The sequence below is a fragment of the Meriones unguiculatus genome, chromosome 5, assembly GCF_030254825.1.
Source record: "Meriones unguiculatus strain TT.TT164.6M chromosome 5, Bangor_MerUng_6.1, whole genome shotgun sequence".
Lineage (NCBI taxonomy): Eukaryota > Metazoa > Chordata > Mammalia > Rodentia > Muridae > Meriones > Meriones unguiculatus.
Genome location: NC_083353.1, coordinates 122481152 through 122551329, shown reverse-complemented (window position 1 = coordinate 122551329; position 70178 = coordinate 122481152). Strand labels below are relative to the sequence as shown.

Sequence of the window (70178 nt, the reverse complement as noted above, 5' to 3'; positions counted from 1 at the left end):
TAGGAGGTGTGAGCTATCACTAACAGAAAGCTGATACCGAAGAAAACATTATACAGACGGAAAGGAGTCTTCTGTTACATGAAAACTGGAAAATATATTTCCATCAAACCAGAACAGCATCCAGGAGTAATTAGAACCTCTCCATGATAATTTTTTTCCTGGGAAAGAGAGCAACCAGGAAGACTCCTGGAGACATCGCTTCTGTAATATCCTGAGCTAGTACGAGGATAGACTGTAACGCCATGGTTCTCAACCCGTTGGTTGCGACCCCTTTAGGGTCAAATGACACTTCCTAGGGATGGCACAAGACAACCAGAAAACACATTATGTTATTATGATTCATGACAATAGCAAAATTACAGTTATGAGGTAGAAATGAAACACTTTTACATGAGGAGCTGTATTAAAGGGTCACAGCACTGGGAAGGCTGAGAGCCACTGCTGTAAGAGAATGGAGTCCTGCTGGCCTCATGCCGTTAGCATCTCAATGTCTATGTCAGTTATGACTGTCACAATTACAGGTTAACACACTTTAGCATCTTAAGTCACGTTTGTCACGTTTGTGGAGTCTTATTACTAAAGTAATGTAATGACCTAGAGATGTGGTGAGAAATGCAAAGATGAAAACCTGCACGGGGGGGGGGGGGGGGGAGAAGTGCAATAGTGAGTTAAAAGTGGCTTGAGGTTGTGAAGATGCATAACAATGACCGGAGTAAATGAATGTGAAAAGTGAGCGCATGCTTCTCACACAGGATTCACCTTAAAATACATCACAGAGTGATTAGGAAATCATTTTGTATATGTATATGCATATCCTACCTCAAGCTATATGTTATATGACTCAATTATAATTTACTTTGGGCAACTGCTTTTCAATAAACATGGGAACGTCAAAGAAAGAAAGAAAATGGAGCCTCCTGCCCCTGTAAGTGCACTGGCATATATAAGCGGGATCTATGTCTTATGAGATGTATCTGTTAATTCCTTTAGAGCAATGAACTGGGTGACCCAAGGAGGTTTTTCCATCCCTTGCTTTTCTGAATCCAGGCATTGAAAGCGAACCAGGAAACATGAAAGCCGGCAACCCGAGTCATCTGGGGTTGTTAAAGCATGAGGTTAAGCTTTGAAAAACACTGTTCAAGAAATGTACTCCTTGCTCACTTAGTTAAAACAGGACGCTTTTTATGATGTTTGCCTAGAAGCCCTCTGATCCCTTTCCTTTGGGTCCAGCAACACCCAAGGCTTGTCTCCCCCACCTTTCATCTAAGGATGATGGCCACGCCTTCTGGCAACAAATAAAGCAACACAGCAATCTGCACACACATGGATGCTTTCAAACAGCCCGCGCGAGAACTCCGACTCCTTAGGAGAAATCTTGGAAAGGTTCAGAAAGAGAAATGGTTGCTGCTTTATAAAGTGATTCGAAGAGAATTCTAAGTGCTATGATTTACCCCTGGCAGTGAGCTGGACCCCAAACACTACAGTGTCCCTAAAAATACAGAGCTCAGAGGGCATTCTTTTTCATTGTGCAGGTAAATACATATTTGTAGAGAGATAGCAGAGAAATATGCAGGATGATGACATTAAAACTGTAAAGTCCAGTAGAAGCCTAAGGGCAGCTTGCACTTGTCCCTTCCAAACACCCAGGGGGATGAGGAACTGAAAGAAAGTGCAGGGGAAATAAGATTGTTATTTCCCAGGGACACAGTTCTGCCTGGTGTTCTGCTGGAAGCTGCTGTATGCCCAGAGAGTTATAGACTTTGCTGTTATTGTCTGTCTTTTCGTGTATGGTGTGTGTGTGTGTGTGTGTGTGTGTGTGTGTGTGTGTGTGTGTGTGTGATTCTGTCTTTACTCCACCAGTAAAGGCATATATTTGAGTCTGATTATAATCTTAGTAGAATGTTCTTCTCAAAGGTATCTCAACCTCTTGCATAGTGCTTCTTAGAGCCACTAATGGATCCCAATTCACTACTCTTCCTTTCTCTAGTTTTCCAAACATTTATTAACAAATATTTATCAGCACTTGCCATGATTGACACTCATTGACAGCTTCGCTAGATTTAGAGTCATCTAGGAGATGTCCCACTGTGAGAGGACACCTAAAAATCTCTGATCCCGTTACTTTGGGTCCTACCAGTCTTGTGTTGTAGATGTAAACATGTTTTGGTTCTGGTCCCAGGAGTAGAATATGGGACTGATTCAGATGGTCCACAGCAGCTAACTATTTGCCTCATGAGGGTTCTGAGAGGGAATGAAGACCAGAGAGCATGGGGTGGGGGTTGGGAGGAAGGTTCCAAGGAAGAAGAAGAAAGAAGAAGGAGGAGGAGGAGGAGAAGGAGAAGAATAAAAGGAAGAAGAAGAAAAACAAGAAGAAGGAGGCAGAGGAGACAAAGAGGAGGAGAAAGAGGGTGCTGTTGCTCTCCCTTGCTGCTCCTGGTTGCTGTGGATGCAGCTGAATGAGAAATTGGAGACATCCTGAAATGAAAACTGGACTTGCCCTAAGGAACCCTGCCACCCTAACCAGCAGGAAGTAGCTAAAGGGAACTCCACCCTCCTCTCCTCACTAACCTCCTTACTCCCCTACCCGGTACTGGGTGTTGGAAGGGACTGAGGTGGAGCAGGGAGAAAGGGGGTACTAAGAAACATAAATAAAATAGAGTTAAAAACTAGCGCCAACAGCCCTGGATGTATGGCACTGCATTTCTGTGTGACTGTGTGTATGTGTATGTAGTGTCTGTCTGTGTGTGTGTGTGTGTGTGTGTGTGTGTGTGTGTGTGTGCATGAGCACATAAACTCATGTGCACCTAGGAAAGTGCTTAGGAAGTTAACAAGCTCATGCATGCCTATCTGCTGGTCATCCTGGAGCCCTGAAGGCTGTGTTCTGGGAATACACTGTTTCTAACAGGATCATCTGGGAATAGGCAAAACAGGTGTTACTGCACATAACCAGTGTGAAAGCTGATTTTGTCATTGGAGATGAGGCATACTGTAGCCCAAGTTATGTATGTAGGCCTCAGCCTTGCTATGTAGGTGAGGATGACCTTAAACTGTTGATCATCATGCCTTTACCTCCCATGAGCTGAGCCTATGTGTGTAATGCTCAGTTCTGTGTGGTGCTAGAGATCAAACCCAAGGTTTTGTGTGCGCTGGGCAAGCACACTGCCAACTGTCAGTGTGAAGCAGGAGAGTCACAGACAGGAACAAAGCCAGCCTGCTCTGGGATTCAACCTTCCATGCCTGAATACCTCAGCTGATACCGGTGAGAAGTTTTTAAGGATTTTTGTGAAGGGAAATTTAGTAATGACCACAGAAATGCAATTGATAAAAAAAAACAACAGTCCCTGATCTAGTATTATACAGAGAGTGAAAGCCAGATCTGCCCAAGTTCCAGTTTCTGATAAGACTGGAAATCACAGCCATAGGGTGAAGTCAGTTTAAAAGCCATCCTGTAGTCACAGCAGCTGTGAGTTCCTGAATAAGACTTGTACAAGATTGGGTCCATCAACACCTTATCACAGAAGAAGGAGGGGCTCCTGGGGTCCCACCCCTTCCTGAGGATTGTGACTAGGGGAGGGGAGACTTTTCCATCAGTGATGTCACTATTAGAAAGGTGCCCATATTTCTGTAAACAGCTGGGTCTCTCTCTCTCTCTCTCTCTCTCTCTCTCTCACACACACACACACACACACACACACACACCATGTAAAGCAGAAGGAAAGTGAGCAAAGAGACTGGGGCATCATGAGAGGGAAATGGGACAAATATGACTGAAACACATTGTGTATAAAAGTCTCATAATGAATGTCATCATTAAGTATAATTAAAATACAGTAGTAATTTGTTTTATACATAAGAAAAGGTATATGAAAAGAAAGAAATCATTGTCTACAGTCCCTTTTCTAGAACGCACTAGATCTTTTGGACAAAATCAAATAATTTTGCAAGAGGGAAAAATAAAACTGTGCTTCAGAATATAAAAATATTTACTGATTTTTTTTTTTTTACCACTTTGCACTCTGTGACCTGAAAGATGAAAAGAAGGTTCTGAGCCAAACCAAAATCTGTACTTGGTTTTCTCCAAGCTGGACTGAGTTTCTCACTGTTGCCATTAGGAAGCTTCAAAGCTGGGCTTCAGGTCCGTGCTTGCCTGGCGTGCATGCACTTAACAATTTAAACAATGCTGTGATTCATCTCCTCACACTCAATGCAAACACATATTACCTGTAGAGGCTGAATAAGAACCTGGTGCCGGCTGAATTAAGGTTGTAGACATTGACGCTTTTGAACTGGCCCTATGGATTCTACAAAGTCGTCACAGTGTCCGTATTGATGACATTCTGGTTTTCCTTTAGCTTTCCTACCAGGCTGCCCCACAGAACAGCTTCTTATCTACCTAAGAGGCTGTCTTGCTGTGCTCCTTCAGGCCCCCAAAGGTGAATTCTCAAAGAAAATTTGCAAAATGCCTTCTTTTGGCCTCAACTGCAAAACAAACCACAAAACACATTAGGAGATAGGGATTGCACCAAAGAGAGGGTCTCTGGGTGGTCCCCATTTGGTGGCCTCACTCCTTGCTCCGCTGCTACAATTCATCCTTGTCTGGCATTTTAGAACCTGCAGTTCTTTGGGAAGGCTGGGCCGGAAGGCTTGCTTCTTCCTGGAGGGCTCACGGTGCTCTACATCCCTTCCTCTCAAAGCTTACCCAGGGCTTGTGCAGGGCCTGAGCCATGTGTTCTTATGTCTCAGCTCTAAGGGGAGGAAAGTCTAAAATTGCAAGAGCCCCACACAGGCCATTCTCACACCTTTTTGAAAGTCCGAGGCAACACCTCTCTTAAATCAGAATGTGTGTCTATGTCCCGCTCATTTCATGAGTCTGCACCGTGAGATCTAGAGATCAGGGCACTGCATCCAGAGAAGACACACAAAAAAAGCAAAGGGATTTAAAACTAAGCCTGATGATCAGTAGGTCTACGGAGATAGCTGAGCTGTAAGGATGCTTAGCTAGCATCCTAAATGGCCCTGGGTTCAGTTCCCAGCACTGTATAAAACCAGGTATGATGGCATATGTCTGTGTTCCCAGGACTCAGGAGCTGGAGGCATAAGAATCAGACGTTCAAGGTCATGCTTATCTATATAGTGTCATTAGGAAGTTTCAAAGCTTCAGAACTCAACAGTTGAGACCTGGGTTCAATCCCCAACACCACAGAGAATAAATTAAATAAGCAGAACAGCAACTGTTTGTTAATAGATCCCAAACCACCTTTGTTGTGCTTTAAATTTCTAGCACAAATCTTAAACATAATGGTTGCCTCTGTGTAATTCATAGAAACATTAAAAAAATACTATGTATGTCTGCATTTTCTAAAAAAATAAATAATTTTTAAAAGATGTATGATTTATTTTATTTTAGGTGTATGAATATTTGCTTGCATTATGTATGTGTGCTGTATGCTTGCAGTGCCCCTGGAAGCCAGAAGAGGGTGCCAGACCCCCGGCCACTGAAATTACAGATGGTTATGAGCTGCCATGTAAGTGCTGGAGACCAAACCAGGGTCCTCTGAAGGAGTTTTTGCAAATACTCTCTTAACCATCTCTACAGCCCCCTCAAATGCTTTTAAGCAAAATCTGATTAATCATTTTTAAAAATCAGTGTAAAATACTAAAATAGATCTGTTTATTCAGTATCTCCTGTCTCCCTTCTCTAACCCTGTTTTAAAAAAATCTCCCCATAGGTGAGCCAGCTGCAGCCAGTCTGATGTACCCCCTGAAGTTTTCCATGACGAAGGTTCATCTACCCCTGTGACCTGAAAGCCTAGCTAAACGTCAGAGGACTCTGAGGGTTTTCAGCTGCGCATGAGCGAGTAGAGACCAGGAATGCAGCTTCCCTATCCTTTTCCCCTTCCAGCTCTGGAAAGTCATGGTTCAAATCACAGACAGAACTGGAGCCAGCCATTCAACCCAGTCAGTATGTGAACAATGCTGAAGTTGGGCTCTGGGTGTGAGGAGCTGTTTTTCCTGCTCCTTAGTCACAAAATGTCAATGTTTATGTGACTGCAGTCAGACTCCAGAGGCACCAGATTGCCCCAAACTTTCCTTCCTCAACACTACAGTACAGTTCTGTACACAACTTACATGAAAGCGTAGCTGTGCGGTCGCAGCACATTGGCTGGAAAATGATGTTTTCCTTGACAGCAATTAGGGTTTTGCCCAGAGACCTGCCAGCCTGAAACAACATTTAAAGACATATTTTTTTTTAATTAAGGAAAGAAAATTGCTATTAATGAAGCGATGAAACCACATGCTAAGACCAGAAAAAACGTGTTATGTTTCAGCTAAAATATGTCTTGCTGTTTTCTACCTTAGTATAACATAATAGACGTTCAATTAACACATTTACAAACAAATATGTATTAAACTTGATAAGCCTCTCTTTGCAAGATATGCACTGCATACTCTCCTTCTATAGGAACAACAACAAACACAGTCATCCTTAAAGCATCCATGACAGAGCAGGACAGCACTGATCTAACAAGACCAAGTCAAGAAACCTTTGAAATAATACCCATTTCCCCCACTGTATGTACACACACCTAAAGAGCAGTTGACTTAACCGTGGGCACAATTACAGCCAACAGTCCGGTGACTCTAAGGATCCGTTTAGCTCACCTAGGAAGCTCAAGCTCATCAAAACAAAAGCTCTTGTCTCTACTCAGCTTTATGGGGCCTAAGCTTTGGCAATACAAAAATGTGAAATTCTAGAACAAATCAGCTGTTTTAAAAAAGCCCAGCCCTGGTGGACAGGATGACATAAGCCTGTACTCCTAGCATCTAAGAGGCAGAGGCAAGAGGCTCAGGGGTACCACTCAGCTACTTAGGTAGCTTGAGGCCACCTGGGCCACGTGAGACCCTGTCAATAAACTTTCAAACAAAAAAGGATGAAAATATTGTGTTGCTGCAAAACGTGGTAGTATCTCTAAGGGCCATGGGAACTGGAAGAAGTTTGTTTTAGAGCCTAGAGAAACTACAAGAAAACCTAAGAGAAAACTGAGTGAACATATGCATACGACTCCAGAAAAGTGGAAAAGAGGGAACTGTGAGGTGTGAATCCCATGTAACAGCTCCAGTGTCTGGCTCAGCTCTGATTATTTTTCTGTGGGGTTGCATTATCTCTTAACAATGGTCTGAATTTCTCGTCTGTAGCTAGGAGAGCCTCAACTTAGTCCACAGTTGGCAGCTAATTCTGTTTTGAGTTAACGTCTTACCTGGGTGGATGTGTGCATCATAAATGTCTCTTGAGTTTAGGATGCTGTGTGCACAGAAAGAGACTGGGGTCAGTGGTGCCTGAAATAGACACACACTGTCTTCCTTTGAGCATCCAGCCAAGTTTCTGAACTGGGTTTGGGTTTGGGTATTTTGGAATCACGTAAGGAAATCACAACTCCATGTTCACAGAAGCTGTGGGCTTCTGGGTCCTGTGCTTAGTGTGGGTTTTGGGGTGCCGAGGGATCTCTACTCCAGGCCTTCAGCAGGCTTTATCATGAAAGCACTACAGAATGAGAGCAGGGAGGCATCTCCTCCGCCCACTCCTGTTTAGGTAGCAATCTGGTGTCCCTTGCTTCTTCCTTACTTCTGAGCTTGTTGCAGGTGGAGGAAAGGATTTTTTTCTCCTCACACAGGCTCCAAATTAGCTCACTGGAAAGAACTGAGAATGAACATAGGCTTTTCTTGGGTCTGGGTTTCTAGAAGAATCTAAAATAATTCACCTACAAACACATAAAAAATTTTGAAAAACTTTCACTGGGTTGACACTGCAGATACCCAAGTAATGACATTGCTAGTCCTTTGCTCTATCAACCCTTTCTTCTACCTTTTTCCTCAAAGATGAGTGCACTCACTCCACCTCTGAAGTTCTAGTCCTCTCTGTATCTAGGGTTGGGAGTAATCACCTGCTGTTTTCAGTTGCTGAGTACGAGGGACTGAGAAATTTATAAAGAAGAGGTTTTGGAGGCAGAGTCTTATGTAGGCTGAGAAATGTGTCACCATGATTTACACCACACCTAGGGGTTGAACTCAGGGATACATATATGGTAGGTGAGCAGTCTTCCAACTCAGCCACATCTCCAGCCTCAATAATAAAGACTCAGGAGGTGAAAAGGACTCCAGGGCAGGGGGGTTGGGCACTTGCCCCCAACATTGATGGCCTGGGCCCTCCCAGTGAGGGAGACAACCTTCTCCTTCACCCTGTCCCCTGGCACCCAGGATGCCAACTGTGCATCTCCCCCAAATGTTTTTAACAAATAAAAAATTAAGATTTATTTAGCACACAGCTCTGCAGAGCTGGATTCCTAACACCTGTGAGGGCTTTCCTCCTGCATCTCAACATAACAGAGGGCATTTTCCAGCAAGTCAGTGAGCATGTTAACTCCATGAGAGACATCCTCAGGACCTCATTTCATTGATTACCAGCTGGAGGCCCCACCTTCAGTGGCTGCTAACACAAACTTAGAAACTAAGTGTCTAAAACAACAGTTTTTGGAGGACACATTCAAATCAGGGTACTATTTATTCAGTTTCTAGTAATGTATCTGGGAGGCATGAATCCTATGTGAAGTCCCAGAAATGTAGCCTTAAACAAATGTACATGACCCCAATTCACACCGGCATTTGTTACTTTGTGGGTTCTTATTTCTTCTATCCTTCTCCATCCTTTCAACCCCCTAACACTAGATAAGAGAGCAAAAAGGATAGAGAGGAAAGGGATCTCTGAATAAAGTCAGGGGTCATAAAGGGGAAAATGTTATTGTTAGACAACTTCCTGCTGATTAGGGGCATCAAAGTTTGATCTTTGCTGTCAAGATAGCTGATTATTTCCTCCCCCCCCTCCTCCTCCTCTTCTTCTTCTCCTCAAACCACAACCAACAACCAACCAACAATCCACCTCGCCTCTCAGGTACCCTAGCATTTATTATGCACTCTGAAAAGTCCCTAGATGTATAAATGTCACACAATTGCAGAAACTATCTGCAGCTGGCAAAATCACACCCCAACCAGAGCACAAAGCAAATCTTAGCTGCTGCAAAGCAGCCCCATATCTGCACACCAACTCCCAAGAAACGGAGACCTACATTGTTTTGAGAATCATTCCATAGAAAGCAGTGGCAGGATAGTTGCGGGGGGGGGGGAGGGGGGAGACTTAGGCAAACCAACAATTTCCTAAAGGAGATAGGAAACCAAACCAACCAAACAAATGAAAATTAAAAACTACTAGTCATCTTAAGTAGCTAGGGAAGTGAGAATTATAACTGACACATAGACCGCCCCCCGCCGTTTGTCAATTTTTAGCAGAAGATGAAAGATCTAAAAATTACAAGCCATTAAACTGAAGGGGCTAGACGTTTTGTTCTAGGGAAGCATGTAATCCCAGCCGGGTCTAAGATCAAGATAAAGGATGGCAAGAGAAACTACAAGGACGCTACATCCAACACTGGGGCCCAGGTCCCTGCTAGGACCCCATGTGAGGCTTCATAACAGGTTGTCTAGCCGCAGTAAGCACAGAAATCCACAGCTGATCAAGGTGGAAAGAAAGACAGTGTCTGTGGCGTACCACAGACGGGACTCTTCCATCACACAGGGTCAGGCGCCTTCACAGAACGCGGGGGAATGACTCCAGGAGCCAGAGTCAGGGAGTACCAGGGTGTAGCCGTGCCTTCTGGGCGTGACAGGACCACTGCACCCTTGAGCCCACAGCAGCTGTTGCTGCCTGCACAAGCTGAAGCAGGTCAACACTGCAGCGTTGAGCAGGGAGAGATATACAAGCCCCACCCCTAAACCGGAAGCTGTTGATGTGTGGGGGCTGTGGGGAAGGAAGGTTAACCTCAGTCCTGTGGATGGCCCCAAACCCATGGGAGAGTATGAGCAGCACAGACTTGGTAGGATCATTTTTAAAAGGACACAACATTGGGAGGGGTGGGGGAAAGGTGGGATAAAGATCTAAGGGAGCTAGGTGATCAAAGTAAAGTGTATAAAATGTTCAAAGAATTAATTTAAAAATATTACATTTTTAAAGGAGGTCTGTCCAGAATAAATGAACTTATTGAGATGATGAGTAGCATTGGAGACTGAAATTTGGAGTATTCATTCCCACATTCACCCACTCATCCATCCAAACACTCTCACAGCTCTTGTAGAAAACAGACACCACATAAGATGCTTTCTGTACACGGGTGAGAGTGGATCCACAGTTCCACCAGATGTCTTCACTCACATCTCTGAGGATGTTGATAGTAAGTGAGAACTGAGAAGTGAAAATACAGATAGCTTAAAAATAGTTTGATGATCAAATTTCAGGGCCTCTACCATACTGCTTTCTTGGCAATAGCCTGGACTTCTAGCAATAAAACACCACGATGAAATTGACACAAGCGTGGGAGGTCGATCACAACAGGCGCTGCTGAGAACCCTGTAAGGCAATATAGTTCTCCCCCACCCCTGAACTCCAAGCAAGGCCCTCTAGTGACTAAACTACTTAATGTAAGGTCTGACAGTCACACTGAAAAACACTCCCCTTTCCTTTACCTCCCACAGCACACAACACAAAGGAGGCACATTAAAATCTTAGCAAAGTTTCTGCTCCCCTCTAGTGGTCGTAGCCTAGAAGTGCATACACAGTGAAAATGTTAACAAACTTCCTATGCTGTACTTTAAAAATGGGGATGAGATTCCCTGCATTCTGCCCAAAGTTTGGCTATGAGTCTCGGCATCTGCTTTACTACCCTGCTTTACTACCTTTACTACCCTAGACTAGAGTCTTTCAGAGGCTTTCTGTGGTAGGCTCCTGTCTAGTGTCCACTCATGAGTGAGTATATACCATTTGTGTCTTTCTGCTTCTGGGATACCTCACTCGGGATGATCTTTTCTAGTTCCCACCATTTGCCTGCAAATTTCATGATTTCCTTGTTTTTAATTGTGTAGTATTCCATTGTGTAAATGTACCACAATTTCTGTATCCATTCCTCAATTGAGCGGCATCTGGGTTGTTTCCAGATTCTGGCTATTATGAATAAAGCTGCTACGAACATGGTTGAGCAAATGTCCTTGTATACTTGAGCATATTTTGGATATATGCCTAGGAGTGGTATAGCTGAATCTTGAGGAAGCAGTATTCCTGTTTGTCTGAAAAAAAAACACCAGATTGATTTCCAAAGTGGTTGTTTACATTCCCACCAGCAATGGAGAAGGGTTCCCCTTTCTCCACATCCTCTCCAGCATGTGTTGTCATTTGAGTTTTTTTATCTTAGCCATTCTGATGGGTGTAAAGTGAAATCTCAGAGTCGTTTTGATGTGCATTTCCCTGATGACTAAGGGTGTTGAGCATTTCTTTAAGTGTTTCTCTGCCATTCAGTATTTCTCTTTTGAGAATTCTCTGTTTAGCTCTGTAGCCCATTTTTAAATTGGGAATCTTATGAAAGAAGGAGAAGATAGAAAGACCTGGAAGGTTCTGGAGCTCTGCAAGGAGAACAACAGAACCAAAAAATCTGGGCCCAGGGGTCTTTTCTGAGACTGATACTCCAACCAAGGATCATTCATGGAGATAACCTAGAACTCCTGCACAAATGTAGCCAATAGCAGCCCAGTCTCCAAATGGGCTCCCTAGTGAGAGGAACAGTGGCTGGCTCTTTGATCACCAACCCCTGAGGCTGGAGGAGCAGCCTTACCAGGCCACTGAAGAAGACAATACAGACAGTCCTGATAGGCTAGGGTCAGATGGAAGGGGACTATCAGTGGACTGGGAAGGGGCATGGCAGGAGCAGGGGGAGGGAGGGTGGGATTGGGAGGACTGAAGGAGGATGGGATTGGGAGGGACTGAGGCAGGGGGCTACAGCTGGGATACAAAGTGAATAAATTGTAATAAATTAAAAATATGTAAAAAAAAAACAAAAAATGGGGATGAGGGAAGAGAGAGGGAGGGTGGGACAGGGAGGAGAGGAGCAGATTGAAGGAGTGTAATGTGAATAAACAAATAAAAATAAAATGACAGACTCATTTAGGCTCTGGGGAGACTGTGGACTGTGAAGAAGGGAAGAGTAAGTGAATCACTCACCCTCTCATCAGCTTTCTTTCAGAGTGAACATTAAGATAGCTCCCTCTGAGGAATCAGGACTCCTAGTGGAGGGAGGGGAACACCAACCCACCTAAATTTACCCTGCCTACAAGATGTGCAGGGTGAAAGACACAGCAGGTGAAAGATAGAGCATGGTCAACCAACGCCTGGCCCAACCTGAGACCCACCCCATGGGAGAGACCCCTGACACTATTAAGGATACTCAGCTATGCTCACAAACAGGAGCCTAGCATAGCTGTCCTCTGAGAGGCTCCACCCAGCAGCAGATCAAAACAGATGCTGAGATTCACAGCATCTGGGCTGGGCGAAGCATAGGGAGCCTTGTGGAAGAGTGTGAGGGAGGATAGAAGGACCTGGAGGTGACAGGAGCTCCACAAAAAGACCAACAGAGCCAACAACCAGGGCCCAGAGGGGTTTTTGCACACTGAAGCACCAACCAAGGACGATGCATAGATTGGATCTAGACCTCCTTCACAGATGTAGCAGATGGGCAGCTCAGGCTTCATGTGGGTACCCTAATAAGGGAAGCAGGACTGTCTCTGACATGGACTCTGTTACCTGCTTTCTAATCACTCCTCCTGGCAGGGCTGCCTCAACAGTCCGTGGGGGAAGAGGATTCACTCAGTCCTGAATGAACTTGATGAATTGGGGAGGGTGGGTGGGAGGACTCCCCTTATCTGAGGAATAGGGGAGGATGGGCTTGGGAGGAGAGGGGGGAGGAGGCTAAGATAAGGATGTAAATCAATCAATCAATTAATTAATTAAAATTCATTCATTCATTTAAAAAAGTTAAGATAACTCTTCCAGGCTGGAGAGATGGCTCAGAGATTAAGAGCACTCACTGTTCTTGCAAAGGACCCAGGTTCAGTGCCCAGCACCCACATCAGACGGCTCACAACTGCCTATAACTCCAGTTCCAAGATATCCCATGCCATCCACTGACCTCCAAGTGTACCTTCACACACATGGAGCACATAAACTCATGCAGGCACATATAAGATAAATGCATACATGCATAATACATACATACATATGTGCATGCATACATAGATGATAAATGACAGATATCTACATAGGTTGATTGATATATGATAGATAGATAGATAGATAGATAGATAGATAGATAGATAAGACGGACAGATAGATGATAGGGAGCTGGAAAGATGTATCTGTGGTTAAGAGCACTGACTGTTCTTGCAGAGGACCTGAGTTTCATTCCCAGCATTCACAGCAGCCTGCAATCTCTGCCCTTGAGGATCTGATGCCCTGTTCTGACCTCCACAGGGACCAGGCACACCTGTGGCAAACAGACATGTGCAAAAGCCGATCGAACATTCATATAGTAGACGTACAAAATTCTAAATAAAAATTTTAAATGTCTCTTCTAAGGCTCTCTTGTAGGCTGAGAAAACAAACAAAAGCATAAACAAAGGCAGCTCAAGGCAGAGCCTCCCAGTAAAGTATGACTCCCTCATTAACCTTCCCAAGTCTGCAGGAAATGGAGGCCCAGCAGGCTCACTCATTTCAAAGCCAGCTGAGCAGCATGGTGAGTGGATCAGGACCAACAGTCCAAATGCTTAGAATCAAACCGAGTTTTCACCGTGTCTCCGTATCCCTGCAAAAGCTGATAATGAGGAGCCTTAAGAACTGAAAAAGATCTTAAGAGGCTATTTTCAGACACTGCTGGTGATTGCCACTAAACCTAAAAATACACATTTATGTTTCAACGGCCAGTTCTCTGGACTATGTCTTCAAAACTATGAGAAACACACATAGCTTTATGCTGAAAGCATGATCAAGAGCTAGTAACAATAGTATAAAATTGAAAATAAGGTCAATGGGTACACATCAAGAAGAGTTTGGTATTTGTTTTTATTCCTTGAACAATCTCTAGGTTGATACATCTAGGGATCTCCCAGGACCCATTTTATCCCCCATTTAACCCACCAGGACTTGAGTGACAGAGATGTTAAGTAGCTGGCCTAAGGTCAAATGTCAAGGAAGTAGCAGTGACCAGAATTAAAGAGCAGGTATGGGCACTCGGTGAAGTGGCACATGCCTATAATCCCAGCACTCGGGGAGGCAGAGGCAGGCAGAGCTCTGGGAGTTGGAGGCTAGGCTGGTCTACAAAGGGAGTCCAGGATGGCCAGGGCTACACAGACAAACCCTGTCTCAAAAAAAAAAAAAAAAAAAAGAGCAGGCATGGTCTTCTTAAGACAGAGCACTCACTGGGTTCATCAGTAGGTCCATTAATGACAGTGAAGGATTATTGTACAGCCACAAGACTTAAGTCCTGCACACCAACCCCAAGGGCATTATGCTAAATGGGAAAAGGTTAAGAAAATGACACCGAACATGATTTATTTATCCAATGTCCTTGGTGTGACAAAACCACAAGGATGGGAAGACTGAGTGTGATTTTTAGAGATTAGGGATGGCGGTGAGGAGAGGGAATCCTAGAGGTCACGAGGTCATGAGGGAGGTCTATGTAGTGATACACAGTTTTGTATTTCTCTTACATTTTTGTTTGTTTGTTTGCTTGTCTATTTATTTTGTGTACGGGTGTTTTGCCTACATGTATGTCTGTGCAGCACACTTGTACCTTTTGTCTTCGGAGGCTGGAAGAGGGCGTAAGATGCCCTGAGGCTGGAGTTACAGATCGCTGTGAGCTGCCACGAGGGTGCCAGGTCCCCTGTAAGGACAGCAACTGCTCCCACTCACTGAGTCATCTCTCCAGTCTCCAGTTTTACATCACGATAGTGGCTGTGGCTCCTCAAGGCTACATGCATAGTACTAGTATTTGCTTCCTGGTTCTAATTTTGTGTCACGATTTATGAGGCATAGTTACTGGAAGAAACTGGGGCAAAGGACACAGGCTTCGCTGCACTATTTCACAAATTCCTTGTCATCTCAAAGTAGTTGTAAGATAAAAAGAGTTTAGAGCCTCCGGAATAGCTGACTGTGGCAGCAAGCACCTTTAATTAAAGCACCAGGAAACAGAGGCAGCTACATCTCTGTAACATTGAAGCCAGCCTGGTCTACATCTGCCTGGAGAGCTCCAGGCTAGCCAAGGCTACAAAGTTACACAGAAAGGAAAGAAGGAAAGAAGAAAGAAAGAAAGAAAGAAAGAAAGAAAGAAAGAAAGAAAGAAAGAAAGAAAGAAAGAAAGAAAGAAAGAAAGAAAGGAAGGAAGGAAGGAAGGAAGGAAGGAAGAAAGAAGAAAGGAAGGAAGGAAGGAAGGAAGGAAGGAAGGAAGGAAGGAAGGAAGGAAGGAAGGGTTAGAAATATACCTCTATAAAGCCATTTAAAAAGACAATTAAGAAATTGGCTAAACTCACCTCTTAATGAAATTCTTTCATGCTTATCTTTGCCTGATCTTCTCTAGTCCTAATGTCTCCATCTATACATTCTGATCATGAGCCAGTAAAATAATTTTGTGAACTATTAGGTATGAGTGGAAAACAATAAACAGAGGATCAAGAAATTTAGGCACGTCTGAGCTACACACACACATACAGAGAGAGAGATACACACCACATGGACACAAACCCATGGGCACACGAACATGCATACACACATACTTCAATAAATATTAAATCATGAGGAGACATGTTTACAGTAAAATGTTAAGGTGCCGATGTAGGTAATTTGGTAGAGTGCTTGCCTAGTGTAAAGCTCTGGCTTTGATCTCAGAACCATATAAACAGGTCATGGTGGCTTGCTCCCAGCACCCAGGAGGCAGAGGATCAAAGCTGAGGGTCAGCCTCAGTTCCATAGTGAGTTCAAAGCTAGCCTGGGTACATGAGACCCTTTCCCAAAAAAAGACCTCTTGAAAAATTAATCAATAGGGCTGGAAAGAGGGCTTATCTGGTGAGACACTTGCCATGTAAACAAGAAAACCTGAATTTGATTATTTTAGAACTCATAAGACAACAACAATAACAAAAGGAGCAAACACAGTAAGTGCCTGCAATCCAAGTGTTTGGGAGACAGAGGTGTGGGTGGGGGTTGAGGTGGGGTTGGCTTCTCAACCAGCCTATTCAAACCTGTGAGCTCCAAGTGCAGTGAAAGCCTGGGTGGGAAACTAAGGAGGTGAGCCAGGCGGGGTGGTGCACGCCTGTAATCCCAGCACTCAGGGAGCCAGAAGGCAGAGCTCTCTGAGTTTGAGGCCAGCCTGGTCTACAAAGCGAGTCCAGGGCAACCAAGGCTACACAGAGAAACCCTGTCTGGAAAACACACACACACACACACACACAAGAAATAAAAAAACTAAGGTGAAGAATGATGGAGGAAAACAGTCAAGTATATACAAAGTCCTATGACTTCACTTCTGCTGTGTGTGTGTGTGTGTGTGTGTGTGTGTGTGTGTGTCTCGGGTGGTGAGTAGAACGCCAAAATTTAAATCAAAATAGCATCTTTCTCCAAGCAATGGGTTTTGGATAACTTGTGTTTCTTCTTTTATGCTTCTGTATATATTCTGAGCTTCTGCTAATAAGGGAGAGCCACCATGACCTTCAGACAAATATTTAAAGTCGTAAAAAGAAAAGTGGGACCGGGATTTCCAAGAACAGGATTTGGTTTCACAGTTTGATAAGAGACAGGAAACATAAACAAACAAAAAAATAATGTTTGGGAGTAGTGGAAGGATGCTCAGAACTGAGCTGGAAGTGTTTAACAGTGGAAGTGCTGACTTAAATCATGTGTGTTGGGGGGGGAGGGATTCATCTCGGAATACAATGGCTAGAGGTCCTGAAGCTCTCAGAAGAAATGAACGTTCAAAGCTGTGAATCCAACAGCCACCCTGTTTGGATGGGGATGATTCCAACGCACTGTGGAAAAGCAGCCAAAACATACAAGGTTTAAAGTGTGTGCTGCTTGTGGAAGGCCGTCCAGGGCAGGGCTATCAGCAGCACCAAATGAGCGGACTCAGGCCCACCTTAAGATTGCATCTCCCGAGCTGCGCTGCACATGCCGCTGCTATTACTCATTATGAAAGCCTGAGGCTCCAGATAATGGGACTTGGCCCCAAGCACAACGAAGCATGCTTTTTCTACCATTCTGGGAAAAGTCGAGGCTGAGCTGCGCAGCCTGACCCTGAACAGACCCTTGGCATTCCCCTGGACGCGGACTAGACAGGGAGAGGGAAGGCTGCCTTTTTAAAGCTTGAAGCTGACTCGGTGAGAAACCTTGGTGTGCCGCGCACGTCTGGCTCCCTCGCGGAGACATCGGCTTTACAAAGGAGCTGGCTTCTACCTTGGAGGAAACTGTCGCTTGTTGGCGTTCCGCAGAAGTCACAGCTGCCTCCGGAACAGAACCTCAGACACAACCCGAACAGAAAATGTCGAAGGACGACTCTGGGGTGAATTTCGGGACGAGGCTTTCAGGGCCACGAAGTGCTGCTGACCCAAACCACCACTGCTGCCCACTGACGGCTAGATCCAAGAGGATGCGCCTGCCGAGGACTGCAGACCGGAGGATGAAGCTGTGGCTCCCGGGAGGGCAGCTCACCCTGCTGCTGCTGCTGCTCTGTGCCCAGCACACACCCGCCAGGAGCGCTGAGGTAGGGGCTATGGAGAAGCTGGTCTCTCTGTGATCGACCAGACATATTGGGACGTTCACCTGGTGTCCAAGCAAGTGGCAAACTTGGGCACTAGCAATCTAAGAGTAAAAACGTTAGTGAAGAGTGATGGAAACAGTTGCTATGAAAAATTTAAATTGTTTATAATTCATAAATCCGGCATGATGGATGCCATTGGCTTATTTTTCTGATTCTTTTAAGTATTAAAAATCCTGTTTCTGCAGGACAAATAATGTGAAATAAGCTCATTTGACTTGAAACTGCTTCATACAGGCAGCGCAAGTTTTGAGTATTCTAATTTAAAGAGCTATATATTAAAAATAAGCTAATGATAATAGATGATGCAGGAAATATTTGGGATCTGGTGACATGTTTAAAAAAATGTGTTGGAGTTCACTGTGATATTTAACGGAATGTAAGTCTTGGCGTGGACTAATGAAAGCTTGTTTTAAAGCTTGGTTAACATCAGTCAGTCAGTCTTACAAATTGGATCTAGATTGCATACAACTGGACAGCATATCATCATAAATCGCACAGTTAAAATACCCAACTGTGTGTGGTTTCTAATTCCAGTCCCAACAACACTGACTTGGACGGAATCTTGCCTTTTGATGAGTACAGTTCAGGAGAAAGGCACCATTGCTTTGCCAAGAATCAAACATCTGTTCGGATGTAGGTAATTCAAGTCAGGTTCTCAGTCATGAGCTGGCGAAGCTCAGTGAGCCTCTTTTTAGGTCTCTAACTTCGTTTTCAAACGCTCTAGACAATATTCAACCGTTTGCCCGCCACAAAGCATTCAATTTTCCAGCCCCCACTACCAAAGAGAAGGGGCTTTCTTAGGCACTGTGCTGCCCGTCACTCATCCACTCCCGGGGAGCAGGTCTTGGTAAGATTTGGGAGAATAACTGCACGCATGGAAATCAGCTCCGCTCTCCACCCTGGGACTTGGTTACTAATGTCTGTGGCGTGAGTGCCTTTCCCCCATGGCAAGATGTTACCTGAGAGGCCTGCGTCCTCCACTGCTGGCGACTGGGAAGACAAGTCTGACCGGCTCTGGAATCTACTCTTAAGCCAACTTGCATCCAGACCCAAAGATACATGCACCCACATGGGTGCACATAATTGAGGGAGAAGGGTGATATTTTGGCTCCCATATTTGCTGTATTTTTTTTTCTTTTTCTTCTTTTTTTTTTTTTTCTTCAGAATCTAAGTAAGCTTTAGGAGGTTGTTCTTTATGAGTCTCCTTGGAGAACCAAACACAACTTATCACTCAAGGTTTCTCCTTCTATAGAGTTAAAAGATTTAATATGGGGTGGCCGAGAAGATGGCTCGGTGTTTAAAGTGCTCGATGCACAAGCGTGAGGACCAGAGTTCGAATCCCCAGAGCACACATAAAATCCAGGCGTGATGGAATGCACCTCTGAAACTGCAGTGCTGGCAGTGGGAAAGGAGTGTGGAGACAGGCAGGTCCCTGGAGCTTCAGAGATCAATGGCCAATCACCCAGCTGAACTGCTGAGCTCCTGGCTCAGTGTGAGATCTTGTCTCAAAAAATAAAGTGGAGAGCAATAGAGGAAGACTGAACTCTGGCCTCCATGTGCGTGCATGTGCATAACAAAAAATAAAGTTAAGAGTACATACCGTTGTTTTGGTTTTACCAGGTTGGTTGGGTTGAGACAGGGTCCCACACTGTAATCCAGGCTGGCCCTGAACTTACCATGTACCCAGGCAGGCCTCAAACTCATAGCTTCTAAGTGCTTCCCAAGTGCTAGGATTATAAGCATGAGCCACCACACCCAGCTCTTAACATTCTTTATGGCTTCCATGAGAGGCTATGATATGAGGCTTGGAAAAAGCTGAAGGAAGTGAAAAGTATAATTAAACCATAAGGCTACTATTTTGTTTCTTCAACAAATTCAAATCCAGAAACACAGTACAGAACACTTCCTCCCTGAGTAGATGAGCCTTGGAGTTTTCTGTGTCATTTGTGAATAATGATAATCCCCACCCAGGCAGGGATAGCATGGAGGCATTATAATGGACACAGCTTGACCATTCTGTGTAAAATACTTCAGCAAGCATTGGTAGGGCACAAAAAATTAGCAACCACATTTCTGTCTGACTTGAATAATGCAAATCAAGATTTCTTTTTCTCATAGGCTGCTCTTAAGGTCGACTTTGACTTGACCCCACAATCCTTTGATGATCAATACCAAGGCTGTAGCAAACAGGTCATGGAGGAGCTAAGGGAAAGAGACTATTTCTTTAATGAAATAGACACCAATAAGTATTACTCCAGAGCGTGGCAAAAAGCCCACTTAAACTGGCTGAGCCAGGCCAGCACCTTCCCCGAGAGCATGACCCCTGTGCACACTGTGGCCCTCATGTTCTACACCTTGAATCATAATGTGAGCTCGGACTTTGCTAAGGCCATGGCCAGAGTTGCGGGGTCTCCACGGCAGTACAACCAGTCATTCCACTTCAAGTTTCTGCACTACTACCTCACCTCAGCCATCCAGCTGCTGAGGAACGAGAGCTCCGCGAAGAACCACAGTCTGTGTTATAAGGTATACCATGGGATGAAGGATGTGAACTTTGAAGCCAATGTTGGCTCCACCATTCGGTTTGGCCAGTTTCTTTCTGCCTCCCTGCTAAAGGAAGAGACGCCGGTGTCTGGACATCAAACACTGTTTATCATTTTTACTTGCCTGGGTGTCTCTGTGCAAGACTTCTCTCTCAGGAAGGAAGTCTTGATCCCCCCCTACGAGTTATTTGAAGTCGTAAGTAAGAACTACAGCACCGGAGGAGACTTGATAAGCGTGCGGTCTGCTGGGAACATGAGCGCGTATAACTGCCAGCTGCTAAAAGGTAAGCTTGCTCTAAAGTGTTTCTACAGGCCAATCTTACGGAGGCACTTTCTCCCTTGAGAGTCCCTCTTCCCGCATTACTCCAGCAAGTTATGTCAAGCTGGTTGAACACTAAGCAGCATACACAGTTTAAAAGCAGAGAAGAAGTGGGCCATTTAATTGCTCAGTGTTTTTAAAAAACAGCTCTGGGGATGCTGTGGGAAATGACCTAAAAAGAGAAATTCGAGATTTCACAACAGAGAAAAGAACAGTCTCTTTAGAAAGGGTCACTGGTTCTAAGCACCCATTTGCTCTGCTGCAGGGTAGCTCTGTAGCACACTGAAGGCTTTCCCGCTTGCCTGCAGCTCCTTTCTCTTGACACAGGTTTAGACCTCCCGCTATAATCTTCTTTTTTTTTCCTTTTTTCATTTATTTTAATTTTTATTAATTACTATTTATTCACTTTGTATCTCCCCTGTAGCTCCCTCCCTCCTCCCTTCCCAATCCCACCCTCCCTCCCCCTATTCTACCTGTGCCCCTCCCCCAGTCCACTGATAGGGGAGGTCTTCCCCCCCCTTCCTTCTGATCCTAGTCAATCAGGTCTCATCAGGAGTGGCTGCATTGTCTTCCTCTGTGTCCTGGTAAGGCTGCTCCCCCCCTCAGGGGGAGGTGATCAAACCAAGGACCATTCATGGAGATAACCTAGAACCCCTGTACAGATGTAGCCCATGGCAGTTCAGTGTCCACGTGTGTTCCGTAGTAATGGGAACAGGGACTGTCTCTGACATAATCTTTAGTCTTCAGACCTCAGAACTGCTTCTAGCCTAGTGGCTTACGGGAGATACAGACTAAGCTTCCTCCCTTCACTGTTATCCACGAATTCACCCACAAGAGGAGGCGGAGCACCTCCATGGCAGAGGACTAGTTAACATGATACCGATTTCTCATTTATTATCAGCCGAGGGACACTGAAGCAGTTTATCGTCTTTTTACTTATCTTCATAAAAGCCTTATGAGGCTACGTTACAGTGCTCGTTATGTAGTTTTTCTTTTTTCTTTTTACTTGACAACTGGGGGGTTGGTCTCAGGGCCTCAGGCATGCTATGCAGTCACTCCAGCCTTAGTGCTCATCACGTAGAAGAGAAACTTCAAGAGCTTAAGCAACTTGACCAAGCACAGGTAGCTAATGAGTTGTACAGATGGCTATAGCCCCAAACAGGGTGGACCTGGGGCCAAGCTGCCCAATTCCCTGCCTTGCTCTTGAATTCCTGACACTCTAGATGCTGTCCAAAAAGAGCTTGTAGGGAAACACAAGGTCACTGATTTACCTAGGTATGTTATGGTTTCAAATAGTCACTGAAGACCAACCAAACATCCAATGCCTGATAATGTATACAGCTAACTCAGCTAAGTATTAATTCAGGGCTAAGTTAAAGCTGTGCTTAAGTGATTTCATTACAGGAAAGCAGTTTGTGCGCCTGTGTACACGTGTGTGTGTGTGTGTGTGTGTGTGTGTGTGTGTTAGGGAGAGGGAGTATAAGAATCTTTTTTTTTTTCTCTTTCTCTGTCTCATTTAATTATTTATTTAATTTTTGCAATACTGAGTACCAGACATGGGCCCTTGTGCATGCTGAGCAAGTGGTCTCCCACTGAGTGACATCCTCAGTTTTGCTCAGCCCCTTAAGCATCATCCGCCACAGTCTGGATTCTAACCTTCACGTCAGCTGAACACGACGACTGCACAATCTTGGGTTAGACACAGTTAAGACCCACATGTTCTCAGCTGGTCACTGCAGTGTTTTTCCTTTTTCTTCTACCAGCACCCCAGGGGGTGTTCTTGACGTGATAATATTCTAATTACCCCGGCTTCCTGGAACTGTATCCAGGTTGATCCACACATAAACTTTGGGAGGGGAGGGCTGATACCAATTCCTTTCTTTTCTTTTTAGAGCGGGTCTCAGGCTCTTCTAAAACTTTCTATCCAAGTTCCTTGTCCTTCTGCCTTTGCCTACCAAGAGCTGGGATTATGGATGTGTGTACCGCCACACCTATATTGATACCAAAGGTTTTTCCATTGCAGTTATTTTTCTAAGTGTGATCAGTGCACCCTTCCCATACCTGGTTTTTCTAGGTGGCTGCTTTGGCTTATTTCTCTACTAAAGTCACCCTAGGGAACTCATGGATGTGGTACTGGAGCACGAACATCCCAAGACACTCAAACCCTCTCCTGAGACTGTTTCTCCTTTTTTTGACTATCTTTTCATTAGCAAAGTCATACTGTGCTGTATATCCCCAAAATCCCTATCAGCTAGATGAATAAACTTTCCCTCCTCTTCCTATATAACTCAAGATGAACTCTTTAAAAGTATATAGATAGGTCAGGCACCATGATACATGCCTGTAATCCCAGCACTCGGAGAGGCAGGGGCAGGAGGATCTCTGTGAGTTCAAGGCTGGCCTGGTCTACAAAGGGAGACCAGGATAGCCAAAGCTACACAGAGAAAACCTGTCTTGAAAAACAAGACAAAATACAAAAAAGAAAAAAAAAGGAAAGAAAACAGACTGTTAAAATTATCCAGTTTTATCCAATTGTTTTTTTTTTCTCAATGAGAAACACCATATTAAAAAACATAACTTACTCAGTTCTTCCATTTATGTCAAAGTTGGTCTTGTGAACTTGCAGCCCAAGTTTAAAGTACCAAGGAGCTAGACCATTCAAAAGTAAACCCAAATGGGTGACAAATGGTAGCAAAACAGATTCAAGGGAGCAAATTATGAAAAAGTTGAGTTATTCTAAACTACCCAGTCTCCCCTGTAACTATTTTGCTGCCCCTTACATTATCTGTACTGGTTAGCATAGGAACTTGTTTTCATGTTTATTAAAAGATGCAAAGTATGCCAACAGAATGTTAATTTGTTTCTCTCCATCAAGTGGTTTCCTTCAGCAAAACAATGTGGCAAATGCACACACATAAACAAATACACAATCTTCTCCTTATCACTGGGTTTACAATGAAGCATTTATGTCAGAATGTTTCAAGTCATCAAAATTCTTGGCATGCTTCCAGAAAAACACAGCCAGCTGTTTGTAGCAGCTTAGTTTCACCTGTGACCTTTGCCAGTGACAAGCAACAGCATTGTGGTCTTGGGGGAGGGGCTTAGTCTCTGCCCCTGTTGCTGGACATGTAAGAGAAAAGTTACTGTTTAAACTTATCCTGAAAGATTCTGGCCAGGAGAAAATGACGTAGTGTGCACAGGGCTCTTAGCAGCCCTCTGACACACAGAAGGACGCAAAGGTCTAGCTCCCTTACTGTTCTTCCCTGGACTTCAGTTTTCTGGAAACAGCTTCCTACTACTGTGGTGTACCAGGGCCCCGAAGTAGAGTGACTGCCTCAGGGGAATGGGTGAAAGAATAATTTAGAGCTGCTGATAATCTCCTATGACTGTAATGCTGGCACTGAGAGAGGCTGAGGCAGGAGGATTGCTGCAAGTTCAAGGCCAGCCTGGACTTGAACTGAAAGAACAAGTAATTAAATCTGACCTGTCCAGGTTAAAAAAAAAAGTGAGCAGACGTTGGAGTCAGAGAGTGTCAACAGCCATGAGGCCTTGTGGCAGTGCCTGAACCTCCAGTCAGTTACTCTGCTTCGGGAGTGGAAACAGTGCTTGTTTGTGGAAATGACATGGCAGGACTTAGGTGCCCACTAGCCACTCAAACAAGCAGGAAACTGGAAAGCCCTCTGCACGTGGAAGAGGGAGAGTGGCTTGATGGTGTAAACACGTGCTTTGGTGAGATTGACAGTAAGGACAGACAGTCACAGAAAAAAGGGGTCCACCGCACTTTCAGTGCCCACTTTTTGCTAGGGAACAAAGATTGGCAAGGGGAAAAAGTTAATTTAACCTGGGAGGATGGCATAAAAAAATAGATAATTAGGGGCTGGGGAGATGGCTTAGCAGCTAAGAACAAGTGCTGGTATCTGGCAAAGGACTTGAGTTTGGATTCCAGAACCCACATCAGCCAGCTCATAACTACCTGTAGCTCCAGTCTCAGGGGCTCTGATGCTTCTGGCTTCCCTGGGCACCTGGGCTCACCCGTACGTACCCAGGAGCCACACACACACACACACCCCACAGTTAAAAATAATAATAGCAAATGTTACCCTGATTACTGCAAAGAGGGCTGAAGACGATGGCCGGGATTACAGAGGATGCTAATGTCACTTTTGTAACTTGTGAAGTAGCATCGTCAGTATAAACAACAGCTAGAAATCCTGCATCCGGTAAATAGTCACCGAGCATTTTCCGTGTGCTGAAAGTGTTCTAGCTGTAGAGAATGGCTAGGGGAACACCTCTTGTTCTCGGGGAATTTCTACTCCAGCATGATGAGGCAGACAGCAAATAAAGCATAGGGTACTAGGTGGTAGGTGCTGTGGAACAAAGCTGAGCAGGACCAGGGGTTAGGGGAGGCTGTGTGGCAAGCTGCAATATTAAGATGGGTGATCGTGGAAATGCCACAGAGAAGGTGACACTGGGGATCGGGGAGAGAGAGTTAGTCATATAAGTGTCCGAGCAAAGAGCCCCCCAAAGAGGAATCAGCCTAAGTGGGACTGCCTGCACATCCCTCTGCCACAATTTTATCAGTTACAGAATGAAGACAAGGAAAAGGAATAAGTCCTAAGTTTGTTGTGAGGATTAAGTAAGTTGACATGTTGAGGGAGGCGGGTGATGGTGGCTGAGTCAGGAGAGCACCTGCTACACAGCATGCGCACGAGAGCGGGGATCCCCAGCACCCACATTGTCAGAGTTAGGGGGTCTATTGCTTCAGTGAAACACCATGAACAAAAACAAGCTGGGGAGAAAGGGGTTGATTTGGATTATACTTCCATATTGCTGTTCATATTAACCGAAGTCAGGACAGGAACTGTCCAACAGGGATGGGTCCTGGAGGCAGGAGCTGATGCAGGGTCGTGGAGGGGTGCAGCTTACCTGCTTGTTGTTCATGGCTTGTTCGGCCTGCTTTCTTACAGAGCCCAGGACCACCCCACGATAGGCTGGGTGCTCCCACATTGATCACTAAAGGAGAAAATGCCTTACAGCTGGATCTCATGAAGGCATCTCCTCAACTCAGGCTCCTTCCTCGCCGATGACTCTAACTATGTCAAGCTGACACACAAAAACAGCCAGTACACCCATTAAAAAAAAAAAAAAGTCAGATATGGTTTATGGCACATAAACCTAGCTCCGAAGGGGGACAGGAAGTAGAAACAGGTGGAACCCCAGAACTGGATGGCCGATCATTCTAGCCAATCAGTTAGCTCTAGGGTCAGGGAGAGACTCTGTCTCCAAAAATAAGGTGGGGAGTGATAGAGGAAGATGCTCAAAGGCCTCTGGCCTTCACACACATGTGCACACATATGCACATTTTTAATGTGCATGCTCACATGTTTTTACACATGCTCACATTTTTAATGCTGAGGGCTCAAAACAGATCCAGAATAACCACCAGACACTAGCTTTCATGGCGGTGATGAAAAACCACGATAAAGATGGGGATGAGGGGTGTGGAGTCATGCTGCTGCTGTTGATGATGGCAGGCAACTGAGTGTCTCTGGACCTTTTGCTGTGCTTCTCTCTAGTCTAGTCTCATCATATGCAAAGAGTTCTCTGGGTTAGAAGATCTAAGAGGATGCTGAGTTGGTTCCTTTTCTTGATACTGTGACAAAATACCTTAAAAGAGAAAGGATTTATTTTGGCTGGCGCTTGAGGGGAGGCAGTTCATCACAGTGGGAAAGACCTGTGATGGGAGCATAAGGCAGCTTCTCAGACTACGTCCACAGGGAGCAGGAAGCAGACGAGAACTAAGGCCCTCCCCCAACGAATAACTCTCCCACCAAAGCTGTGTAAGACCTGGGGTCTCACAGCTCAGGAGTTCAATCGCGCCCTTCCCAGAAACTCCCCCAGACCAAGACTCGTTGCAAAAGCAAGAGGTTTATTTACCATTGTACAATGGGGTCACCCCTGCTGGTCAGCAAAGAGTGGCACCGGGAGACAAAGGCCTTTAGGTTTTTAAAAGAAAAATTGCGGGAAATTTGAAGTTTTAGTTTTGGCAATTTAGGATTGGATGAGGAAGCTATAAAGTAAGATAATTGGTTAGTCTTAGGTGCTCAAGCTTGGCCAGTCCTGCCAAGTGTGGATGCAGCTGCACTTTAAGGTGGGGGTGGTTAGCTCATCCTTGAAGATTAGGGCTGCGGGCTCTTGGCTGGAGGTCAAAAGCTACTCAGAAGAAGTCTAGGTTTGTTGCTAAGAAACGCTATCTCAAGGACAAGGGTCTGGTCATTCTTTTGCTGAGTGAAGGTCATTGCTTGCTTGCCCCCTTTTTTTATATCTGTCCTCACAGATAGGGTCATATTCCTTCACTCTCTGGAAAGGTACTAAGAGGCTTTAGCTTAACCTGGACCTAAACTCAAAACTATAGGCTTTAGAGGACATATAGGTTACAAAGTTAGCCTAACCCTTTCAGCTGCACCTACTAAGGGTTCCCACACAGTCTCACCAGCATGGGACTGAGTGTAAGAACATAGTTGCAGCGACAATTACATTTGAACCACAGCAGAGAACTGTTTTGGCTTAGGGTTTTTTTTTTAAAGTAACTGATTTCAAACTGATTAGAAAGTCATTGTGTTAAATTGATGAATCAAGGAAGGACTGAGCTAGTTTCCAAAGAAAATTCTCTGCTGCTGGGGCTGGTTCAGAGCCACGGCAGCTCTTGGAGAAGAATGCAGTTCAGTGTCCAGCACACATAACTGGTGGCTCACAGCCACCTATATGGGCACTTACACTACACTCATGCATGCATGCTTCCACGCAGACACACATGGATCAGCAGGCATTTCAAAATAAAACCAAATGTTGCAAAGTAGCAGAGATCTACTACCTGAACTGCATGAGACCCAACTCAAACATATAGATGATAGATAGATAGATAGATAAGTAGAGACAGAGAGAAAGAGAGAGAGAGATGGATATTTTGAGGCAGTGCCTTACTATGTTACCCTGGCTGTCCTGCTATATAGACAGTCTGGCCTTGAACTCATGGAGAACCACCTGCCTCTGACACCCAAATGCTAGGATAGAAGCCATGTGCCACCACGACCTGCTTTAAAACATAAACATTTAAAATTCTCTGCCACCTAGCTCATCTCTAAGTTGTGTCCTTTTTGTTTTTCACAGCTTCCAGCAAGAAAAGCACCCCTGCTCCAATAGTTATTGTTTGCCTCCTTTTGGTCAGTGTTGTTTTCTCTTCCAAACACAGCGAGCAAAAGAGTCTGCTGTCTTCCTTTTAAAGAAACTACTTAAACTTTTTGCTCATCTATTTGTTACCAGAATGTGAGGCCCACCCTTCCCACCATCCCACAGAAGACACAGGAGACAGAAAATGGTGGGAAAAAACCAAGTTTATTCAAAACCAGCTGTAAATAAGGCGGAAAACTGTCTCAAATCCCTACCAAAGGGGAGAGAGTCTATTGGCTCCTTTCCTGATGCTATCACCAAGACCAGACATAGACGCTCAAAGCTTCCCTCAACTTATAAATGTACCAAGCCTCAGAGCCAGAGAGTTTTGGAACCAAAAGCACAGGTGCTACTGAAGCAGAAGTGGGGCAGGATATCAAACCTCAAGGCCCACCCCTTGTGACTCACTTCCTCTAGGAAGGCTGAAGATTCCACAGCCTTGGAAAGCAATGCCACCAGTAAGAGTCAAAGTCCTTAAGCTCGTGAGGAGCATTTATCACTAAAACCACAGCAAGGTCTTACCATTCATTGTGCTCCTACAGGAGAAAAAGGGAGTCCTGACCCACAAGGGACAAACCGCCTCTGCTTTGAGCAGGCTTTGTCCTCCTCAGAGGTGTCTTCTTTGCTAGGGCTCTGGCAGGAACCTCGCAAAAGACCAGTGTCCTGCAGATGCTTAACCAGAACTGGAAAAGGTCTTTATCGCTCTATTCCTGAAAGCCTTGTGCATCCTCTTTGCCAGCCACATTTGGCCTTCGCTCTGTGCCTTTGTCCTATTGGGACACCCTAGGACATCATTTTCCTGTAAGCTGGCCATTGATCCATGAGAGAAACGACAATCCAGTGATAGTCTGTGAGATCAGAGTCAGGCTACATTTTCAAGAGTAGTTGAAGGAGCACAGCAGGAATCTCTCCTTTGAGTGATTATGAGAGCAGAGTGCATGCACACCAGGACTGCTAGCAGGTACCTCGCCACCGCCACTGAGAGAGAGGAATTTGCCTCCCTGAGAAACTGACTCACTGGAGGCAGAACTGAGAAATGGAAAGAAGTTGAGACAAGAGTGAGTGATGAGCCTCTATTGCTGACCTGTGCCCAAAGCATAACTCGATTTCCTCGTTACATGAATCAATAAAGGATACCTGTGCCAATGTAATGTGGTTTGTGTTTTCTATCTCAGCCACGAGGGAGGTTCCGGTGAGTACAGACTTTCGCTTATTTTCTTTTTCAACTCAGTGATCCTAAATAGAAACAAATCAAAGAAGAGTGAATAGGAGAGCAAAGGACTCATCTTCAGTGATTTGTTTTTTATCAACCTTCACAATCAAATCAATGCACTCTCAGATGGAAACCTGAGAGAGGAAAATGGAATGTATTAGAGTGAGAATTCTTAGGAAGTAGAAGGAGACAGAAGGCAGGAAAAGAGACTGGAGCCTGATAGCAATGGATCAGACTGTTCCAAAACACAGAAAGACAGACACTCTTCTGTGGGAAAGGAGTGCCTGTGTGGGGAAAGGCTGGTGTGACTATTGGGGTAGAGTGAGGATATTGCTTGTACCCATAAGGGGCTAGGGCAGTTCCAAAGTATCTCCTTCCCTGGGCTTAGGATGCCGCCACAGGGCTGTGCCGGGTGCTGAACGATAGCCCATTGTACAGCCACAGGGCACCAGCAGCCCCAGCTCTGCATTCTTTCTTTCATCCCTCTCTGTGACAGGCTGATCCAGCAAGGTCATTCAAAGGAATCCTGTCTCGTGACCAAAGCATTTTATCCATTAGTAAAATCTCAGCCATGCCTTTAACAAGCTCTTACATGTCTATTCCTAAAACATTGTCAAAACATTGGAATTTAGGCATGTTTACTTTATAGACCAGATAAAATTTTTTGTTTCAGATCTTTATAGAAAAGTGTTTGTTGTTGGGGGAGGATGTGTGTGGAAGTCAAGGTGAGACTATGGAAAAGCTGATTCTCAAATAGCTACCAAAATGTTTGAGGCCTGTTATGCACTATGAGATGCTTTTAAAAGTTAAAAGTTAAATATACTTGACTAGATCTCTCCTTTGTAACCTGCAAGAAGAAATTTAAAAACAAAAACAAGCCACAAGAGGAGTAGCAAAAGAAAGGAAAACCAAGTCTTACATTTATGAGCGTCCATGCAAAAGGTGCCTTGAGGAAGAGCCAGGAAGGCTTTGGAGGGAGGCAGCATTTGGGGCAGACTGTGGAATGTGTAGTGGGAGGAAAGGCTGAGAGGAGGGAAGAAAGACAGTAAGACATTGTATGTGCTTTGTGGCCAAAGCAAGTGCAAGCCTTAGACATTGGAAACTGGGAAGGAAACGAGATGCCTCTGGACCCAGGATAGTGACGTTTTCTAGCAGAAGCAAAGATTTGTCCAGGTAAGATGAGACCTCACATGGGTAGGAAAGAGCCAAGTAGAAAGAAAACACAAATCAGGGGTGATCCTAGAATTCACAGATCTAGGAAATAGTTAGGTGACGGAGAGATTTAAAGACACACAGTGTGGGGCTGGCAGGATGGCTCAGTGGTAAAGGCACTTCCTGATAAGCATGGTGACCTGAATTTGATCCCCAGAACATACATGGTGGAAGGAGACTCCTGAGAGTTGTCTTCTGACCTCCACATGTACATCATGCACCCATGTGTACATGCACGCACACACACAGAGGGAGGGAGGGAGAGAGAGAGAGAGAGAGAGAGAGAGAGAGAGAGAGAGATTTTACCTAAAATATTTTAAAATTGATAAGCCACAAAGCAAAGCAAAAAAGGCAGTCTACTCTCTGCTATGCTTTCATAGCATAGGTATTCTCTGCGTGGCTCTACCCAGCAGCTGGTGGAAACAGCTGTGTGGAGCACAGAGAGTCTTGTGGGAAAGTGGGAGGAGAAATAGAAGGACCCAGAGGGGACAGGAGCACCACAAGAAGACCAACAGAGCCAACAAACCAGGGCCCCATGAGACCTCTGGAGACTGAAGCAGCAACCAAAGACCATGCTTGAACTGTACTTAGGCCACCTACACAGATGTAGCCGATGGACAGCTTGGTCCTCATATGGGTTTCCTAGTAAGGTGAATGGGGCTGATGCTGACACAGACTCCATTGCCTGCTTCTTGATCACTTTCCCCTGGTAGGGCTACCTCACCAGGCCACAGGGGAAGAGGATTCACTCAGTCCTGATGCCACTTGATATGCTGGGGTGGCGGGGTAGGGGGTCCCCTTCTCTGAAGAGTGGAGGAAGGGAGCATTTCATCTCTAAGCGCAATCAGGTTTCTGAGAAAAGCAGTTTCAAACATGTGAGTCTTACAGAGTGCTCTCCACATAAGCAACATCATTTTTTTTAGCACCCCTCAGTGAATGTGGCAGAAATGTGGTGAGAGGGCCCAAGCCTCCAATTCCAGGAGCAAGATCATAAAATGCCCCACCCAAGAAATTGCCTAGAGATAACCACAAAATTGGGAAGGGACATCTGTTCTGGGCAGCCCTATCTTATCTTGTAGTAGAACATTCTTAACCCAAGAATGCAGGCCACCAACCACCTAGACACAAGCCAATCAGGAGTTAACCCTTGTAACTTCCCTGACACCCACAAATTTGGGCCAGTTGGGACAAGTTTAGAAAGCCCCCAACTCCTAATCAAGCCCTAGCTAGCCCTAGCCAATCATAGATGCACTTGTGCCCTTGCTTTTGACCTGTGCCAATCACAATTAAGATGACCTACCTGTCCCTGAAATTCTCCAAGTTCCCTATGAGAAGACCTGTGCACCTTTGTCTAGGGTCTCCATTCTGCCTGGATGGTGGCCCCAGCATGCTGGTCTTCTGCAGAATAAACGCCTTTTGTTGCTTGCATGCTACTTGAGTCTAGGGACATTCCTTCAGTGTCTTCTGAACCCTAACAGTGGACCTTAAAGCCATGTGCTGTATCAACAGACTCTAACATAGAGCCTTCATACAATTCTGCTCTACTCCAATAACAAAGAACATTGTGACTATGTCCTCATGATTCTCAGGACATGCATTTTTTTTTAAAAATGATGACTTAGTTCTCCCTCCTGCTGCTGTTCAGGTGTGTTACCATGTCTAACTTAAACCATGAAATGTTAAGTTGGATTTTGACTTAATTTAAATAAATGACCCATTTTGTAGATTGCATACTCAAAAAACATTTAACTTCTGGAAGAGCTCAAGGGAATATGAACTATGTTTTTATCCTTAAACAAACTCATAAATCTATATAACACACCTGAAATCTCAGGGCTGGGAAGTGAGGATGGAAGATGCCCAGAGTTTACTAGAAAATAGTTGTAGATGATCTGTGGGCTCCAGGGTCAGCAACAGAACATGTCTCAGAAAATAACGTGGACTGCTGTGGAGAGCTGCTTGTATGTCAGGCTGCTTTGTCATTGAGCTCTCAGTGGAAAAACATGTTTTCACCCTGGCCTTCACCTGGAGTCAGGGACAAGCAGGATGTTTTGCCAAGTCCACCTCCTTTTGTTTGAGACAGCAGGCAGGATGTTTTGTCACGTTCACACCTTTTGTTTGTGTGAGGATCACACAGACAGGTGGCCCAGGTAAACAAGCTTGAGTTCTCCATGCACCCATTCATTGTAGCGAGGTTGCTTTGCTCTGACTATGAAAAGGGATTATTGGAATAAACCCATATGGCTGGTCTCTGCTGGAAGCCCTCTCGAACAGATCCCATGGGCACTGTGTTGGGTTTTTTAATTTTTCTTTCAATCCTCACTCCCTGCTCAAGAACTATTCCACTCTGCCTGCAGTCTTCTGTAGACTGCAGTAGAGGAAGACACCTGATGCGCACCTTTGGCCTCTTCACACACAGACACAGACAGACAGACCACACACACACACACACACACACACACACTTACATACACACTCATACACTCATGAAACTATCGGAGACTAGTTTAGACATTTCACTGTAATTTCTCATTTATTTTCCTCTGTTAGTCTAGGGTATCTTCCACAGGTGAGACTAGTGCTCAGAGTATAAATGGACTGTTGAAAGTACTAGACAAGGTTTATAGTGACTATCTCTCATAGCCATTTTATTAAAATAATCTAAGCATCTCTGTATGTATAAAAATATGTAGCCTTAGATTTTTCCAAAACCTATTTTATTTAGGGTTCTTAAATGCTTTTACCTCCCTTCAAACCACCTTCCCAACCAGAGGTAGGGGAGAAAGGAGGTTATTAGGAAAAGGGGGTGTGGACTTTTAGAAGTAGTTCCTTGGGGTGATTCCACTCTTCGTTGTCCAGATACTGGCAGCCCAAACATCAGTAATTACAACAGCAGCAGCACGAGTCAGCAGAGACAGCAAGGCTCAGCCAGAGTGCCACAAGTATTCTGGAGTGTGTGTGAAGTTAAGTGTAGAAAAATGAAGACCAGCAAAGCAATATGAACCTTATGAATCGTAGCTATGCAAAAGCATTGTTTCTGTCTGTGGGCCTCTATTTATATTCTCTAAGTCCACTCAGGCTGTTTTTCCAGCTGGCAAAAGCCGCACCCCTTGCTTAAGACAGCTTCCAGAAAAACATCATGAGCCCTCTCAAGTACATGTCTGTTTTCAGCTAACCAAGATCATGTGCCCTCTCGTGAGTTTGTTTTCAACTGAGGATGAACTAAAAGCATTTCCACATCCCACATTAGAGACAAAAAAAGAAAAAAAAAACATAAAAGAAAGCAAAGCTCTCACTACAAAAAATATCCTGAATCCATTTAATATTTTGGTTCTATGTCAGAGCGCAGCATTCTAGGCCCACCTGAAGTTCTGTGTGTACTCTTTGACTTAAAACAGCAGAAGAGGGGCTGGAAAGATGACTCAGTGGTCAAGAGCACTGACTGCTCTTGCAGAGGACCCAGACTCAGTTCCCAGCATCCACCTGGCTGCTTACAACAGTATGAAATTCCAGTTCCAGGAAATCCAATGCTTTCCTCTGGCTTCTGAGGGAAGCATGTGTTACACATACATACATGAAGGAAAAGCACCAATAATATGAGAATAAATAAATATTTAAAAAAAACAGTGAAATTAAATTTTCTGGATAATTTGCTTAGAAAATTAGAATTTTTGCATTTAGTTGTACAGCGATCTGATTCCAGTTGACTTAGGTTAGATTCACTCATTCTCTCTTTAAAGTGTTTGTTGTTTGGTTTTTTGAAACAATGTTCAAACACCCGGAGCTGACCTCAGGCTTACTGAGTAGCTGAAGATGGTCTTGAACTTCTGACCCTCCTGCCTGCATTTCATGAACACTAGGATTACAGGTGTGTGCCACCATGCCCCAGTTTTACTCAGTGCTGGGATTGGAACCAAGGGCTTGGTGCATACAAGAGAAACTACTTCTCAACTGAGCTATATCTTCAGACTTACATAATCCTAGGTGTAGCGGATTTGGCAACTGAGAAGCTGGGGGATACACAGACTGAAAGATTTCAGGGCCTTCCGACTGGGATGTTTTTCTGGGAATCTCAAATGAGACTATTTGTCCACAGGAAAGGTAGCTTACTGCCTCTCTGAGATCTACAGCTATGCCTAGTCAGGTCAGCTGCCCTTGGGGACCACCCTGTCATCTCACTTAGCTTCCTTGATGAACTTTGAAAGATAATAGCTTCACACGCACTGAACTCCTGCATGTAAGTATTGCAAAGACAACGACGTAAGACCTTTTTTAAACTTAAAAAGTTTTCTTATATTTTAATCATGTTTTTCTACTCCCCAAACTCTTCCCAGATGCTACCCACCCAACTTCGTGTTCTCTCTCTTTCCCCTCTCAAAGTCAGCAAAAATAAGCAAATCAAAACAGCAAGCAAAACACCAACAAGACAAAAATAAAAACAAAACAAAAAGCCTACAAAAACACCCATGATGCTCTTTTTGCATTGGCCATCCACTCCTGGGCATGGGGCCTGCCATGCATATGTCACTCAGTGTCACTCCCCTGGAGAAAACTGATTTCCCCTTTTCCCAACAGCTATCAACTGCAAACCACCTCTTGGATAGGGCTGTAACTTTGTGTCCATTTCATCTTTACCATGCTCAGATTGAATTGTGACTCTGAGTCCAGGAGACCACACCCACACCTGGAGATCCCCCATGTGTGTATTTAAAACACTCTCTTAATAAACTGTGGCTCTTTTTGGAGAAGCCTCCTCCCATGCTCTAGGGTGTGTCTTACTTTCTTCTGAGAACCTCCTTTGTTTTAATCCTCAGTCTTTAATGAGCCCCATGTCTGTGGTATACTGTCCCCTCCTAAAACTGTTTTCTGCGTTGAAGCCACGAATCCTACTTTGGTCTGAGGTAAGATCTCCTAAAATATTATTGGTCTGTTGGAGTGAATGGATCTATGCGTCCTCTGTCCATCTCGAGAATAACACCTTTATTTTTTATCTATTACTATCCCCCTATCTTAAGACCTTAGGGAAAACAGATGAGAACAAACTCTGGTCTTATTCATATAAGCAAGAAAATCATATTACTTTCTGTTTGTTGCTTTGCTTAGTCCTATGCAAATCATATCAGGAATATTTAGTGGTTTATGACAGCCAAGACACTAGGAATTATAGAAATTGTACTGAGGCAGGAGAACAGGGCTGAGAGAAGTCCAGGAGAAACCAGATACAAAGCCTGTGAGATCAGCATACGAACCAAACATTTGGCATAAGGGAAGCCTTTGAGTAAGATTACAAATGGGACATGGTAGGCAGAAAAGCCCATGACAAAGCTGGCACCATGCAGTTGACCCATCAAGGGTCACAACCCTCCCCACGCAACAGCATTGAGCATCTAACCTGTCCTCCCAGCTCTGGCCTACTTCCTCTCCTGAAAGCACATCTTTTCTTAAACTGAGTTTCTGTTACAGTATAGATTTCTCTGTCCATGTTTTTTGTTCCGGGGTTCAGGAACCCAGTGATCCCAGCAAGGTGATTACCAGACTCCAATGTCTATTTATATCAGTATGAATGACACAGCATGGATTCTATTTCCCAGGCATGAACAGTCATGCCTTGTAGGTTACAGAATGATAATGATAGATTACCATATGGTAATGCCAGTTCCTACCTAGACTTCACACTAATGCAACTGGAGATAGACCCATGAAAAGGAGAAATCAGCTGCTCTAACTATGCTTCAAAAGCAGCAACATATTTAGAGCTCTTCCCAAGTGTAATACTGCCATGATCCTTATAGCTGGACATTCTATTTAGTCACGGCCATTTCAAGCAGGCTTTCTTTGGTTTTATTTTAACAGGCCCTTTTATTTTAACAAAGGAGAACTACAGGGAAGTGGTTTGCCAAGCGATGATTTAACATGCCAAATAGATGGCAACAGAATATACTAAGTACCACAAAAACTGGAGAATTCAAGTTGATTTCCAGACAGAAAGAAACACATCTTCCGTTGAGCCTCTACTTGCCCCCAGCTTCCATACATGTGGGCATATCCCCTTCCATGGTCTTTATGGCTTTCCGGAGGGCCTGTAACATCGACTCCAGAGTCTTGACAAACTGTTCCAGGGTATCTACTGCTGCTTCTGGTGCCTGGTGGACATCCTCAATTCTTAAAGCATCCTGCAGCTTCTTCCAGGCATCCTCTGTGGTGGCCTTGAGAAATTCTGGACTTGTACTTTTCTCGGATGTGGTGGCCTCTGACTGCTCTTTGGTCTCCTCTTTATAGAAGTCACATAACCGAAGCCCCATGATGGGGGACTGCATCATGACTGAAAGAGAAGATTCCAGACTCTCAAAAATGTGGCTCAGCATAGAGGAAGGAGTGGGGGTCTGGATATTTTTGAGTATCTCTTTAGCTGTCTGTGGACCCACATTTGCACACTTGTCCACTACAGAGGTCACAGCAGTCATCACCTTGGAACATAATGGATCTTTTTGAATTTGTTTGTACTTTAAATCCACCATCAATTGCATCTCTTTAAAATTTTTGATCATTTTTTCAAAGAAATCTTTAATGCAGTTCTCTTCCTTCATATTTGTTGGGCGAATCTGAGTCTTCATCTTGAGGTTAAACAACTCAACAAACCTATTTATGAAAGAATCCAGATCTAGTGTGCGGGAGAAGAATAGTTTGGCAACTTGAAGCAGTCTCTCTTTATCCTTTTCTGACTCAGAAGACATTTCCCCAACAAAGAAATTTCAGCCCTGTTAAGCAAAGCAGAATCCAAATGAAAACTAAAAATGGAATTGGCCGCCATGAAGAGACTAAAAAGATGCTATAAGTACATGAAGGTAAGTCCTGACAAGGGTGATAGAGCTATCCAAAATTGAAGCAGGCTTGGTTTTGGTCTTTAATAGAAAGAGTGACAGAGATAATTGGGAGGGTAGAATAGGAACATGAGACTAAATTTATACCACATGCATGTTAGATGTATACCACATACATGTTAGATGTATACCACATACATGTTAGATGTATACCACATACATGTTAGGTGGCTAGCTGGACATGAGCAGGCTTGGAGGCCATCGAAGATAAACCTTCCCTCTCAACCAACTTCAGACCCCTGGTAGCATGCTGATTTTGAGAAAGGGAATCAAAGTTGTTCTTAGAATTGGAAATACCACAGAGGAGGAAGGAAACGTCATAATTGCATCTTACTGGATGAGAGGAGGAGGGTGGGAGGGCAGGGCTTTGTTGGTGCCTGTTAAGAGAAGACTGTTTCAAGCTGGATGTGGTGGCGCAGGTCTTTAATCCCAGCAGAGGCAGGTGGTGGATCTCTGAGTTCAAGGCCGGCCTGATCTACACAGTGAATTCCAGGACAGTCAGGGCTGTCTCACAAAAAGAAACATGGGGAGGTAGTAATTTTTTTCCTGGTATGGTAGTTTATAGCTCTATTTTTTTTTTAACTTTTCTTGGATTATTTGGATCTATGTTGTTTTATGACTCTGGCCCTGGGCTGCAAAACAACATCCTAAACTGTCCATGAGAGTGTAACTCACAAAGATGTACTGTTGTCCTTTCCTCAAGCATTAATCCAATTTGGCTTATCAAGTACTTGTATAGGACCCCACCCCACCCCCAAGCTGTAACTTCAAGAAATAAGATACACTCAAAGTCCTGCTACAAAGATGTCTGGGCATTGGAGAGATGGCTTAGGGAGTAAGAGTGTTTGACACACACAAGACTGGTGACTTCAGTTTGAGCCTCAGAACCCAGGATAGGAGGACAGACAGACTCCAGGAAGTTGTCTTCTGACTTCCATGTGTGTAAGATCATGCCTCACACTAATAATAATAATAGTAGATTTTAACATAACTATTTAAAAAGAGAAAAATATGAGAGGAATACTTGATATTTATTGATAAGATATACTATTCTAAAAATGAAACCTCTGCAATGCTTTACAGCCCTTTACTGTCAAACCTGAATTGTACCTCAAAATGTGTAACTTTTCTTTCCCTACTTTTTCTCCCCATTTTGAGTACTGACTCAAACATAATTGTATTAACCTTGGCACTCTGGGCATTCCTCTCTGTCTCTGTCTCTGTCTCTTTCTCTCTCTCTCTCTCTCTCCTTCCTTCCTTCACTTCCTCCTCACTCCTCCCCATACAGATGCTCAGAAACTTATTTCTAACTCAAAAGCAGGATTCTCTCTCTTTTCCTCCTATCCATCATCTCCTTTATCTTAGTTCTTTCCTGTTGATGTGGTGCAATTTAGTGGAGAAAACACTTGTCTCAGCTCAGAGTTCAGTGTGGAGATTTATACAGAAGCAGGAGCTCCAGATACCTGGCCTTGCTGCATCCATAATCAAGAAAGAGAGCAAGAAATGCATGCATGCTTGGACTCCCCTCACTCTCTCCACTCTTACACAGTCCAGATTTCCTCCCTAGGGAATGGCACCACCCACAGTGGGCAGTTCTTCCCCCCCCATTAATATAATCAAGATAACCCTCTCCCATATGTCCTGGGACCTATGTCTCAGGTAATTCTAAATTCTGCCAAGCTGACAACAAGAAACATCACATCCCTCCTCCTGGAAGCTGTCAATATTTACATTGTGTCTGCCCCCCCCCCCATGCACACGCACACTTTGAACTCCCATAAAATTCTCTTCAGTTCAACTTCCTTCTGGGTTCATTTTTAAATTTTTTTTACCTCTGAGGCTAAGGACCCACCATACTCCTTGATAACATACATAATCAAATACTGTGCGCTGTCCCAAATATATGTTAACTTGGAGATGGCAGGCAGGACCCTTCAGAAGCCCTAAGAATCCAGAGACTATGAGTCTAACCCACCCCATTCCTCTTCATTCCTCTCTACCCTCTGGTGCCTAGTGGCTGGGGCTTGGTGGTGTGCCCAGACCGCCTCCCCTGCCATACTAGGACAATGGGACTGTATTCATGCCAAAACAGAGCAGCACATACACCAGTGGGTGACAGACAAGCCCTATGATTAGAACGGAGGCAACCCACAAAGTCCTGCACTTTGGGCCAGAGGCGGCTACATGTAAACGGAAGGCCTGGGCTGGTCTACAGTTGTTGGCCAACCCCATGACAAGCCTGGAAGATGCATCAATCTGCGTTCCTGCCGGCAACTCATGCCTCAGTGGTAATCAGGCTCTCACACATGTGGAACTGCCTACCACCCAAAGAGGGCAACAGAGACGATGGTACCCACGGGAGCATGGTGCTAATAAGGACAATGACACCTACATGGCTGCCTCAGATCTACACCTCTTCCAGCCACCGACTCCTCTAAGACCATTGTACTCCAAGCTTTCCTACACAGCCCACCCATCCCTATTCTCCTTCCTTCCTCATTTCCTCCGTTCTTTTCTCATCTCCCTGGAGCCCCACTGGGGGTGTGGAAACAGCAGACCCAGACATAACAGGCTTGGACACAGGGACTGCCACAGCAGCAACGGCAGCTTTTGCCTGTGCTGTCTTCACACCCAAGGCAATCTCCCCAAAGACCAACTCCTGTCCTGGGGCTGCAGGGATGGACACACTGACAAGGCTGACTGCACCCACAGGTGACCCAAATGCCTGTCTCACCTGTCCTACAAGGCCAACCCTTCCCATGAGTGGGGGTTTGAAGTATGGGGTCCCAGATACCAAAAAGCAAGATGCAACAGAAGGGGCAGCCTGGGGACCGAGTTCGAGGTGAATACTGTCTGGGTTCTACATGCTGGAGACCTGTTAGGGAACAAGGAAAATCTGCCCGGTGTTAGCATGGGGCTGTCACCTCCTCCCCTGGTCAAATGGGCTTAGTGCTTTGCTTACCTCTGCATTGACCCCTTCTGCTTCATCACCCTTAGTGCTCTCAAAGCCTCCCAGAGACAGGCGATCCTCTACTAATGTGGTCCCTCGGGGAATAAGACTTTTCCTTGCACATGAGGTCCAAAGGAGTGTGGGGATTAATACCCACCTTCATTTTAACTTACAAAACAACATCAATAGACATGCTGGGCTGGAGAGATTGCCTTTCACGCTCTTCCAGATGTCCGGGGTTCAGTTACAAGCACCTACGGAGCAGCTCACAACTGCCTGGAACTCCACTTCCAGAGGATCTGATGACCTCTTCTGACCTCTGCCGGCTCCTGCTCAGGCTGTGCTCACGTGCGCTCACATTCGCACGTAAACTTACACACATCAAATGTGAATTGTTTTAGATAGATGTGCTCACAGGGAAGCAGGAAGTCTCAAGCATAGACAGGCAAGTAAGGAATGCTGAGAGCTGAGATGGGGAAGGATAGTCTTCCCCAGCGATGAGCAGCCTACTTGATTATTCAATACCAACTGGCCAGCCCAGAAATCATATACACACAAGCAACACTTAATGGAGCAGGCAGGCTACATTTATATACTTAGGTGTGTGTGTGTTTTTTTTTTGTGTGTGTGTGTGTGTGTGTGTTTCGTGTGTGTGTGTGTGTGTGTGTGTGTGTGTGTGTGTTTAAAAAAGAGCAAGGAGGCATGCAGGGGAAGGAATAGAGGGAGTAAAGGGACAGCCAGGCAGGAAGTCCTCCAGGACCAGTGCACCCCTGCTAAGAAGATAACAGGTGATACAGAATAGAACTCCAACCCAGGGGGGGAAAAGCCCCTCCTAGATACACTTTTTTGCTGTATCTGGTTTTGTATCTCCTGAGAACCTCAACAAAGCCACCAGCAACAGCTAAAGGTCTAAAAGCAGCACAAGCCGAAGAAAGTATATCTGGAAGGGTTGACAGGATGGAGTTACAGCTAGAGTTTCACTGACGCTGACCTGGATTTGTTCAGCTTTACAGCATTTCGATAAAATGAAAAATGCATTAAAGAACAGAAAATACAACAACATGTTTCACCGGTGTTTTTGTTTTTTAAGTTGCTCAAGCCACATTGCTTATGACACGAGCAGGTCATATTGTAGGAAGCTGAAGTGCTCTGAAAGCTAAGCCAGGCACAAGTGGCTATAAACCAGACAGGCAGGGGGACCCAGCGGAGACCAGCAAAGCCTGTCCGTCATCACATTCCACCAGAAGCTTCCAGAAGAGCCCACATGAAAAAGCCCTCAACAATACTTCTAAACAACTGTGGGGAAACACACTTGGGATACCCTGCAAGGTAAGTGATGTGGAAGTTTCTATTAAAATACTCGGAACGGCAAGGCTTCCGTGCTTTTGGAATAATGCCTGATGTGAGTGGCTGTGTATACTGCCGGCTTTGTTTTGAGGGGATCTCGGGGCAGGCTTTGGAGATTCCCTCCCTGAAGACACCAGAAAAGACAAAATTCTATCTGACGGTGTAAGACTGAGTCACTGAGGAGAGAAGCAATGAAGACATTAGTTTTAGGAAGGCGGGAGATGCCATGACGCATGTGTGAAAGTGTGTTGCTTGTATGGACGATGATCTGTACTTTCCGTGTCATGAATGTCATAAGGAGACGCAGAACCTGGTGATGGAAGAATGAAGGCAGGCTCTTACTTTAGCACAATGCTTGCTTGTACTCCAGGAAGTTAATCATCCTTAGATACACCATGTGTCTCTAAGCAGCCTTTGAGGGGAAAGAACACCGGTTTTTTTGTTTTGTTTTGTTTTGTTTTTCTCAGAAATGCCTTGTGTACATAATGGAATCTTTTGCTAAGTGTAATGGATAACCTTTACAGTCTTCTTTCTGCTCAGAATTATTCTGCTCAAAATAGTTCGCAGAGGAATCTGTCCCAGAAAAGGCATTGTCGCTTCACGATTAACTTAAAAACTGAGCACCATGGCTTTGCTTTGAATTAAGCTCAGGACTGGACAGCAGCTGCTCTTTCCTCCTGCAGGGCTTCCGGCTTATCTGTGTGCTGTGTTCACTCACAAGTGATCAGTGAGGAGCAGAGGCAGCAGTGCCTAAGCAGGGGGCCACTGGTGACAACATCGGCAGCTCGGCCCTCCCTCCTCTGCTGTGTGTGTGCGCATGTGTGCATGTAACATATACCGACTGTGGAAAAAGCAGCAGTGGAGACACCGGCAAAATGAGCTTGCATGTATCTTCCTTCCACCCAGCTTCAGCAAGGCTCATTTTACTCGTATGTGACCCCGCCTACTACTACTCCCAGTTTAGTGAGAAGTAAACGCTGGGAGCTTTTTGGTCTCATCTTAAATGTCTTCAGGATGTACTCCTGAAAGAAGAACTCATTCTGAAATGTATCCTATGTGAATATGTATCAAAGACAAGAAAACAGTAGGGTCGGCAAGATGGCTCAGTGAGTAAAAGTGTGGTCTGCCAAGCCTGACTACCTGAGTTTTGATCTCCAGAAGTCGCACGGTGGAAGGAGAGAATTGACACAGGTGTGTTTTTACTATCACGTGAAGACAATTACTGTTATGTTGTTTTCCTACCTATTTGTTCCAAGGAAATAATACAGACGATGGAGGGAAAATAAGCTATGCATATAAACATTACAACAGTGGCATAATTTGAGATTTACTGAATTATGATAAAGATTTGATTTACTTATGAATTATGATAAAGATTTGAGTAGTTTATATAGCTAATAAACTGCTTATAAAATTAGAAACATAGGAAAGTAAATGAATTAAAATAAGAATTTCATTTTTACTACAATTTTACCATTACTACAACTCTGTAAAGATTCTTATGCACATAGATAAATTTTAGAAATAACAACAACAGCAGCAGCAAAAAGACCCTAAGATAGTAGGATTGCAGATGTCTTTCTTCCTCTATTTAAAACTTTGTACATTAGTGTGATGGTGTTATAGGTAACATATTTTATCGGTTACTATTTTTAATTTCTTTACATTATCATTTGAGCATCTGCCAGAACACAAATCAAACGTCACTTTCTAGGTGAAGTTTCCTGCAGTACCTTCAACCCTATTTTCTCTCTTTAAGTTCCTGTAGCTTTTGGTAAATGATGCACCAGGTGTCTATAAATTCCCCTGAAAAGTTTTTTTGAAAAGATGACCAGCAAGAAGAAGTAGAGCAGCAAGGAATTGGGTAAGAGCAAAGGGTACTGACGTTTATGTGTAAAAGGCCACAATGAAGCCCATCACTTGGAATGCTAATTTTAAATTTTAAGTTAAATGGACACTTTAAAGCAAGATAAACATGATCAGGTGTGGTAGCACATGCCTTTAATCCTAGCACTTGGGAGGCAGAGGCAAGAGGGTTTCTGTGAGTTCAAGACCAGCCTGGCTTACATTAAGACTTCCATACCAGCCAGCACTATTAAAAAATAAAATAAAACAAAACGAAATAAAATCCTGACAATCAGCACACTTTCTCTTGCAATGTGGTTCTTTTCCAGAAAAACTAAATCACCTGCATCCTGGCATGAAATTAATCTTAACTTTAAAAAGTAATCATCCTTCCCTTTGTATATTTTGTCTCTCCTTTCTTTTTTGCTTGCTTTCTTTTTCTTGAGACAGTCTCTGGTAACCCAGGCTGGCTTTGAGCTCACTGTGTAGCCGAGGCTGACCTGATCCTCCTGTAGCTACCTCCCAAATTCTAGGACTGTAGTTAGCTGTGCAAGACTCAAAATCCTGATTCAACAACCAAACACTCACAATCAAACAAAATTTAAGTCCCTAGAGCCCCAATGTAGACCAAGCAAATGGATATTGCTTTAGCAAAGGCTGTGTTAAGAGCAGGCCACAGAAGAAGGCAATGCAGCCACTCCTGATGAGAACTGATAGACGAGGGTCAGAGGGAAGGGGAGGAGGACCTCCCTTTTCAGTGGACTGAGAGAGGGACACAGGTGGGCAAGAGGGAGGGTAGGATAGGGAGGGGAGAAGGAGGTAGGTACAGGGGGGATACAAAGTGAATAGCTGTAATTAATAAAAATAATTAAATTAAACAAAAAAAATGATGGGCATCCTGGGAGGCAGGAGCTCCACCTGCTAGCCAGCAACCCCCCAGATGGCTGTGGCAGGATCTTCAGAACCTCGATGAGGTGACCACACAGATGCAGAAGTGGGGAATAACACCCTAAAGGGAAGTTTTTCACTGACAGGAAGCATTGGCAGTGTGATTTCAGATTTTAGGAAAGCCCTAATCTGCCGTACATAAGAGTAGTTAACCACAGCTATGTGAAACTCATCTCTGAGGTCTCTGGTAACGCCACAATCTCTAATAGTCTCCAGGCAGGTGAGTATCAAAAATATAATAAAGTGGGCATAAGAATGTGCCCAGAACGTGTCTTGGGCATAGTATTGTGTCACGGGCAGGATCCGTGATCTAAAGAGAGATGATTAGTTGCAGGGCTCCTGTTCCACAGAGTGGAGTGATCAGACTGACATTCCGAAGCACATCGTTGAAAGCCAGAATGGAAGCACCACACATTACCAACTCTCCGTTCTCCACGCACTGGTGAGCCTCTTCTCAGCCACCAAGTACATCATTAAAGGCATCAGTTCAAAAGCCCACAAGTTCCCGGGTGACCAAGTGTCTCCCCCTGGTGGCAATAACAATATATAGAAAGAAAATGTGTGACTTGTTAAAAAATTCAATTTCCACAAGTCAAACACCAATCTTGTATAACCATGGTTTGTTTTTCTTTTGTTTTTTTTTTTTTCAATTAGACATTGTAGTTATGAAATCCTTAACTTCCTAACTGGTCAGAAGTGCCAAGAAGGTGGGGCATCACCAACTGCTTCTTCTTTGTGAGTCATGGAGTCAAAGAAGAACACTCCTGTAAATTATGCCAAACACAAACTACAACAAAAGCAGTCCAAAGATGTTAACTGGCTGTTACTTCAGTGCGAGGGTAGACAACATCACATTCTTATAAACTCGCCCTGCTGCACTGAGCACAAGATAACTGGTCCTTTAAACAGGACAGGACGGAAGAAGCAGCAGGAACGGAATACAGGTTGGCCAAGCCAGTTTGCCTTATGAGACAGAAACAGCAAGACACACTTACAATGTGACCAACAACCAAAAAAATGACTGTGTGGTAAACCACACACACAACTTAAGCAGGACTAGAAAGGTGGCTCTGACGTTAAGAGCACTGGCTTCTACTGGCTTCTCTTCCAAGAGGACTTGGAAGACTTCCCAGCACCCCATGGAGGTGCACTACTGCCTGCGGCTCCAGTTCTTGAGGATTGCAATGTCTTCTACCGGCCTTTGAGGGCACTCGGCATACATATGGTGCACATACCTACCTACCTACATACATGCAGGCAAAACACTCAGACACATAGAAGTGAAATAACTATAAAACTGACCATTGCAGAGTTAACACAGAAAAGTCCAAGTGCCAGGCACATGGGAAGCCTATTCAAAATGTGCACATTAAGCAGCATGTTGTTCTCTCTGTGCTTGGATTTTCAGTATAATAAGTGCAGATAAGTATGGTTGTTCCCTGTCTTAACAGACTAGGCCGTGAGCCCCAAATACAAGCACGAGAAGCCCCCCGCCAGGTAGCTGTTTAGTCCACAGTGCGTTCACAGTACTTCTACTGTCTTTTCGAGATGCTATCGCCTTCTCTCTCTCTGTTTTGTTTTGTTTTCCGAGTCAGGGTTTCTCCATGCAGCTCTGGATGATCCGCTCTGTAGACCAGGCTGGTCACAAACTCATGAAGATCTGCCTGCCTTTGCCTCCGGAGTACCAGGATTAAGAGCAAGTGCTGCCACCACCAGGCCACCACGACCTTCCTCCTGACACCCACTCTGGCCTGTCTTAAGAAGGCCTGTGGACAGAGTGTGGTGGCTGCCCCCGGCACTCAGGAGGATCACTATGAGTTTGAGGCTGTACTGAGCTACCTAGTGAGTTCATGTGAGCCTGGGTTACTCTTTCAAACTCACCAAAACAAATGGCCACATACAATATAGACCATACTAAATCATTTAATGTATAAGCTTCACAAAAGAGTCCCAGACATGATTGTAACTCTCCTGTGCTTGTACGGTGTCCACCTTCTCCTCAAATGGTATTTCCATCTATAGCCTTGAATGTTTGCTCTTAGTCTGAGAAATTTGCGGTTTTTAGACAGGCTCTCACTGTGTTGTCTTGGCTGGCCTGGAACTTGCTATGCAGTGCAGGCTGGCCTTGAACTCACAGAGATCTGCCTGCTTGTGCCTCCAGAGTGCTGGGATCACAGGCATACACCACCATGCCTGGCTCATGAGGGATTTTTTTTTTTTTTAAGATTTTAACATTATATGAGTGTCACTTTTGGATAGTCCTTAGGTTTTAAAAGCAATTTGCCCATAAAGGTATAAAATGGTACTATGTGTTTTATTTCCTTTTTAAAATTTCAAAATAATTTATTGGGGAGGGTGAGGTGGTTGTGGGTGGACCCCTGACTGCGTGGTAGGTGTGTTCAGCTCAGAGGTCACCTCGAATGAGGCAGTTCTCTCCTTCTTATCACGTGGGTCACAGAGAGCAAACTTAGGTTTTCAGGTTTGTGAAGCAAGCACTGTTACCAACTAAGTCTCCCGCCAGGATATTTTAAGTCATCAAATCCATGAGCACTAAATTTATATCAGTGATGCTGTAATCCCAGAGATCTTTACACTACTAATTTTACTCCAGATACTTGAAAAATAAATCTGGCACAGATTTAGCGAGGTGACTAGGGACTAAAAAAATTAGTAATGGCAGTCAAGAGCTAAGTTCTGAAGGGTTAAGGATTCGGCTCAGATTGTAGGTGCTTGTCTGGCATTTGTGATGCTCTGGCTTTGATCCCTAGTGCTGCATAAACTAGGCAGAGGGGTGCAGGTCTGTAATTGCAGCTCATGGGAGATAGAGGTTGGAGGATCAGAAGCTCATACCTGGGTTACAAGAGATCCTGACTCAAACAAGGAAACAAACCAAACCTGCTGAGTTCCCTGAGGAAGCCTTAGCTGTGGCTACTTTGCTGGCTGCCTAATTAGAGTCATAGAGTACCTGCTCTGTGACAGTTTCCATTTAATTTTGCAGAGGCTGTAGCTGAAACATGGCTCAGAGTGACTTCCTCTACCCAGAAAACCCAAGGAGGCGGCAGGAGGTGAGCCGCCTTCACCGGCAGCTCCTGGACTGCTTGTCTGACAGCTTCCAGGTCACCAACAAGCTCACCGGGGTTCTCAACACCCACCTGGGTTGTAGGCTGGACTTCATTGAAATGAGAAGAGATGGCACCATTAAAGAAAACTGTGACATCATTATCCAAGCAGTGATCAAAATCCAAAAAGAACTGCAAAAGGTTGACGAGGCACTGAAAGACAAGCTGGAGCCAACCCTCTATCGGAAGCTTCAGGATATTAAGGAAGGAGAGACAGAGAAGATTGCAATCGTACAAAAGGTAATTTCTGTCATCCTTGGAGAAGCTACTTCTGCGGCCAGCGCAGTGGCTGTCAAACTCGTGGGCTCAAATGTCACATCTGGCATAATTAGCAAGCTGGTCACGGTGCTCGCTCACATCGGGACCTCTCTCCTCGGCAGCATTGGCGTTGCCGTGCTTGGCCTTGGCATAGACATGATCGTCTGAGCCATCCTGGGAGCAGTGGAGAGGACGCAGCTTCAAGCAGCCATCAAGAGCTACGAGACGCATCTGGTGGAATTCAAGGCCGCCTCAGAAAAGTACCACCATGCCATCACTGAGGTCGCTGGTGCTGTGAAGCGCCAGTTAAGATGAACGGTCACATGTCTACCGCGGGGCTAGCTCTCTGCTTCCCTCTCCATCATGCTTACTTCTTTACCTACTTTCATTCCCCAAGTGCCTCCGAGATGACCACAGATAGAATAAAAATTTGGAATTCTTGGGATCTGTGTCAACGAGTGCCCGAATCAGCTGTCCTAGCCCCCGGGCGATAAGGCTCTATCTAGTTTTCTTACCCTGCTCTCAGAACCACTGGGGTGTAAACACATCATAACTCAGCAGGTACAGGCTACCGTGTCCTTGTTCCCAGTCAATGTCCTCAAACGTTCCCACTAATGCAGAGACCATTCCGATCACCTGTCTCAACCATCACGTAGGTCTGATGAGACATACCTAGTAACATCTGGCAAGACACACACCTGTGGCCATCAGGTGAAGCAGAAATATTTCCGTTATTTTTAACCACTGGATTAACCACAATTGTCTGTAAACTGGAAAAGACTGAGAAACAACAACAACAACATTTTCTTCAAGAATGAAAGGAGGCAATGGATCTGTGAGCTTCTACTAACTACAAAGTGTGTCTGAGTGGATTTGGGAAAAGATGAAATAATAAAACTTGTTTCTATAATGCAATCAATGTTGACCAACCGTCATCTATCTCTTTAGCGGTGGAACATTCTGGAACATTTTCAAAAACAAGAAATAACCCTGAGTTATCTGTCATTAAAATGCATTAGAGTGAGGAAAAAGACTCACTGCTCCTTAGGAATTTGTTGATTAAAGGAAAGTAATTAATTGTAAGTTTTCAGGAGGAGAGGTAATTTTATTTTCAACACCATCAGCAAGAGGCAGCTACATAGAGCATTAGGAGACCCATGGTATTTACCACCGGAAACCAGAAGAGCTAGAGGCTACAGAGGCCTGCAGATACAACTTAATTTCTATAACTAAAGCACTGTTTTTCTTCTCTCCTCTTCCCTCTCCTCTTCCTCTCTCCCCTCCTCTCCTCTCTCTCTGTCCCCTCTCCCTCTTCTGCTCTCTCCCCGCTCTGCTCTCTCCCCCCTCTACTCTCTCCTCGCCTCTGCTCTCCTCCTCTGCTCTCTCTACCCTCTCCCTCTCCCCTCCCCTCCACTCCTCTCCTCTTTTCTCTTCTCTTCTTTTAAATCCTTCATCTAACAATTCCCACGGAAACATTCTCAGGGTGTACTTTGAAAATTACACTGTGGTAATGCTGAGAACACCTTTGTTATAGTTTTGTTCTTAAGCACATTGTACTACTTGGTATATCTCAAAAATCTCTTACAAGCAGATGAAAACAATTTAACTAGCCATATGACTTTTTCAAATGTATTATTTTCTATTTTATCACTGATTTTATAAATTAGTTCCAAAATATCATAATTTGGGTCGTGACCTTCAAATTTTATTACTTGCTTTGTATGTTTTCAACTACTAGATCTTGCTAGACTGACACTGAAAGAATAATCAAAACAAGAACTTAATAAAACAAGCACCATGGCACGCAGCTGTAATTCCAGCAATCAAAACGATGAGGCAGAAGGATGGGGAGATGGAGGCAAGCCTGGTTGCCTATATATCTTATAGGCAGGTCAGGGCTTCATAGGGATCCTATCTCATAATTTAATTTTTTTTCTACTACAACAAAACTTGGTTTACGTATGAGACTGATGTTACACTGTTAGAGGACACACTTAAAACATTCTAAACATTTATATACACCTCCATCAATACTTTTTAAATACCTGGTATCAAAATTTCTCTTAGGACTTTTTTCTGTAAAGGATGCTGAGATTAAGTTGAAAAGTAGCCAAGCACGTTCAAGCTATGCGAACAGTTCGTGTAAAATGCTTACCTTTAAGGGGAAAGGGTTAGGAGGGGTCTTAAGGAATTGGGGGTGTAGAAGGGAAGAGAAGGACGAAGACTAGAGATAAATATATGAAGTATGTAATGACATCATAAAGGAATTTGCGCTGCTGAAAAGACCAGTCAGAACGGAGAGTTACGTAGCAACCTGTCCTCTGGGAAATTTAAAACATGTGTCCTGTTTACATTTCCGTGTGGATTGTCGGTTTGTGAGTCTCGCCCAGGCATGACTTATTTGTTCAGTTCTACACATGCTGCGTGTTTAGGAAGCACTACAAAATCTCCACGTGCACCAGGCATCCCAAGGGCTGAGGTGTTTGCTGAGCACCTTAACGTCAGTGCCCAGTGTTATTCGGGGACCTGTTTTCAAATGGAAGCGTTTCAAACGGAAAGCCTCCGTTCACCCCCTACAACTAACACATCCCCAAGGGCCGACCGACCGGTAGACCAACATGAGCTTCAGAAAATAACGTCAGAATGCCGAGAGGGTAAGCCATTGGCCAACCAAATAGCAGCTTTCGTATTTTTATTCTCATTGGTTTATATCAGTGTCAATCTACAACGCTCCGGAAGAAGGCGGGCTCTTGTCCTACCGTTGACCAATCGGATAGTGGATACGAGCGGAAGTAACTCTGGCTCAGACGTTGTATCCGCTCTATGATCCCAGGACTCCGCAACGCGGTGAGAGCGCCCGCCGAGGGTACAGGAAGTGACGTAAGGATGGCGGAGGGGCGCGAGGTTTCAAGATGGCGGTGGCTGGGTGGTTGACCGAGAGGTAGAGGTGAAGGCCCCCTTCGCAGAAAGTACGCCGGGACCGCCCGCTAGCCGGCCTCGCCGTCCCGGGAGCCCCGCAGTCGCGTGAGTGTGCGCGGTCTAGGTGTTCCGCCCCCCTCGGTCCTCCCCGGGGCCTGCGCAGCCGCCAGGAATCAGCAGGCCCAGGGGCCGCGCTCCTCCTCCGCTCTGCGGGGTTCTCGGGAGCCGCGGGCTTGCGGGGCCCGGCGTGGCGCGGCCTCCGGCGGGTCCTCAGCCGAGCCCGCCCGCTGGGCTAGGTCCGCTTCCCGAGCGCGTCGACCGGCGGCCGTGGGTTGAGGTACAGCAGCTCGAGTCGGTCTCAACCGTCGCTATGGTTGCGGCAGTTGCGGTTGAGGCCTCCTTAGGTGGACCCGGACCGGTCGGGTTGCACTTGTGCCGTCCGGGTTCCCACGGCTTTCTGACCTGTTCTCTCTCAAATGCTTGAGCTTTCAGGAGGGTCGCTCTTGTAGACGAGGGCAGTAGGGTCTTGTGAAAATTCTCAGTGACACGTAGCTGATGTGGCTTTCTTTAGTTGTGGAAGGGGGGGGGGGGAAATGGTCCAAACGTGAGCCTGAGGCGAGTTGAGAAAGGGAAGCCCTAAAGATACGATTATAAATATAAGAGCTTGTATCGTTGCCTTCTTCTACTTTTCCTTAATCAATACCCTTCCTCCCAAACTCCTGCCCCTTCTATTTTCTGACAACGAAATGTTTTATAATGAACTAATTGCCACCGAGCAGGGGAACACTTGATGAAAGGAGAATTAACTAAAACAGCCTACAAAGTCTTAACGAATTGCAGTTGTAGGGTGTATTTACCTAAGGGTCTTCCCTTTCCCAACCTTTAAAAATGTCTTTTTAAGAAAGAAAGTAGACTTAGTTAATGCACAAAGGGGAGCAACAAGAGGGGGTAGCCTGGAGCGGATTATCATTCATTTCAATGGAAAACAATTGTTAATTTTTTTTTAATTATTGAAAAGGTTAAATTTTGAAAGTCAACTTTCATTCATTTGAAATAGAAGAGAAGTGACACTAATAAAATCCTTGCCTTGAAAATATTTTCTTACAGTAACTACCACTTTTAATTACCTTAAAGTGTATGTATGAGTCAAGAATCAGATTACTAGTAAGGAAAAGATGTATCTTAATATTAAATTTGGGAGTTCTAATACTTAATTTTTTAATCCATTGAGAGTCATGAATCATCTTTGACTTGGTATTAAATCTAAATTAAATCTGTTTGAATTAGTTACTTTTTGCCATTTTTGGGGTGTTATATGAACAGTGCACATGCCGAGTGAAAAGTAGAAAGCGTGTATTTGATTTGACCATTATCCCCACTCCTCTTGCATTTCACCTTATTTATAAAGGGAGGATATAGAGAAAGGACTAATGACTTGGTTTGTATCACATTGTTAGAACATTTCTAAACTGGTTTGGTTTTGAGATAGTCTCATGGCTCAGTCCATATTCCAAGTGATTGGCCTTGTAAGTACAAACTGTTCACTGACTCTTTTGAGTTGGCAGTGCTGTGTCACCCATAGTAAAGTGTGATTGGTGTGTATTTAATGACCCTGGTTGCCTTGAGTGATAAGAGATGTTAACTATTGTGTGGGTCAAGAAGGAGTAAGTTCTTACAGACAACAGCTGAAGAGGTATTTCTTCCTAGAAATTGTTGGAAATTCCTAAAAGTAAGACATGTTACACCTACAGGAAAACTCAGTTCTTTTTTTTTTTTTTCCAGTTTTTTTTTTCTTTTAATGAAGTAAATCAAATAAACCGTCAACATGGGACGGAGATCAACATCCTCCACCAAGAGTGGGAAGTTTATGAACCCCACAGACCAAGCTCGTAAGTGCTGCTAGTGGGGACTGGTGGGGTAGAAGAGTTAAAAACTGCAAAGACTATTTCATGTGGCTTACACGAGTTCAGCACTGGTAGGAGTAAGTTGTGTGAAGTCATGTAGGATTCTTGTAACTAAAATTAATTCATGTGGTTAAAATATTGAGAATGTAAATCAGTTAAAAGCATATTCTTGTCTCAAACTTGATTGGCTTACCGGATAAAATTGGTTTAAGTTTATGTGTGTTGGAATTTTTAAGCAAATGAGTTTTTAAATTGCATGTTTGGTATCTGAGAAAAAGTCTTTTGCTCCTTTAGGGTTCAGTTATTTCTGTAAAAATAACGTTTTGACATTTTAGGATGTGAGGGTTAGAAGTGCTAGAGTTGGCCAGTGGATCACAGCAATCAACGCTGTTAAAATCTTTGTGCTGCTTAGCTACGCCTCAGAGGAAAGAACTGTGTGTTTGTCTTTAACATTGATGTTAATATTGAAGATTTAAGTCATCTCTTCTCTTCTCTTAGGAAAGGAAGCCCGGAAAAGAGAATTGAAAAAGGTATGACTTCAGAAGCATTTTGTGTATTATTTGAGTTTGTGGATTTCAAAATAACACTTCAAATTACATGCCAGGAAAGATGCTTTATGCTATTGAAGAAAGCCAAAAAATCGACTATGTTTAGAAACTGATAAAACCCTGGAGATTTTATTCATGGTGGCTTGTATGACATTGGCTGTGTTTCTTTGATTCTCTTTCCTTATAAGTTACAAATGCTTTGGGCCTGGAGTGATGGCTCAGTGGTTAACAGCACATACTGCTCTTGCAGAGGACCTGAGTTTCACTCCCAGCATCCAAACTGAGTAACTCACAACCATCTATCACTCAACTCTCAGAATCCTACGCCCTCTGCTGATCTCCCCAAGAGCCCGTAAACGCATGCCCATAAATAAAACTATGTTTTTTAAATGGCTTTTGAAAATAATTCCTAAGCTGAGTGTGGTGGCATACGCCTGTAATTGGGATGGAGAGTTTGGAGTCAAGGGTATCAGGATTCATGGCTAGCCTGGGCCACATCCGACCCTATCTTGAGAAAGTGACTATTTTAACTACTCATCAGAGTGTAACTGCTTTGTTAAAAGCTACTGAATGAATGCCAATGAATGTGTTGCTGGATGTCTTTGTGTGTATGGTTAGCTGTTAAGTTTTGGCAGAGTACTTAAAGGAGTAAGCATTTGGTATCATTCTTTGATGCTTTGAGGGACTTATAGTTTCTGTTGGTATGCTCTTGTTATATTGTTTAGTCTCAAATCTTTGAAATTGTCCCAATCCGGCATAGTATTTTTAAATTCAAGTAGTTGCTAACAATTTAACTGAATTGAAAAAATACATATCTAAGAAAGCACATCGTTTTTACTAAGTTCTAAACTTTATTGAGAACAAGAAATCTCGAAGCTATTTCCAGTGGTTTAACCATGTGATTAGAAACAGGGGATTTTTGAAATTGTCTTAGACTTGAGGCAAATTGAAGTAAAAATGTCTGGAGCGCTCAGCTTCTCACTAGTCTATTTTTGTTTTCTAAGAACAAAAAACAACGGATGATGGTACGAGCTGCAGTTCTGAAGATGAAAGATCCCAAGCAAATTATCCGAGACATGGAGAAGTTAGATGAGATGGGTAAGAGTGTATGGAAGGGCCAGACCTAACAGCTAGACTAGTCTTTTGTCCACAAAGGCAAGCAGCACAGGCCTAAGAAAAGAGAACAGCCTGGATCCCTTGTTTTGTTTTAATGCTATGGGAAAAAAGTGAAGCAGTAAGATCTATTGCAAGGTGGAGATCCCATATCCTAGAAGAGGAGTGCCAACTTTTTTTTTTTTTTTTTTTTTTGAGTTAATTATTATTACTAGGTAACAAAGACCTAGTTTGGCCAGGTCATTTAATAATTGTTCAGAATTAATTTTATTTTCCCCTTATAGTTATAAGTTAATGGAATGAGAAAAGGCATGTGCTCAAGAATTCTTCTTCACTAGGAATGATGTAATAATATATCTTCTAGATTTGAGTAAATCAAGGTTAAAGGTAGATTTGGGGAAGAACTTATTTCTTCTGGTTCTTCAAGAAAAAGGAGTAAGAACTCTAATCACCAGGACCCTAGTTCCATTTATAAAAATCCAAATTAATTAGAAAAATATACCCTGGATTCTATAATTGAGATGCTACTGAATAAAGCTACCTCCAGACCCTAGTTCCATTTATAAAAATCCAAATTAATTAGAAAAATATACCCTGGATTCTATAATTGAGATGCTACTGAATAAAGCTACCTCCAGGAGAAAACCCAGAAATCTCCTGAGGACTCTTCTGTCTGCTGTGCTCCACAGCATATCACTAGTGAACAGCTTGCAGTGGAAAGTGGAAGGGGTGTGTACAGTTAGTGGTAGGTGGGAGACAAGGTCATAACATCTCAGCACAGTGGTGGGAAAGCTGCTCGTGATTGACAGTCCCAGAGAAGGCTTGGGTACAACTCAGGTAACTGGGAACTAGCTTGTGGTTCAGTTCTGTGAAGCATCTGAGAGATACAATTAAGAGAGACTGGGAGTCTGGACCTTGGGACTCAGAAATGCAGTGGTAGTATCTGGGTCTGGTTATGAAGGAGGGTTTTATTGATGAAGTAGCTCTTCATCTACAATTCTATAATCTGCTTTTCTCTCAGAGTTTAACCCAGTGCAACAGCCACAGTTAAATGAGAAAGTACTAAAAGACAAGCGTAAGAAGCTGCGGGAAACCTTTGAACGAATTCTCCGACTTTATGAAAAAGAAAATCCAGATATTTACAAGGAGTTGAGAAAACTGGAGGTAGAATATGAACAGAAGAGAGCTCAGCTGAGCCAGTACTTTGATGCTGTCAAGGTAAGATGCTCTGGAGACTATCTTACAGTTTGCTCTTCAGTTAGTAGGATTAAGTGTGCACCTCATGCTCTAGCAGAGTCAGTCCTTGGTACTCAGAGTAAAAGACAAAGCCTGGAAACAGTCCAGGTATCCCTTGCCAGGATCACAGATAATTTCATGTATTTCCACAAGGAATACTTTTACTCAGGATTTTTTTTTAAGAATAATTTATTGATAACAGAAACAACACGTGATAAAAATTAGGAAGAGTATGAGATAGGCATGATGGCTCATACCTTTAATTGTTGCCTGGGATTGGAGACTGTCAGAGAACATGGATGAGGCTCCAACCTATGTTGCTTCTTTCACAGTTACTTTTCCATGGCTATATGCTTCCAGAACAGGCAGAAAATGGTCTGTTAATGCTGGCTTCCTTGTAAGGTGTCAGGAAGTGATTGAGAAGGGGTGGGATATGTCTACTTCTGTGAGCTCTTATGGTTTATTGCAACTCTTCCTTTACCATGGCAGAAAGTCAAAAGCTCAAGTGGAATGGCTTTTGTAAAGTAGATGGTGTGTTTCAAAACTTGAGGCAGAATTCAAGGAAGGCTGGTGAATTTTAAAGAATATAGACTGTTAGTTGATGGGTATTACTGTCCAGAATCTTAGAATAGCCCTCCTACTACTTTGAACAGTTGGATTTCTTTAAACTGCAACTGTTTCTGCAACTGTTTCAAATCATAGTCAAAAAAAAATCATGTGCTTATAGGGAATATAAAAGAAAGGATAAGCTGTATTTGCTTTCTTTAAGAAAAAAATGACAGATTTCTTTTAATTTAGAAGTATTGGCTTGTGGCTTTAAAGTTCTTGGGGGTTGTTTGGATCAGTGCCATACAGCTGGGTTTCTGTGTGTTTCAGAATGCCCAGCATGTAGAAGTCGAGAGCATCCCTTTGCCAGACATGCCGCATGCTCCTTCCAACATCCTGATCCAGGACATTCCACTCCCTGGTGCCCAGCCACCCTCCATTCTTAAGAAAACCTCGGCATATGGGTAAGGAAGCCTTATGATGGCAGCACTGTACTGAATGTCATGGCTAAATGTGACACAAGCCTTGACGATGGTTTGTAAGGATAATGAACTAGACATTCTTTACCATGTAGGGGGAGATAACACCCAGGTTTCCTTTGCAGGCCTCCGACTCGAGCAGTGTCTATACTTCCTCTACTCGGACATGGTGTTCCACGTTTGCCCCCTGGCAGAAAACCACCCGGCCCTCCACCTGGCCCACCTCCTCCTCAAGTCCTGCAGATGTATGGCCGTAAAGTGGGCTTTGCTCTAGATCTTCCCCCTCGGAGGCGAGATGAAGACATGCTGTATAGTCCAGAACTTGGTATGGAGGGGCAGGGATTACGCTATGTCCTTTCAGTGTGGCGTCTGTGTTGGTCAGACTCGGCATGTTCACACCAAGAACATAGGAAATAAGTGAGGGGACCATGTACTTACTGTCCCCAGGGATAATTCATCAGATCTGCCTGAGGAGAGCACCTTTTACAGAGATTTCACTACACCTCCCCTAAGACATGTGGAGCTCTTCCAGTTTTATCACTCTCTGGCTAGAATCATGGATTGTGCATGAAGCTTTACACACAGTTGTTTCTGCTACAATGTGTTTGAACTTCTTGCAAGAAAACAAAAAAAGTATTTAAACCTGTTACCCAATGAGATTATCATCATAGTACATATAGCAGGCACTGCATGCAGAATTTTTTTTACAAGTTATATTGAGTTAACAATAGCATAAGTGTATATTTCTGGGTAATGGATGGGCCAACCCTCCTTGTTCTCTTGTGTCCTCAGCTCAGCGGGGTCATGATGACGATGTTTCCAGCACCAGCGAAGACGACGGCTATCCTGAGGACATGGATCAGGATAAGCATGACGACAGCACTGAGGACAGTGACACTGACAGATCTGATGCAGAGAGTGAGGGGGATGAGTTTGGGCACCGTGATGACAGTGAGCGAGACAACCCTGAGGAGAAGAAGTCAGGTGTGTGCAGGTTAATGTACTGGGGTGTAGATTGCCACCCAATTAAGCCTCAAGGCAGAATGTCATGGCAAGCTTTTTCTTTTTTTTTTAATTGGAGGTGGTATCCATGTGGTTTATTTTTATTATTATTACTACATTTATTGTGTGTGTTATATGTGCACATGCTAGTGCATATATGTGGAGGTCGCAGTTGGTCCTCTCAATCTACTGTGTATGTCCTGGGAATTCAACTCGGATAGTTAGGTTTGGTGGCAAGTGCCTTTACCTCCTGAGCCAACTCTCCAGCTCAGGGTCATCTTTTAGTCCTGGTTTGGTTTGGTTTGGTTTGGTTTTGAGGTAGGTGTCACTGTTACTTAGGCTGGCGTCAAACTCATGGTGAACCTCCTGCTTCACCCTCCCAGGTTCTGGACTTAGAAATATAATCCACTGTACCTGGCCATTTGTCTTAACAGTGTGAAAAGTTTTGACACATGCTTACAAGTGTTCGTGAGGAAATAGTACATATAGTTTTACAAAGAGAAATTCCACTTTGAGGCAGAAATAGAAGTATTCAGCACCATGAAGTTGCCAGCATATACTGTCATGAACATGCAGTAGAAAAGGAAGGAGTCATGTCTTTAAGTAAGCTTGTTAAATATCTACATTGCAGCCTTTTAGATTTTCTATGCCACAGTGTCTTATATAAATCATAATTGTAATTCAGGTATACTTGTAGTTTAGAATCATGCACTTTTTTTTTCTTTTAAAAACATTTATTAGTCTTGGTACCTTGTCTTGGTTTGGAAAACCACCTGTTTAGCAAACTTGGACTATACGTAAAGCAAGCCATTCTCCAGTTAGCAGCTGTGGAGCACTTTTCAGAAAGATTTTATATGTGGTGCTGGGCTATAAACCTAAGACTTGATGGAGGCTAAATATATCCTGTTGTGCCGTGTCCCAGTTTAATGCAAACAGAATGATATGTTTTGTCAAGCATTATGTCTTAGATACTGAGTGGTGCAAGTGCACACTGGCCTGTCAGACCCCAGTAGCTCCTTTCGGACTGTTGCTGTGATCTCCAGTGTAGTAGTGTGCTGTATTGTATTTATAAAAACAGCAAATGCTTATCCTAGTTTTTTTCTTTAAATACTATATGTGTGCATGCACTTGTCCCTGCCCCTGACTGTATGTGGGTATGCAGGTGAGCCTATCAGAGTGCTTCTGAAGGCCAGAGGATGACATCAGAGCTTGGTTTTCCAGCCCCCACCCCACCCCTGGATTGCACAAGTGCTCTTAACCATTGAGCCATCTCTGGTCCTTTCCTAATGTTTCTTACTCAATGATTACAAATGATAAGGCTGTCAAAAAATCTATCACAAATTAGTGAGAGTGAGCTTGACATTGTAAAATTGTTGAAGAGTCTTAAGTAGCAGCTGGTCTTTCAAAGGAGAGAGGGGTCTCACAGGCTGTGTTTCCTGTCTGACTACATAGTCTTCCTTTCCTCTTCTGCTGCCAGCTGTTGTTGGGGTGGGTTTTTTTGTGGGGTGAGTGGTTAAGACATGATCTCACTCTATAAACTAGGCTGGCCTTGAACTCACTGCTTCTGTGATAAAGACGGGCCACCAGCCTGTTTTTCTTACGTGTTCGTCAGCGTGCATGTTCCTCAAATGGCTATCCAGTGTTCATTCCTTCATCTAATGTTTTTACCATACTCAAGCCACTTTTCTGGTCGCTAAAAGTGCAAGATAAGCTAAAGTTTGGCCCACATAGAAATAGTCCTTTAAGTGTTTGCTAGGACTCCTGACACCAATTCAGAAGTGGAGTGTCTGACAGTGCTCAGTTGGGCATCTAGTTTACTAAGAGGTGTTTGTGGGGGAAATGGTGGTGTTGGGGAAGAGTCATAGTCTTTAAGCACCTGTTGGATATTACTGAGATTTTCCTCACCTTTTAGGTTCCTCTTGTCATAATTACATTACTAATTTTCTGGTGCTAAAACATCTTGTACATCAGGGCACCGTGCATGCTTTTGAAGTATTCTAACATTTTCAAAATTTGTGAGTTAAATCACTGTAGTATATATGCCGCCAATTAGCACAGCATTGATTAGCGTTAGTATGTCTTGTCTTCTGTCATGAAGTGGGTTACAGTAATACATAGTGTTTATAGCTTCTGCTTTGTAGTGAACATATTTTTAGAATATTGATGATTCTTGCTCATTTCATTGCTCCCTGTCTAGGTCTGAGTGTCCGATTTGCTGATATGCCTGGAAAATCAAGGAAGAAGAAGAAGAACATGAAGGAGCTGACTCCTCTTCAAGCCATGATGCTTCGAATGGCAGGTTAGAAACAGGTGGAATGAGTTTCTGACATTTCCTGTGCCACTTGCTTAGCATGCATTCTTGCATTTATCCCTGGCAGCTCTGGAGTAAGCCATGAATCTGCATTCTGTGAAACTTTAGATGTGGAGCCCATTGGTGGGTGCCCAGGGTTCACTGCTCGTAAGCTGTGGAAGTCACTAGTTCTGGGGGAGGGTACAGCATCTGTTCCTGAGCTGGTGTGTGGAGGAAGACTTGTGGGAGTCTGGTTTTCTGCGGCTACAGATGGGGCCCAGTAATTGAGCTCTGGTTGTCGGGCTCACTGCCAAGCCATCTTCCAGCCCTGAATGCCATTTAATACAAGTCTGTCTTGTGCTCACAGCCTGGGCTTATGAGGCTGCTACACTAGTACAGATGAACAGACTGCCACTCAGTAGTTGTGAGCTTAGCAGATTGTTAGTTTTTAAGAAGGAATTTTCTTACTTTCATGTATTTATTTAATGGTTTTGGAAGACAGGGTCCGTCTGTGTAGCCCTGACCATTCTGGAGCACACTGTGTAGACCAAGCTGACCAAGAAATCGAACATCAGCCTGCTCCTGTGTTCCAAATGCTGGGATTAAAGGCGTGCCCACCACACCGGCTGTAGTGTATTCTCAGTCACTCCTGTTCTCCAAGCTGTAAGACACAAGTCACCTAATTTTACAATTTTCTTTCAGGTCAGGAAATCCCTGAGGAAGGACGGGAAGTGGAGGAGTTTTCAGAGGAGGAGGATGACGACGACTCTGATGATTCTGAATCGGAAAAGCAGTCGCAAAAGCAGCATAAAGAGGACTCCCACTCCGATGGCACATCTGCCGCCTCTTCACAGCAGCAGGCTCCTCCACAGTCTGCCCCTCCTTCTCAGATCCAAGCACCTCCCATGCCAGGACCACCACCTCTTGGACCACCACCTGCCCCACCCTTACGGCCTCCTGGACCACCTACAGGCCTTCCTCCTGGGCCACCTCCAGGTAAGCAGCCCCAGAATGGGAAGTAAGCATTTTGCTCCAGTGAAGCCAGAATGAGATAAATCATTCCCCTAGAACAGCACTGATGTTTTCTGTGTTCTCCTGATGATATTCCCTAAGCCATCAAGGATTCTTAAAGGGTGAATGAAATGTTCTATTCTGTGAGCATCAGTGGTAGCTCAGAGTTGTGACAGTTGCCTTTTTGTCAAAAGCTCTCTTTTAGGATCTTTTTATTAATGATTATGTAAGCTGGGATGCTTGAACAAAATTGTACTCTCTTTAGTATTTTAATGTGACGGACTAGCCCAGTTCTGCCTTGGTATCAGTTAACACAATCTCATGTATTAGAGCTGGGACATAAATGGATTAGTCTGTAACAAATCAGATACCGTGTTTGTAGTGCTCAGATATTGCTGAATGAATTTTCTGTGCTTTTCATTGTATTTTTAAAGTGATCTAACTTCTGAATAAAATGATTATTTGAGTTGCTTTTATACTGCAATTATTTGTTTAACTTTTTTTTTTCTCCTTTCAGGGGCTCCTCCATTCCTGAGACCACCTGGAATGCCAGGAATCCGAGGGCCTTTACCACGACTTTTACCTCCAGGACCACCACCAGGCCGACCTCCTGGCCCTCCCCCAGGTCCACCTCCAGGTCTGCCTCCTGGCCCCCCTCCTCGAGGACCCCCACCAAGGCTACCTCCTCCTGCACCTCCAGGTAAAGCTTTCCGTTTCTGTAGCAGGAGCTAGCTCTGGCTTTTGTGCTCTAAGGTGCCTTGTCACGTGAGGAATCTCAGCAGCTTCCAGTTGGTCTACATGGAAGTGTGACATGTACATTTTTCCACTCAACACTGGCTTCACTCAGCCAGTGAGCAATGAAAAGGTTCTGTCTGAAGTTTTGCTGAATACAGGTAATAGTTGTGCCTGAGAGTTTACAAAATCACCAGCTTAAGTTTAAATCACTAGGGAAGTAGAGCTACAGAATTCATCATGAGCTTTTGGTATGGCCAGGTTTTGGTTTACCACACTGAATGTTCTACTTTAATCTGAAGATTTATTTTTAAAATGCAACTGAGGCTGTTTGTCTTGGTGGTATATAGAATAACTGAACCTAGGTAATCAGCAATTGGGTACTTTATATTTACTCTTTAGTGGCTTTTGAAGAAACTAAAAATCTGATGTGGGGTATGTATGATGTGTCACAGCTATCAGAAGTTGAACAGATCATAGTCTCTTATTCCTTTTCCAATTAATTAGCAGAACTAAGATGATTTCCTGTCGACTGTGTGAGAGTCTTAGAAACAAGTAACTAGTGCATGGGGGGCCAACCCCATCCCTGACCTTTATACCACCACACTGGACAGCCAGGATAGAAAGCATGTTGGAAACCAGTTGCTCTTGTCAGGTTAATAGTATGCAGTTCAAGTAGGACAGTATTTGGAGGAAGAAAATCTTGTGAGTACAGTGATAAACCAAAGGTGAATATTATTTTACAGTATCATATTTCTATCAGAACATATTCCTGACTTTCACATAGTAGGTTGTGTGAGTTCATTTTAATTCCTGTAAACTACTTGCTTAAAGAATAGTATCAGACTATATTTAAACATCCTTGGAGGTACTTAAATGTCAGTAGTTCCTTTTTTTTTTTTTTCTTTTTCTAAAGATTTACTTATTAGTTACACAATATTCTGGCTGCATTTGTGCCTGCAGGCCAGAAGAGGGCACCAGATTTCATTATAGATTGTTATGAGCCAGTATGTGGTTGCTGGGACTTGAGCTCAGAACCTTTGGAAGACCAGCCAGTGTTCTTAACCTCTGAGCCATCCATCTCTCCAGCCTGTGTCATTAGTTCTTGTAACTCATTCTGTCTGCCTCTTCATTTAGGCATCCCTCCTCCTCGTCCTGGAATGATGCGCCCACCCTTGGTGCCTCCTCTTGGACCTGCCCCACCTGGGCTTTTCCCACCAGCTCCCTTGCCCAACCCAGGGGTGTTGAGTGCTCCACCCAGCCTCATTCAGCGACCGAAGGCGGATGATGCAAGTGCAGCCACTATTGAGAAGAAAGCCACAGCGACCATCAGTGCCAAGCCCCAGATCACCAATCCCAAGGCAGAGGTCACACGGTTTGTGCCCACTGCACTCAGAGTGCGCCGAGAGAATAAGGGGGCTACTGCTGTTCCCCAAAGAAGGTCAGAGGATGACTCTGCTGTGCCTGTTGCGAAAGCAGCCCCCAGATCTGGTCCTTCTGTTCCTGTCTCGGTACAAACCAAGGACGATGTTTATGAAGCATTTATGAAGGAGATGGAAGGGCTGCTGTGACAGCTTCATGTGCCAGGACAGGCTTCTGCTCAGAGCACTGGTTTGTGGATCAAGAGGCTCTTTTTAAATTAGTGAAGAGTATTGTCCACTGCCAGGTGTTTCCAAGTCCAGTTCCGGACCCTCCTAACGTTTGCCTGGCTGGGACTCCCCGCACAGGGTTTATAGTAGAGGATGTGAAGAACTGCTGCCAGCACCGACCCCTGACACCATTTCACCTCCTTCCTTCCCCTCCATTTTGGAAGTTACGTCAGAGAGGTCTCAGTTACTTACTTGTTTTGACTCATGTGCTGTGGGCACTGGAGTGGAGATTTCTGGGGGGAAAAAGGTTTATTTCATCTTGACTTTTGTGTTTGAGTTATTTTTAATATTTTCCTGTAAATATTTTGTAATATTTTACTTGTAGTGAAATGGATTACAATGTCATTTCCTAATTCAAAGCAGGATATGTGGGAAGAAAATGTATAATTCTCAGATTAAAGTTATTTCCCACCAGCTGAACTCTTTGAGTGTTTCATGGAGAAATAAAATGTTCCATACCAAGTACGTCCTGTGTTTGTGGTAATGTGTAAACTTCCTGGCTTGTGGGCAGAATCAGAAAGTTTAGCATTGGTTCTCAGGAACTGCCATTTCTCATGCAGAATGAGAATGGATTTCACTAAAAATGTAACTGATAACATTGAACTCTTAAAGGATAAAAAGGAAGAATTCCTTCAAGGTTATATTGGCTTCCCAGAAACTGATAGGTGTGAGCAATGTCTCTCCTCTGCTTAGCCAGATCCAGAGAACACTTAGAGCTGTGCTTGTGGAGCTTTGGGTGAGCGTCCTGAGATTTGTGTACTTGGACACTTTCCCCCAGCTGGTTTGGCTTTGTTGGAGGAAGTGTGTCATGGAGGCACAGTTGAGAGTTTAAAAGACTCCTCTTTCTGGTTGCTCTGTTTTGTGCTTAGTTTCAAAATGTGAGCTCAGCCAGCTGTCCCTGCTGCCATCATGGACTCTGTCCCTCTGCAACCATAAGCCTAATAAGCACACTATTTCATAAGTTGCCCTGGTTTTGGATCTGTGCCACAGCAACAGAAAGGCAACTAATAAAACTTTGGGAACTGGTATTCTGATGAAGACTTTGACAGGGATTTCCACCAGCTGACACTTAGCACTCACGTGACTCCCACTGACATGAGTACCAATGTGTGCATTGTGTCATGCAAAGCATGACTTCACTGTCCACTGCATCTCCTGCAAACCTGACAGCAATGAACATGTTTTGCAGATGCTGTGGCATGCTAAGGTTTATCAAACGTCCTCTCAGAGTTCTCTCAGATGGAGTTCAGAATTCTGTTCTGAGGTTTGTTTTGTCGGGCTCTTAGTCTGACAGATTTAAGACAAATCCTGGCAAAGCACTAAACAGTCCTTTTACTGCTTTGGAGTTTTAGTGTAATTAAGAAAAGCCAAGTGAATTTAATCATTTCAATACAGAGGAAACAATTACATTATCCAGCTGGCACGGTAAGTACATTTCTGCAGAAACAATTGCTCTCCAGAATTTGGTCTGAGTCTGATTATTTCAGTATTCTTGATTGAATTTATGTTTTCTGGGAGAGTTTTCTGCTTCCAGTTATGTAAGGAAGCTTTTGATTATAATGACAATTCCAAATGTTGTTGCTAGTCTTACTTGAAAATTGTAGTCATATAGTCATTGACTATATCAATTGGCAGGAAAGAAGGGGGAAGGCCAGCAATTCTGATTTGTTGTCTTGTCACGAACATAATTTGTGTTGTGGTTTCACCAAAATGCTCTGCTTCCATCACCACTGTAGATAGACCTTCCCTTGGCTATGCAGAGTAGATGGGGACTACAGACTCACACCAGCAAGTTCAGCCTTTGAACACCTTTCTCCATGGGAAATTTACTGCCCTCATTCACATTACCAGATCCTCCTCAAAACCTGCTGAGGCATGCCTCGCTTGACCCAGAGAAGCAGTTCTGTTTAACCCAAACAGCAGACTAAAAGGATTCTACCCACTCCAGCATGGTGAGCCAATGAGTTCATTGAGGTTGCTTAAGAGCAAGATGAGTGTGTTCTAGTTTGCTTTCTATTGCTGTGGCAAATGCCCAGAAAGGGTTTCTTTGTGTGGCAGTCCATCCCAAAGAGAAGATAGGACAGGAAGGCAAGGCAGGAAATGAGACCGAAACTGAAGCAGAAGCCTCGGAGTTCTATTTACTGGCGTTCAGCTACTTTCCGTATTCCACCCAGGACCTGATAGGGGTTGCAACTGCCAACAGTGGGCTGGGCCGTCCTTCCACCTCACATTAATCAAGACAATGCCCCCTACAGGCCAATCTGATGGAGGCATTTTCTCAATTGAGGTTCCTCTAGTCTCTTGAGCTTCCTTCAATCTTTCCTGCCTCCCTTCAATGTACAGAAAACAGAAATGCATTTAATAGTTTAAAATGAGCGTGAAATAGTTTCCAAACCAGGTGAATGAAACATTCTGAATCTTTGGTGGTTTGAGTGACAGTGGCCCCCATAGCCTCAAGTATTTAAATGCTTGGTCTCTGGTTGGCAAAAAAATATTTCTGGGAAGGATAAGGTGTGGCCTTGCTGGAGGTTGTCACTGTGGGTTTTGAAAGCTCAAAGCCCATGCTGGGCCCCAGCCTTTCTGCCTCCGGCTTGTGGATCAGGTATAAAGCTCTCAGCTACTGAACCATCACCATGCCTGCCTTCAGCCATGCTCCCCATGATGGTCACAACTCACCCTCTGAAGTTAGAAGCAAGCCCCCAACTAAAAATGCTTTCTTTTTTAAGTCCCCTTGGTCACAGTGTTTCAGCAATAGAGCAGACTTAGGACAGCCCCTAAGTCTGATTCTATCAAGTTTAAGTACTGGCCTTGCCAGTACTAGTTTGTAGAGATGACATTCAGCATGCTAGTCAGTGCCAACTATGGCATGGGCTAAACCTTTTCATTCCAGAAATGCAAAACTGAACAGACCAGTTCTCCGGGATCGAAAGTCAACACTGGCTCTGTAGGGAAACATATCCTGGCCACACTGCACCCTTCCCCAGTGAACTGCTTTTATTCTGCAGGAATGCACATGGACGAATAAAACCAAAGTCTGACTTCAGGCCATACCAGAAATGCCTAGACTGTCTCTGTGTGGTCTTATGCTCGAAACATTGTTAACCTCAAGAACTCTAGCAAGGACCACAGGCTGAAGTGATTTTGCAGAACTGTTTCTGCCAATATTGTCTTATTTAAAACAAACAAAAAACTCTGGTTAGAAACAGTGAAGGGCAGACGTAGCTGAAAGGATCCTAAGTATGTCTGAGGCAATGGTAATGAAGGCTGGGTGGGAATGGGGTACTGATCTTGTTTATCTTGCTCTTCCAGTACCAGGGCTAGACAGACTGTTAAGACTCGAGAAAAAGAGATGGTTTAGGTCTGGCAGCTTTCTGTCCTTATTAGTTTGGTAACCTCAGGTGCCTCAGTATCTTCAGTAAATTACTCAAATGTTAAAACCAGCACTTGAAAACTAGGTATGTTTGTGAGTCTGTGTGGACCACATAGATACAGAAGGCTGGCGCATATATATTGCCCCCAAGTGGTATCACAACTAATTCTAACAAGTGAATGTTACTGTTTTGAGACCATCTCCCTGTGCAGCCCAATCTGTCCCAGGACGTGTAGCTCAGACTGGCCTTAACTCAGGGTCTTCGCTTAGTATCCCAGGTGTTGGCATTCAGGTTGTAAACCACACTTGGCTTTAAAACTCCTGCTGCTGGGGAAAGCTATCCTCCAGCCCTGACAGAAGACCTCCTTGTCAACTCTCAGCACCTGAACAACACAGGACCTGCTGTTACGGGTGGGCTTAAGGTCCCACCTTTCACCCCAAGACTTATGGTCATTCGGGGAGGGGCTCCCAAAGTCCCTCTAATACTGGCCCCTCTCCAGGATTTACAAACAGGCTGCTACTTTTTTCTTCAGTGGCACAGCCAGTGATGCCTTACGCTCTTACAAGGAACCCCAATCAAGCTAACTGCCTCGAAAGTTACACTCACTGTTCTGTCATCGATGTCCAACAGGGTGAGCAGATCTTGGCTCACGTATTACCTATTTATGTTTACCTATACTTTAAGTCACAAGGGTAAACTCTTAGTCCTTGTAGGGGATGGCACTGTTCAATGTAAGCATCTAATGCCAATACCTGGTACTAAAATAATCTCAGTCCTCCAAATAGGTACTGTGAAGTCTACCTCTTGAAACCACCCAGTGCCGCTGGAGTCAGTTCTCCTTGGGTGTCTGAGGGAACAGCCCTTCTCTCTATCAGAGCCGTGTGACGTTCTCTGTACAGCTTTTAAGATGACCATGAAGAAGTAATTCCCATAAAGTCAACCAACAGCAGAGAATCAAATACTAGCAGACACTGGTTTGTAATATATTATTTATTTGTCCTTTTTCCTGTCCAGAAACCATGGGGGGAAAAAAAAAAACAAAAAACAAAAATGAAAAACCTTGGGTTCCAGGACAGTGGCAGCCTAGCTGACATCATTCACAGCTGCACCCTCCCAGATACTAGCCCATGCAATAGAGAGACATCCAATCAACCCTGGGGATGAAATAAATCCCGGGGAGAAACAGGCCAGCTACTGCAAATGAAGAGGAAGACTTCAACTCTGACTCCCAGAAAAAAACAAAAAACCAAAAAAAACGAACCCCACGTTGAAGCGGTTTTTGTGGATCCTGTGGACATAATGATGGTTTCTGGCAATGAAATGGAATGGCCAAGAGAGTAACAGCATTTCCAGGCCCCTCCGTGTTAACTCACAACTCCACAGCTAATGGGAAAACGGGACTCGAGATTCGGAAAAGTTATCCCTAAAAGTCGGGTTTGGTTTTAAGTAAACTCAAGCCACTTTCCAGAAACAGTGCTGGAGAAGCTGTTTGCCATGAAGCTAAAACGTGTCTGTATTTTGAGGTCTAACAGCTCAGGAACGGCCTCGAACTCGCTATGCAGTCACGAAAGGCGTTCTGCCTCCCAAATGCAGGGGTGGCAGGTGTGCGTGCGCCACCAGCAAGAGAAAAATCATTTTAAAAGCTGCTGAGCGTACAGGACTGAGGGCCTCGCTGTTACGCAACACTGTTCAGGGAGCAAACTTCATGACTCCCTTCCGCACTGTACAAGTTTACTTCATCAAAAAAAAAAAAAAAAAACAGAAACGTGAAGACATGGGTTCGAGGTGACGATGGCTGGCATTCAGATCGTGAAAACCTAACATCAATTAGCTTAAAAAGCTACCTTAAGTTTACTGGCACCCATCAAGGCCCCTAAGTTCGTGTCTTCTCCAACTAGCTCAACCTTTCTACAGTGCCAGAGCGGCATCTTGTTGCCCAGAGTTCGAAAACACCTCTCACTCCTCCCTGCGAAGGGCTGGGGAGCTAGGCAAAGTCAATTCTAGAGTAACCTCCCTTTCTCCTGCCCACCACGGGGCAAGGGGTCCTCCCAACCCGGTCCTTGGGTCCCTCCGGCTCCCACAAGGCCTCAAGGGTGGCCCGCGCCCCACTCAAGCTCGGGACGCGTCCCCACCCAGCACCCCGTCCGTCCCGTGACTACACAGTTCTCGGCATTACTCGCTTTTCACCGACTTTATTGGCTGCGGGCGGCGGCGGGCTCTGCGCCCGTCCGGTTCACTTGCTCTTCACCTTCTGGCTCTCGGTCTTCTTGGGCAGCAGCACGGCCTGGATGTTGGGCAGGACGCCGCCCTGCGCGATGGTGACGCGGCCCAGCAGCTTGTTGAGCTCCTCGTCGTTGCGGATGGCCAGCTGCAGGTGGCGCGGGATGATGCGCGTCTTCTTGTTGTCGCGCGCCGCGTTGCCCGCCAGCTCCAGGATCTCGGCCGTCAGGTACTCCAGCACGGCCGCCAGGTACACTGGGGCGCCGGCGCCCACGCGCTCCGCGTAGTTGCCCTTGCGCAGCAGCCGGTGCACGCGCCCCACCGGGAACTGCAGGCCCGCGCGCGACGAGCGCGACTTGGCCTTGGCGCGCACCTTGCCGCCCTGCTTGCCTCGCCCCGACATGCTCCACGCCGATCCTAGAGCGCCGACGCCGGCCCGCTCCGTTCCGGGACGCCGCGCGCCACCCAGGAACGGCCTCGCCCAACTGCAGCCGCGGCCGCCCGTGACAGGCAGGCGCCGCTCCCAATCAGCTCTCGCGAGCGGAGCGCCCGCCTTCCCAGGTTCGCCCCCAATCAAAAGCGCCCATCTCCAGTCCTCATTTACATAGTTCACAGGCATGCTCCGGGGAAACTGGGGCGATTCGTGTCTTTGATCCCAGCACTAGGGAGGCCAAGGCGGAAGGATTGCCAGAAGCCTGAGGTCGTCCTTAGCCATGCTGAGATCCAGGCCACCCTGATAGGAAGGAGGGAGACGGAGGGAGGGCGAGAAAAGAAGGGAGCTAAGGACAGCCATGGGATGGAGTTGAAGTAGGAGGATTACAAAAACAGCGCGGGCTCCAAAGTGAGTTCTAGACCAAGGTAGGAAGTGAGACCTTATCTCAATAAAATAATTTTTTTTTTTAATTTATAAGAAGCAGAGAGTGGTAGTTCTGTGCCCATAATCCCAGCGGATGCAGGAGGATGGAGAATTTGAAATTGAGCCTGGACTAAGAGCAAGACAGCATGGAAACAACAACAAAAAGTCCCCTAGTACGAAGTATTCGTGCAAATTAGGGTCTCCGGTTTGGGAGCGGGTAATTACCTGAGTCCAGGGTCTGCTCGTCACAGCTCTTCCAGAGCAACCACAGCCCCTTGGCTGAATTCCTCCTGCCTGGAACAGGACACATCTTTACACACCCATCCTACCTGGAGAGCATGCCAGAGAGGCTTTGTGGGGTTTTGTTTGTTTGTTTTTCGAGACAGGGTTTCTTTGTGTAGCCCTGGCTGTTCTGGAACTCACTATGTAGACCACGCTGGCCTTGAACTCAGAGATCCACCTGCCCCGGCTTCCCCTAGGTGTGTGCAACCACAGCCAGGCCGCAAAAGAGGCTGTGTACAGCTGTCCTGGATGTTGGTCTGTCTTACCAACCCCGCGTGAGGCTGGTCCTCCGACACTGTTGCTGCTAACAGGCACAGTTCCCATTCTCAGAGTCTCCGAGCTACAGTGACAAACTAAAGCAGAAATGCTGTCCCTGTGGATGGCAAGGACGGACTCGCTGGGCCCGAAGTTAACGTTACT

General features: G+C 44.6%; 5 protein-coding genes across 7 annotated transcripts; 3 read left to right on the top strand and 2 right to left on the bottom strand.

Annotated features, from left to right (window-relative positions):
* Positions 1 to 16808: 16808 nt before the first annotated feature.
* Art4 (ADP-ribosyltransferase 4 (inactive) (Dombrock blood group)) lies at positions 16809 to 28973 on the top strand. Of its 2 annotated transcripts, none has more exons than XM_060384315.1 (3): positions 16809 to 17678; positions 19854 to 20562; positions 27921 to 28973. In XM_060384315.1, the coding sequence occupies exons 1-3, from the start codon at positions 17457 to 17459 to the stop codon at positions 28010 to 28012; spliced, it is 1023 nt and encodes a 340-aa protein (XP_060240298.1). In that variant the 5' UTR covers positions 16809 to 17456; the 3' UTR covers positions 28013 to 28973. The 2 variants fall into 2 exon arrangements, with proteins under 2 accessions (XP_060240298.1, XP_021499954.1); XM_021644279.2 differs by having other exon boundaries at positions 16814 to 17678; positions 27768 to 28973.
* Positions 28974 to 36263: 7290 nt separating this feature from the next.
* Positions 36264 to 36986, bottom strand: C5H12orf60 (chromosome 5 C12orf60 homolog). Its single transcript, XM_021644287.1, has one exon. It carries the CDS (start codon positions 36984 to 36986, stop codon positions 36264 to 36266), a length of 723 nt encoding a protein of 240 aa, XP_021499962.1.
* A 4330-nt stretch (positions 36987 to 41316) lies between these two features.
* Positions 41317 to 48141, top strand: Smco3 (single-pass membrane protein with coiled-coil domains 3). Its single transcript, XM_060384314.1, is given in 3 exon segments — positions 41317 to 41412; positions 43190 to 43294; positions 47222 to 48141. A coding segment is annotated over 1 exon segment (678 nt). The 5' UTR covers positions 41317 to 41412; positions 43190 to 43294; positions 47222 to 47237; the 3' UTR covers positions 47916 to 48141.
* A 2326-nt stretch (positions 48142 to 50467) lies between these two features.
* Positions 50468 to 63494, top strand: Wbp11 (WW domain binding protein 11). Of its 2 annotated transcripts, none has more exons than XM_021644288.2 (12): positions 50468 to 50624; positions 52302 to 52408; positions 52922 to 52953; positions 53976 to 54069; positions 55106 to 55302; positions 56197 to 56330; positions 56471 to 56670; positions 57138 to 57329; positions 59545 to 59646; positions 60340 to 60633; positions 61166 to 61348; positions 62518 to 63494. In XM_021644288.2, the coding sequence occupies exons 2-12, from the start codon at positions 52345 to 52347 to the stop codon at positions 62949 to 62951; spliced, it is 1926 nt and encodes a 641-aa protein (XP_021499963.1). In that variant the 5' UTR covers positions 50468 to 50624; positions 52302 to 52344; the 3' UTR covers positions 62952 to 63494. The 2 variants fall into 2 exon arrangements, with proteins under 2 accessions (XP_021499963.1, XP_021499964.1); XM_021644289.2 differs by lacking the exon at positions 50468 to 50624 and adding an exon at positions 50662 to 50856.
* Positions 63495 to 68576: 5082 nt separating this feature from the next.
* Positions 68577 to 69100, bottom strand: LOC110552757 (histone H2A.J). The gene has a single exon (XM_021644290.2). It carries the CDS (start codon positions 69021 to 69023, stop codon positions 68634 to 68636), a length of 390 nt encoding a protein of 129 aa, XP_021499965.2. The 5' UTR covers positions 69024 to 69100; the 3' UTR covers positions 68577 to 68633.
* Between the last annotated feature and the right edge of the window lie 1078 nt (positions 69101 to 70178).

Coding starts and splice junctions, on each gene's coding strand:
- C5H12orf60 (XM_021644287.1), bottom strand. CDS start 36,986: ATGTCTTCTGAGTCAGAAAAGGATAAAGAGAGACTGCTTCAAGTTGCC.
- Art4 (XM_021644279.2), top strand. CDS start 17,457: ATGTCGAAGGACGACTCTGGGGTGAATTTCGGGACGAGGCTTTCAGGG. Junction 17,679..19,853: donor CACCCGCCAGGAGCGCTGAG/GTAGGGGCTATG, acceptor TTTTTCTCATAG/GCTGCTCTTAAGGTCGACTT. Junction 20,563..27,767: donor TAACTGCCAGCTGCTAAAAG/GTAAGCTTGCTC, acceptor TGTTTTTCACAG/CTTCCAGCAAGAAAAGCACC.
- LOC110552757 (XM_021644290.2), bottom strand. CDS start 69,023: ATGTCGGGGCGAGGCAAGCAGGGCGGCAAGGTGCGCGCCAAGGCCAAG.
- Wbp11 (XM_021644288.2), top strand. CDS start 52,345: ATGGGACGGAGATCAACATCCTCCACCAAGAGTGGGAAGTTTATGAAC. Junction 52,954..53,975: donor GGAAAAGAGAATTGAAAAAG/GTATGACTTCAG, acceptor TTGTTTTCTAAG/AACAAAAAACAACGGATGAT. Junction 55,303..56,196: donor AGTACTTTGATGCTGTCAAG/GTAAGATGCTCT, acceptor TGTGTGTTTCAG/AATGCCCAGCATGTAGAAGT.